The 72,089-nt window shown below is 35.9% G+C and overlaps 3 protein-coding genes across 6 annotated transcripts in view; 2 read left to right on the plus strand and 1 right to left on the minus strand.

The window, feature by feature from the left end:
* Positions 1–129, plus strand: part of LOC135153802 (uncharacterized) — a 1,134-nt gene extending 1,005 nt beyond the window's left edge. Inside the window, exon 2 of the mRNA XM_064097960.1 lies at positions 1–129. This exon is cut by the window's left edge and continues 186 nt beyond it. Coding sequence (XP_063954030.1) covers positions 1–129 — 129 coding nt within the window.
* Positions 130–4,791: 4,662 nt separating this feature from the next.
* Positions 4,792–22,742, minus strand: LOC129257692 (heat shock cognate 71 kDa protein). The gene is made up of 10 exons (XM_064096564.1): positions 22,517–22,742; positions 15,465–15,673; positions 14,936–15,141; positions 13,917–14,069; positions 13,240–13,517; positions 12,211–12,488; positions 9,819–10,057; positions 9,191–9,353; positions 8,590–8,822; positions 4,792–6,690 (listed from the first exon to the last, which is right to left on the minus strand). Exons 2-10 carry the CDS (start codon positions 15,667–15,669, stop codon positions 6,469–6,471), a joined length of 1,977 nt encoding a protein of 658 aa, XP_063952634.1. The 5' UTR covers positions 15,670–15,673; positions 22,517–22,742; the 3' UTR covers positions 4,792–6,468.
* Positions 22,743–32,179: 9,437 nt separating this feature from the next.
* On the plus strand, positions 32,180–49,047 carry LOC129257691 (uncharacterized). Of its 4 annotated transcripts, none has more exons than XM_064096567.1 (4): positions 32,180–32,318; positions 34,460–34,565; positions 44,095–44,311; positions 46,507–49,047. In XM_064096567.1, the coding sequence occupies exons 3-4, from the start codon at positions 44,106–44,108 to the stop codon at positions 46,922–46,924; spliced, it is 624 nt and encodes a 207-aa protein (XP_063952637.1). In that variant the 5' UTR covers positions 32,180–32,318; positions 34,460–34,565; positions 44,095–44,105; the 3' UTR covers positions 46,925–49,047. The 4 variants fall into 4 exon arrangements, with proteins under 4 accessions (XP_063952637.1, XP_063952635.1, XP_063952636.1 ...); XM_064096566.1 differs by lacking the exons at positions 32,180–32,318; positions 34,460–34,565 and adding exons at positions 41,940–42,027; positions 42,287–42,439; XM_064096565.1 differs by lacking the exons at positions 32,180–32,318; positions 34,460–34,565 and adding an exon at positions 41,655–41,693.
* The last annotated feature ends 23,042 nt before the right edge of the window (positions 49,048–72,089 follow it).

The raw sequence follows: 72,089 nt of genomic DNA on the forward strand, positions 1-72,089 counted from the left end.
ATTGACCACATCAATTCCTTCCACAGGACCATCAAATTCACTTCTGATTTCTCCCAACAGGAAACCCACTTCCTTGATGTCACAGTCCAGAAAAAGCCTAACGGTATCACCACTACCCTGTACACATAAACCCACAGATACCCACCAGTACCTCCACTCATCCAGCTGCCACCCCCGTCACTGCAAAACCGGCATCGCTTACAGTCAAGCCCTCAGACTTCGCCGTATCTGCTCCGAGGACCCTGATTTTTCCTTCCATACCAGGAATTTGCAGAAACATCTCTGTGCCAGGGGCCACGGGGCCAGGGCAGTCCAACTGGCAATCAACAAAGTCCGTTCTCTCCCCAGATCTGAAGTTCTCAAACCTAAAAGTGACAAGAAGACTACCAACAGAATACCGCTTGTGACCACCTTCCATCCCAATCTACCCCATCTCCGCAAAATCCTGTGTGATAACCACCACATTTTACACACTTCTGATCGTCTCCAACAGGCCGTTCCCGATACTCCCCTTCTAGCATACCGACGACCACCGAATCTCAGGGACCTCATTGTTCGTGCTGAATTGCCCTCCCTCACTAACCATTCTTCTCCCATACAGCATGGCACCTTCAAAAACATGTGTATTATATGTGAAATACACATTCACGAGGGCGACACTCTCACCAGCAACTCTACCAGCCTTTCTCACCAAACCAAGGGCAACATCACATGCACTACCACTAATGTTGTATATCTCATCACTTGCAGAGTTTGTAGGGTACAATACGTAGGGGAAACCAAGACCACACTCAAGAAACGATTCTACGGGCACAGATCCACCGTCAACACAGCAAAGCTGGACACTCCAGTTGGCCGCCATTTTAACCTTCCCAACCACTCCATCACTGACATGATGCTACAGGGCATCGAATCTTTAGATACCCGTCCCGACTCAGTCCGTACCAGCAGAGAGAAGTTCTGGATGAGACGACTTCGCACCATCCAACCTCATGGCCTGAACATTCAAGAGGGAAACGACTGATTTATCCACTTTCCATTTGTGTACACATATAATTTTTCCCCTCAGCTCTTTTAGATTAGTTACATCATAGTTTCTGCCTCCACTTTCCTCCCATATCTCCTACTAGCTCAGCTCCAATTTTCCTTCCCTTATTCAGACGATATTATAATTATTATTATTATATATTTTTTTGTTTTCTCTCTCCACTCACTTACCTCTTATTTATTTTGCTTATTTTCATGTTTACTATGTTTTTTTTTTTCTTAATACACCCCCTCTCTCATACAGCATCAGCTTCTTTATTTGTTTTTACCCTTTCAAGCAATTTGCTTCCCTTCCATTTTTTTATATATAGTCTTCTGTTTTTTTTTTTTTTTTTTTTTTTTTTTTTTCCCTCACACCCAGCGGGTTACTATATCAGTTACACCCTTTGTATATATATATATATATATTTTTCTTTTCATATACATTCCTTTTTGGATTTATTTACATACTTTTACTCTTACAGGTTTATTTTTACACTCACTTCTCTTAGTTTGTTTATTACTCCATCATACATACTTATGTATTTTGCACCATATCAGTTTTCCCCACTCTTATGCACCAGTTTATTATGCCTTTCTTTGTTACCCGTTTGACCCACCTCTCACTAATTCTCTTGTTATTCATCTCTTCCTCATACCCTCTATCACTGTTTTGTTCCAGATCCTGTTTGATGTTGCCTGCCTCACATCTTAATCCCTCCTGGCTTGAGGTCTTTCTTTGGCCTTACACCCACTTCTCTTTGTGTCTGCCCACTCCTTTTCTTTCATCCCCTTCATTAACCTGATTGGTCATCTCTTCTCACTAATGCCCCTTTTGTCTCCTTGTTTCTAGTGTTGCTGTTGAATGTCTGTGGTCTATATTATGGTTGTTCCACTTTATATGTTTGTCATTTTGCCTCCGACGAAGATTCTGCTAGGATCGAAAGCTTAGGCCCCTTTTGACTCTCTAATTTACTCCATTGGCTCTTTTTTTTAGATAAGCAGTTTTCAGCAGCTTCTTTTTGCCAATATTGAAATACGAGTAAGAATTTTATATCAAACGACAGCATCTCATCTCTTGGGGAAAATATGGCATATCATGATCATTGAAGCATGTGTGCTATGCTTCAATAATCACGACAAGGTCTGATTATATGCATTATCTTGAATCATTCACAATCATTCACGCATGACTGATCAAGATTTGAAACTATATGCAAAACAATGTCTATACTCATTAAATATGCGAATTGGTTTCCACATGATAACTTATGAAATATTCAACGGATATAAAAAAAAATTTGGTGTAGGTAGATGACACCAAAATACAGTCAGGTCACATCAAATGACCCGACTGTCGTATCTTCTGTCAGAGATTATTATGGAAAGGGTGGGTCTTTAGTTCCCAGGTCTAAATTTATGTGCATATTGGTTTCTGCACGATATTAACTTCAATCATATTGAATGAATTTCTGGTCGCGTTAAGCGGGGGCATCTGTGTCTTTTCGACACGTCAGATTTCTAGTCTGTTTCATAGGTTATAAAATTCATGACATTTATGATAGCCAGGTTAGGACTTTTTTTATACTCTGAACACCTCCTTTTAACAGTGGACAAAGCTTGAACAGATATTCTCAAAATGATATTTAAATATATATTATTTTGATAATTAATTACCACTTCAAATTAGAATTTCTGCCTGATTGCAAATATGAAGCCCAAAATCAGAGAAAAATCATTTCAGGAAAGTCTTGAAATATATGTGGTTGGATATACATGGAATGCCCAAAATGATAAATAATTCAGCCTAGTATCAATGAAAATTTTATTAAATTTATAATCGTGAATATGCCATGAATGAACTGACGCTACTTTCTTTTTCTATTATAAGATTTTTTAGTGTGAATTGGCACCCCGTTTTTGGTTAATAGTCACCAAAAAATTGTCAGTGGCTTTTAGGGATTGAAGTTTTTAAGCGATCACATTTCAATAATAAAAAAATTCCGATTGGTAAAACAATGTCAAATGATTGCTAACAAGAGATGCACAAGCTAGATTTTGGTAAAAAAAATAAACACAAAATGAGACATGATTTTGGGCACTTTGCTCTGTGAATTTTACTCTTTTTATTAAGGTATGAATATTTTCATCCCTGAGTATCCCTTTAAATTTGGAGAAATACACAAGTATTTCGTTAATCTTCTTTCCTCTTGCAGGTTGCTCTTATATTGCCCCATGGATTGCAATCATGATTTTTTGAGATTTCAGATATTTTTATTTCATAATGCACAGGCCTTTTTTGGAAAGTATACCTTGATAGTTGAATAACATGGATTGTAATACAAAAGAATATCCAGAGATGGCACCAAATCATTCAAAGAACACAATTAATTTGACAAAATAATGCAGTTTTCATTTGTTCAGCTTCATCCAATTTCAATTCTGAATCTGTTGGTGTTTTGCCTGTTTACTTATCTTCTTATTTAATCTATTCATATCTAAATATCTAAAGCCATAGTACCCCTTTAAGTCTTTAACCCTAAATAAACTGGGCTATTTCAATGCCTAAGAAGACTGGGGGGGGGGGGGGGCTGATTCAGCCCCCCTTCTGATCTCTGCCATCAATCGCATTGAAAATTGGTGCATGTTGCCCATGGCAATAATCTATAAAACTATAAGATCAAATTCTGTGAAAATCTTGCTAATTAATTATGTAAATTTATGCTAAAAAAATCAAGTTTGCTCTAATTAACTAAATAATGCCCATAAATACTCATTTTTTGTACTATAGGAATTCGATCAAATTTATACATAACGTTTATTTTTAAAGATATTTCATTGTTTTTAAAATTTCTTATGTATTTCTGTTTTTCGACCTTTTTTAAAATTGTTTTTTAATTGGAAATTGTTGGCGACTTTATTTTGACCATAAACAAGGTGAAATTAATTGATTTTAAACAGTAAAAGGAAAAACAATCATACATTTACGAAGTTTGGCTAAAAACACTATTTGCCTTGGATTTGTTCACAAATTCATGTTTTTGAGCAATTTTGGGTCTGCACTTACTTACAAAATGTTGCAAAATTTCGGAGCCGCGTACCCGGGGTCGCAATTTTGGTCTTAAAAGTTGCACAGAACTTTATACGGCGGATCTAATGCAAAAAATGTTGGGGGGGGGGGGTGAATCAGCCCCCCACCTCAGTCTTATTAGGGTTAAAGCAATAGAGGCATCAGCTTTCATGAGGAGTGCATTATTATTTTGCCAACCCCAGACTTTGTAAAAAGCACCGGAAATACCTGTACTAGAGATTTCTTTAAGGAAAGCAAACTTTGTACACCAGCAAGAATTTTTTAAAACTCAGCTTGGCCATAAGGAAACTGCAGGGCCAGGGAAAGTCGAGATAATGAATTTACTACAAAGCAATTTCCAGAGACATTACATAATGTCTGCAGGTCATAAATCTCTTCCACACTATTGTGTTACTGGAATCCAAACGGTTTAAAATTCCCCATGAGAGCTGGCATGCATACTTCAATGATGTGACAAACACTTCTCTTTTCCTATTTGTTTGAACTTTATTTAGACTTTTCTCCACAGTAAAGTTAAACAATAGTTAAATGGAACCAAGAGGTATCCATACCTCATATCAAGCAACATCTAAGTGCATAACATGTTCTAACGAGTTGCTGCAGCGTAAGATGCGTTATTGTCTACATCAAATGCAAGACGCACAGGACATAAAGACAAATATACCACCAATTCATTATGAGTCTTCAGAATAAAGTGGCTACATTTATACAACTGATTTTTCTTATTTCAGCAAATTTGAGAAATTAAACAAAAATTTGGAACGATATTTCTAGAGTAACAACAACAAAAAATATCACATCAGGATCAAATCCCCCCCCCCAAAAAAAAAAACATCAACAGCAAAATAAGAATTCAAAGGTAAATTACAAACAATACTTCCAATTCACATTTGAAAGATTAATAAATAGGTAAATATTGGTTTTCTTGGATATCCTAATTTTCAATCTTAACATTAAAATTGCATTTGAGTTGTGTCTCAATCATTTATTTTGGCAAGTATTAATGATTGTATTATTGATTGTCTATCGTTTCAAAGGCAAAAATAATGATTTCGTTAAAAACAGGATTCATTGCGGTTGAAATGCTTTTGATAAAGTGGTTTCTCCAGAATCATTTATTTTTGCAAGTATTTTTTATTGTCATTTCAAAAGGCCAAGATAATGGTCTTATCAATAATAGCATTCATTGCTATTGAATCGCTTTCGATAGTTATTTCTCCAGAATCATTTATTTTGCCAAGTATTATTGATTGTCTATCGTTTCAAAAAGCCAAGATAATGGTCTCCTTAAAAACAGCATCATTGTACATTAATGAGCATAACTTTGTTAGTATAGGCAAGATGAATAGAATCAAAACAAAGATTACTTTGGTATAAAAATCAGACATATTTCAACAAGATCTACAAAAATCTCTATTCCACAACAACAAGTGAAATGTAAAATGAATCTTAATTTGATTTAAGAACAAACTACACATTTCAAAACACCTATGATCAAACAATAAAAAAGTGAAGTCAAATCTAAATCTAACTCAATAGCTTTGATTCCCACAGTTGTTCCATATGAACCAGTAAACCATTGACAAATACACAAATACAGAGCATTCCTTATTCATTTGTACACACCATGTAGGTCATGGACATAAGAAAATGCTTCCATACAGCAGAGTATCAAGACTCGAGAATTCCATACCTATAGACTCTAAAACAATTAACAGTTAATTATTATTTTCACATATCCTATAATTTATGAATTCCCAAGATATTATATATCTTGTAGACTATAGGCCATTCTCCAGCAATCAACTTTATGCAATCAACAGGAAAATTTGAAAAATAAACAAGCTGGTACTACAATTAGATAATCAATGCTTTCTAGTAATTAAAAAAAAATCTTCTACGTACATATTTTGGTTTAAAATGGGTATATTAAAGGCAAAAATGCAATTAAAATGCTCAAAAGGAACAAAATATAAATTATTTGATAAATTATTTCAGACAAAATATCTTTAAAAGATTTGCAGCAGCTAGTGATTATACTTTTGGCAAATTTATCATTGGCATTACATGGGACAAATATTGCAATTTTTTAAGTATAAGGACAATGGCATAAAATCTATTTCATTATTTCAATGAGTACAAGTGAATAAATTGCTTTACCAATATGAATTTAGCATCATTAGAATACAAATATTTACTAAGTTATTTATCAGGTACTATCATTAGTATCGATTTGATAAGCTTCAGATCATATAAATTATCTTATTCCATATCCATAACATCGAGTGCTTTTAGTAATTCTGTGACTGAGTTGTTGCTTGGTATGCTTCTATGAGTTCCAGCCTGAGGCTTTAGTCAACCTCCTCGATGGTGGGGCCACCACCGGTTCCGCTGTCTCCACTGGGGGGACCACCAGGCATACCGCCGGGCATACCACCAGGCATACCACCAGGCATGCCACCTGGCATACCACCAGGAGCACCGCCAGCAGCTTGGTACATCTTGGTGATGATTGGTGTACAGACACCTTCTAGTTCCTTTTGTTGGTGCTCAAACTCATCCTTCTCGGCAGTCTGTGATTTCAAAATAAAGAACACAAACATTATGTTATATATCTGTTATATAGAATGACCCCTATGGACTGGAATTGATAAGCCCATAGACAGACCATGTGTCTTATGCAATGTTTATATCAAATGCTGAATGACTGTATGGAGAATAATCACGAAACCTGGGCGAAAGTGTGCTCAGTCACAAAGACTTGAAAATCTGGCTTGGATTTCTAAAGTTAACCATTGTTCTTGCAGCAGCCAATCAGTGAGTATATTGTTAGCATCAATCAAGAAGAACAGTGCGTTTAATTGTGTGTGGAGGTAGCACCTGAATACAAAGTTCAACACATAAACACATACACAGCAGAGCTGCCAAGTTGTATTTTGCATTTTCAGTATTCTTATCCCCCAAAATCAGTATTTCGACAAAAAAATCAGTATTTTTACCATGTGAGATAAATATTTTGTATTTTCCCCCAAAAAAGTGTATTTCATAATAAAATGCTTGGCGCACTCGCCCATCACGGCGCTCAAGCTGCATGCAAGCTAAAATGCGCACTGCTCTTGCAGATGAAAAAAAAACCATTGAAACTTGTGTATATCTCACCCTGGTTTTTACAAAATGATTGAAAAAAAAAACAAGTTACCTGAAATTACATTGATCTAATAACCATATTTGTGTATGTTTTATGAAATAGAGACATATATATATATATTTTTTTTAAACATATTTTTTAAAGAAAAAACGTACTGCCGTATTTTGGTTGCAAAAACGTACTAAATACGGCTAAATCGTACTGGTTGGCAGGTCTGACACAGTACACACAGTCATTGACAGCAATAGTGTAGATAGGTAAATAAGTAAACTTATGAATATTCATGAACTTTGACCTCTGTAAACCCCAAAACTAATCAGTCCTTCATCTCTTGCATATGAATATATGAATCAAGTTTGATTGATCCATTAAAATGGTTCTTTTTATTTATCAAGCCCAAAGTAATAAAATCATTGTCTACCCTGTTATGCAACCCCCCCCCCCCCAATCAAGATTGAATTTGATCTGAAAACAGCTTTAACCCTAACTAGGCCGGGCTTTTTTGGCTGTTCTGTGGCCGGGGGGGGGGGGGGGGGTTGATTCAACCCCCCCCCTGAGATCTCGGCCGCTGATCGCGCGAGCGCCGCAAAAATTTGCACGCTGGTAGTGTGCGATGTAATCTACAAGGCTGTATGGTAAAATTTTCCAAAATAATGAGATTTTATTTGATATGAATTAATTATGCTAATTTATGCATGAATCATACTTTTTGCTCTAATTCACTAAATAAAGCTCCTAGAATGCTAATTTTTGGTAAAAATATTCTTTGTAGCATTCTTAACAATGGCAATTGAAAAAAACTTCGGTTTGGAAATCAATTTCTTATGTATTTTATTGTTTTATGAATTTCTTATGTATTTCTTTGTTTTTCAACCTTTTGTTTTTCTTTGTTTTTTTCACCAGATTTATTGCACAACCTTTTTGAAGCATAATTATGCTAAAATCAATTGCTTTCAGCTGTTTAAAGTAAAAATAATCATATCTTTATGAATAAGATGAGAAAACTCAATTTGCATCGACTTTGTACACAAAATCACGTTTTGGAACAATTTTGGGTCTGACATGCACTTACAAAATGTTGTGTAATTTCGGAACCGTGTACCCGGGCGTCGTAAATTTGGTCCCAAAAGATGCGCAAGACTTGAAAGTATAAACTCTGCGAGTGGCGAAGTCAAAGAAATTCGCGTGGCGGAATGATCGCAGAAAATGTTGAGGGGGGGGTTGATTCAACCCCCCCCCGGCCATTTTAGGGTTAAGAGCAAAAGCAAATAGGTGGACTAACTGACCACCCAGAACATTTTGCCTCCAGAAAACATCTACTGACCTGGTTGGAGTCCAGCCAATCCAATACTTCCTTGCACTTGTCAAGGATCTTAGTCTTGTCTTCTTCTGGAACCTTGTCCTTGATCTTATCATCTTCCATGGTGCTCTTCATGTTGTAAGCATAGCTCTCAAGGGCATTCTTGGCCGAGATCCTGTCCCTCTCCTTGTCGTCTTCCTCCTTGTACTTCTCTGCATCTGCAACCATCTTTTCAATCTCCTCCTTGCTAAGACGTCCTGCTCACAAAAGAAATAAAGAAATGGTTTGAAATAGCGTTTTGGCGATCAATGTCACTTTTGTTCTTCAACTCTAGAAGAATTATTTATAATGTATGTATATATATCTCCTACATCTTTTACCTTCTTACATAGTTTTCAATCCAATCAGCCCTAAATATGGAAAGCCAGTCATTACATTTTGTTTGCATACATAACATGCCTGTTTAATGTGTTCTCTAGATCAAGCATGCATTTATCACGCAAATTATCCAACTGGCAAGCTTTCAGGTGTAGACAACAAGTTTTTATCTTGTATAAAGAATTACGATATTGGTGGCTTTGTATAGTTGGGACTGATTGAATTAAGACATTTGCCTATGACATACCCTTATCATTTGTGATGGTGATTTTGTTCTCTTTGCCAGTACTCTTATCCACTGCAGATACATTCAGGATACCATTGGCATCAATGTCAAAGGATACATCGATCTGGGGGACTCCCCTAGGTGCTGGTGGGATACCACTCAGCTCAAACTTTCCAAGGAGGTTCTGAAAAACAAGGGAAAAAAGAGAGACAAAAGTTATCAATTAGAGTGGATTTGAAAAAAAATTAAAATGATCTGAAAGGAAAAAGTAATTGTGAACCTAACTGGATCTGCCAATTACTTTGATATTTGTTCATGCTGGCAAAGGCAATATGGATATACATTGCCAAAGAGAAAGCATATTAATTTTTATATGGTTTCATCCTTTAATTCCTGCTTAAATTATTCTCTAAATCTTATAAGTATATCTTCGATTTTTCATCACCACTGGCCTTCATGTAATAAAATACTATCTAGGAATGATAGCTAAATCTATTTCTCAACTATTTATTCAAAAGAAAAGATCTAAGAAAAACACAAGAAACATAGGAAAGAGTAAACAAAAGTTTGGCTTTTTTGACTTGCCATATTTTAGCACATACCACAGCAAAATTTACACTAATGTTCAATATACAGGCCAGAGACTTACATTGTTCTTGGTCATGGTTCGCTCGCCTTCATAGACTTGGATGAGCACACCTGGTTGGTTGTCAGCGTAGGTTGTGAATGTTTGTGTCTGCTTGGTTGGGATGGTCGTATTCCTCTTGATAAGAGGGGTCATAACACCACCGGCTGTCTCGATACCCATGGACAGTGGGGCAACATCCAGGAGGAGGAGGTCTTGGACCTCACTGGACTTGTCTCCAGATAGGATGGCAGCCTGAACAGCTATTCCAGACAGAAGAAAAGTGGTACAAGTGATAATGGTGTATTCTAAAGATAGTGAACCAAGAGGTCCAGATTTCAAAATCCAATAGAGCACTCAGCACGTAATAATTTACATTTGCTGGCCTCTACACGGGTGTTAAAAAGAGAGACTACCTGTATAATGCAAGATTAGCTAAATAGGGTAAGTGCAACCCATAATTTTCCCCAGAAAAGGGACCTGGTATTTGATATAATTGGAAAGTAATACACCATACTGCATTTAAAGGGGAAGTTCACCCTGAAGAAAAGTTTGTTTTAAAAATAACAGAAAAAAAAAATACTGGTGAAGGTTTGAGTAAAATCCATTAACCCTTTGCGTGCCGATGTTGCAATCTTGCACATTTGTACAATTAAATTAAACAATCGTAATTAGTTTTCTCCCCTACCTTCAAATAAGATAGGCTAATAAAAGGCAATAGCTCTTGGATGACATTAGTATTAATGGTGCAATACAAATTAAAGAAAATAACATGCAAACAGTTGTAATTATTATCCCCCAAAATTAATTCAGCGTGCAAAGAGTTAACCCTTTGAACCCGAAAAGCCGGAATACTAGCTTCAAGTCATGTGATTGGAAAAGCAAGGGTTTTCGATATCAGGTGACCTTTAAAATGAGTCATCTTAGAGAAATTCAGTCGATAACTTGAGTTTATAATTTCATTGATGGTTGGCTTTCATTTATAAGGTTTCAGCATAAATAAGTGGAACGCCTCTGGCAGTCTCGCCTGCATTACGCAATTCGATATAGCAGCAGTGCTGCCTTTGAAGTAATGAATAATTATTCACAGAAGAAAACACTTATGTGATAATAAAATATTATGTCCATTGACCCAAAATGACCTTTGACCATGATCATGTGACCTAAGACATGTGCTATACAATCATTTATACTTGATTACCCTTATGTCAAAGTTTCATGAGCTAGATCCATAAACTTTCTAGTTTCTAAGTTATGATGCCAATTCAACACATACTCCCAACATGGCCAGAGTTCATTGACCTTTGACCTTGGCCATGTTCCTCAAACATGCACAGGGTATTCAGGGATACATTGCTGCTCTAATGTCCAAGTTTCATAAACTAGATCCTTAAACTTAAAGTTATGATGACAATTCCACAAATACCCCCAACATTACCACAGTTTGTTGACTCTAAATGATCTTTGACCTTGGTCATGTGACCTGAACCTCGCACATGATATTCAGGGATACTTGATTACTCTTATGTCCAAGTTTCACAAACTAGATCCATAAACTTTCGAAGTTATGACAAAATTTTAAAAACTGAAACTTAGGTTAAGGTTTTGATGTTGATTCCCCCAACATGGTCTAAGTTCATTTACCCTAAATGACCTTTGACCTTGGTCATGTGACCTGAAACTCAGGCAGGATGTTCAGTAAATCTTGATTAACCTTATGTCCAAGTTTCATGAACTAGGTCCATATACTTTCTACTGTCATTTCAAAAACTTAACCTTTGGTTAAGATTTGGTGTTGAAGCCGCCGCCATCGGAAAAGCGGCGCCTATAGTCTCACTCTGCTATGCGGAGTAAGAGGAGTAAGGTTATGAGGAGTAAGGTTATGATGAAAATCATAGCAAAACAAGAGGTGAGAATGGTTTTTTAAAATCACATTTTTTTTCTTCCAAATTCAGAATGGATGGGATGTCCTTACATGGTTTCTGGGTCAACTTCCCTGGTGACCAACAAGTTGTCTTTGGAAGGACTTGTTATTTGGGAAAGATATCCACATGGAGACTTGCCATCGGGGAAACTCTTCTCAGTCCCCTGTTGCATTACAAATTGCTACTATGGTAAACTTTACCTTCCAATGGGAACTACCGTGGAAACTATGCTTGAAAGTCAATCAAAATCATGGATTCCATACAAATCTCAAGTGGACAGCAAAGTTACCACAGCCTTTTTTTTTTTAGGAACGACCCGACCCCTCTTGCATCTGGAGAGATGTGCTCTGGAGGATTTTCAATGCTGGAAATTGTATCTGAGGGGAGTTGTTGTGTTACTTTTTCTCCTACATAAAAACAAAGGGGAGAGAATTTCTAAATCCTGCACAGAGAAGTCTAAACACAAGGAATATTAAGATGACTGGACTAACCTGCACCATAAGCAACAGCTTCATCAGGGTTGATGCTCTTGTTGAGTTCCTTTCCATTGAAGAAATCCTGAAGAAGCTTCTGGATCTTGGGGATCCTGGTGGAGCCACCAACCAAGACAATCTCATGGATCTTATCCTTATCCAATTTGGCATCGCGAAGGGCATTTTCCACGGGTTCAAGGGTGCCACGGAAAAGGTCAGAGTTGAGTTCCTCAAATCGGGCACGGGTGATTGAGGTGTAGTAATCGATGCCCTCAAAGAGTGAATCGATCTCAATGCTATTTAAATTAAATGGAAAATCAGATAAAATAAAGATCACATTGTGATATTTCACTATCACAAAAACAAAATGCTGCTTCACAATCCTCTTTATTTTCATGTCCTTATCTCTTAATCCATATTCCACATGGGATGTGGCTTTATATTCAAGAATTGCTTTTCTTTCAGCCTCATACCAGGCAAATTAAAGTGTTATTTTATATATTAATATTTCTATGCTACTTTGTAATTGTTTGTTTTCAAAAATTTGCGAAATGAATCATATTAAAATTTAATGTTTTCAACAGTCTCTAAGGTGCCACAGAAAAGGTCAGAGCCGAGATCCTCAAATTGGGTAATTGAGGTGTAGTAACTGATGCTATTTAAGGGTGAATCAGTCTCAATGCTGATTAGATTCAAAGGATAATCACATAACATTCAGTGCCATATTTCACTATCATAATAGGTTATGCTACTTTGTAAGCCACTTTACCTCCACCTAATCCCATTACCCTTATCTATTTGGAAACATACCAGAAAAGTTAGGATTCTTTTTGTTTTTTATTTCACAGATCAGTGTCCGAAAGAGTGGTTTTGATAATATATATAAAATACTAGCAGGCAAATTGAAAGAGGCTATTGTTGAGTACCATCTACTTTACAAATTTATCTCATCTTCAATATTCACAGAAGACACCTAAAATCAAGTTTAATCGTGAATAAATCAAGAATTTTTAAAATAAAGAACACAAGATTCAAGGATGGACTTACTTAGCCTGTGTGCTTGATGAGAGTGTCCTCTTGGCCCTTTCACAGGCCGTTCTCAGTCTCCTAACAGCCCTCTTGTTAGGAGTGATATCTTTCTTGTGCTTCCTCTTGAATTCTGTGATGAAATGATTGACCATACGGTTGTCAAAGTCTTCTCCTCCCAAGTGGGTGTCACCCGAGGTTGACTTCACTTCAAAGATGCCCTCCTCGATTGTGAGCACTGACACGTCAAAGGTTCCACCTCCCAGGTCAAAGATTAGGACATTGCGCTCGGCGCCGACCTAGTGAAAAGGGTATTGCACAAAGCCACAGAAGTCAGAACATTATGATCCAATTAGAAAGTCACTGATTTTATATAAACCCAAAAATCACAATGACCTCATTTGTGTTTCTTAAAAAAAATTATGTAATACTCTCCACAAGGAACAGTTAAGCATTAAACTTAGGAAAATGTAGGTCACAAATACAATCCATGATTTACTTCCTACATATATAGCATAAAATTATAAAACAGAATTTTCCATGATGCCTCATGTTAACATGAACAAACAATTATATTATACAATACCTTCATGGCCAAACATGTTCCTGGCAAATTCTGTGAAATGAAAAAGTCTTGGGCTGTGATAAATGAAAACAAAATCCTTGTTTATATACTCCACAATGGAAATCTCAAATACCTTTTTGTCAAGACCATAAGCAATAGCAGCTGCAGTAGGTTCATTGATGATACGTAAGATGTTCATCCCAGAGATAACACCAGCATCCTTGGTTGCCTGTCTCTGAGAATCATTGAAGTATGCTGGTACTGTGACAACAGCATCTGTTACTTTCTATAGAGAAAAAAAAATTATATCTACGGTCAAACAATGGCAAATCGAATCTGCTGAAACTAGTGATTAGACTTGGACATAACTTGACTTGCATGAATTATAAAAAAAATCTATTGGATGATTAAAGAGAAGGGTTTGTGACGAACTTTTTCTGGGGTACAAAATTGTAACTTCTGTGGGGTCAACTTACTGAGAATTGCTTATGTGATTGTGAGGTAAACTTATCTGTGAGGTCAACTCATGTAAAACAAACTGTTCTCCTCCCTGAAATCCTGAAAACCCAAGAATTTCACTTTGGGAGAAAAGGTGATTTCCACAGTGAATTATGTTAAAACGTTAGAGTTCCTACTCTCTTGTCTGAAAAATGGCATACCTACAAACCATTTATATATAAAAAACATTAGCTACTTCATAACTTCAATGACTTTGTTAGGGGTATCTTCATTTGAAACTGTACAGTGCTAAAAAAAATGTTTACAGATCCCTTTTCCAACTATGAATTCTTGTAACATTGATATGTAATGTCCAAGTCTAAGCTAAACTTTAGGTCACCAGGCAGACCCAGATAAACCTTGAGAGAAATCAGAAATGTCACAACATCTAGGGAGCATTTTATGAAACAAATAATCAGTGATTTTTGCTCAGAGAAAATAATATGAAAAATCGCTTAAAATATCGATCCTACAAATATGTACTGTAGTAAAGCCTGAACACTGTCATCAGGAAAATGAAAAGTTGAATCCTTCAGCACTGAACAAATGGACTTTAACTATGATGGTGACCCACTGGGTTATGGGATAGTCCCATGATTTGTATGTGCATAACTAAATTCTGAGAAAACTAAGAGAATTACAGGAAAAACAAACCTTTCCCAAGTATGCCTCTGCAGTCTCCTTCATCTTCAGAAGCACCATGGAACTGATCTCCTCAGCGTAGAAGGTCTTGGTATCTCCCTTGAATTCAATCTTGATTTTAGGTCTGCCACTCTCCTCGACAACGGTGAATGGCCAGTGCTTCATATCTGCCTTCACACAAGCGTCATTGAAGTTACGCCCAATCAGACGCTTCGCATCTATGAAAATAATTCAATATTGGAACTAGTTGTAAAGAAATACTTCATTTGATCAAGGAAAAAACATCAAATCAGACTATCCCTTCATTTGAAATATCAAAGCATTCCAAATGATATGTCTTTATGTACAGATGTCATTGAAAATATGATATTTTGCACAAGTATACACTCCTTTCCCCCTTTTTAAGCGTCTGAAATGGCTCCAAAATTTGTACTCGCATATATTTTCATGTATTTTCATGTTACTGTAGGTAAATTGAAAACAATGACAAAATCAATCTAAACCACTCTGCTTACATTAAATAAAAAAAGTCTGAACCTACCAAAGACAGTGTTATTGGGATTCATGGCTGTCTGGTTCTTTGCTGCATCTCCAATCAGACGCTCAGTATCTGTGAAGGCTACATAGCTTGGAGTTGTTCTGTTTCCTTGGTCGTTGGCAATGATTTCTACTTTCCCATGCTGGAATACTCCAACACACGAGTATGTTGTTCCAAGATCGATTCCGACTGCTGGTGCCTTAGCCATATTTCTTTAAAATGAAGATAGAACAAAATAAATCAGACAAATTTAGTCCCTCTAATAAAACAACTTTCTCTCTCTCTTGCTAATAGAATCCAGTAATATCCAATACCAGGACCAAACATATCCACATTTTGTTGTTAGGACACACGTTAGATGCAGATTTCTAAAAATCCATACAAAACATAAAAAAGGAAAAAAAATTGTACACTTTTTAACAATTTTACTGCATCAGCACTGCAGTGTTGTCAGCCAACACTAGTCAGTTTATTACAGAAAGAAAAAAAAATAATAATAAATTGCAGAAATGGCAGAACAACACTGAAGTTACGAATCACAGGGTGATCAAATGGCAATTCAAATTCATTATACGAAATTTGTGATCAACGTTTATCTCAAAGTCTTATATTATGATGTAGCCTTGATTTCATTCTTTCAATGCAGCAGTGTAAGGACCATAATTTTACACAAATCATTTAAACATTTAAAAACAAATAATTTCAGGGATCGACACAGGCGAAAAGAGCCCTGGAAAATGAAAAAGTAGCCCTGGAAAATTTTTAAGTTTCTCCAAAGAAAGAAAAAAAGTAATTTTTTGGTTGCAGGCAGGTGTTCAAATAGTTTACTGTGTTTTTATGATAACTTATGATAAAGGTATACAGACTTTAAATTTCCAAAGCTTTTACTTCACCGTTGGTTATATATATTGAACATTAAATCCTGAAGGATACACATCCTCCTAAATGATATTACTAGAAAAAGTAAATTCATTTTCACTCATCATAATTGGAAGAAAATGAAGTTAAAGGATATTTCAGTTTCAGATTTTCCTCCTTTAACATAAAACATAATACTCCACCTCATCGACGCAAAATTGCAATCTTTGACATTTTTACGGTAAAAGCTTCATCATTTATTGAATCTACATGAATTTCGTGATAACAAATACTAGGGTCAGTATTTTACAATACCAAAGAAATATATATATATAGGCCCAAATTATCAAGCCATGCTAAATTCCCATTAAGTATGGTCTAATAAGTAGGGGAAGGCGGGGTAAGTTGTGACACTTTTTGCATTTTGCATGTTAGAATTGATATGACTAATAGTATTGTAGTATTGAGTACCTTGCCTTTAAATTTGATTCTTGGGAAATATTTTTCTCCTATATAACTTTCTACCCCCATACTGAAAGTCATTGTGACCTTTGAAAACGATGTCAAATGGCTCAACTTGCCCCATCTGCGGGGTAAGTTGTGCCACCTTCTGGGGTAAGTTGAGCCACAAAAACTATGTACAAAATGTATGCGGGAAGAACCGGCATGTCAATTTTTTAATTAAAGTCTTTCACTTGCTAATTCTCTATACTAGTAAATACTAAGATACTCTAAAAGTAAAAGAACTGTCATGTGAATTTGCTCCATTCTGCCTGCATATCAATGGCTTTTTAAGGTTCGTTTGTCTTTTTATTATACATTTCCATAATTACCATGGCTCAACTTGCCCCATGTTGGATGGCTCAAATTACCCCAGTCCAAACTTAATGCGATATTTTCACATCCACACATTCTTATGCATCCATCGTGTAAAAGACTATGACAAGAATGAGAATCCATACCTGGACTAACAATATTGTTCTTATTTCTTTATTGTATTTAAAGACGTGTGGGTAAAAAGCACTGATCTATTTCACACCCTTTTTTTGGCTGAAATTTGTATTTTTCCCTCTAAAAAAGTATTATTTGTTTCAAAGTTGAAAACAATGTGGTGGGGTTAAGGGTTTTGTAATGGGTCATCAATGCATGACACCACCACAATGTCTGACTGATTCATTATTGGCCTGGGGGTGGTGGCTCAACTTGCCCCTATGCTCAACTTACCCCGCCTTCCCCTACTAAGCTGTGGACAAAAGCCCTTTTTTGTCAAAACACAGGCCTTTATTCTGTAGTCAGGTTTAACTTAGACCATGGTCTAACTTTGTGCTGAAATTATTGAAAGCCAAAATGTCAAAATCTTCCTTACATTGTATGTTTCGTATATTTATTATTTTCCTTTTTAACTTGTAAATGGTGAAGAAGCTATCTTCTCTATTCTTCCAAAACAGTGAAGAACGATTTGAGAGAAAATGAGCTGATACATTGAAATATTTTATATATATTATATTTATGCCACTATTGGCTATCCATAGTTCAACCATAACTTTAAACCAGAGTTTGAATTAAACCCTACTTTCAGAATACAGGCCAAAGTGTTCTAAATTTCAAGCCGACTGCTAGTACAAAAAGCCAGAGACTGAATTGAACTGTGCATTATGTGACATTTCAAATTGAAATTGAAACTAGTTACATTTGTACTAGAATTATCAAATAATACAATTGCTGATCAAAGTTCAAATCAGGGTCTGAGCCTGCAGAAAAGGCATAATCAAATTCTTATTGGGATGAACTTTACTTTATGTGTAACTGGATCAGAACTCAAAGATCATGTTTGCTTGGTATGTAGGCCCACATGTAATAGGTATCTGGGAGATAACTCAATGGCACTAGTATAATTTTCTTTTTATCTTTCCTAATGAGTTATAATGTTTCTACCAAGGTCGTGCATTCTTCTTTCAAACATTGTAGTTTCTTTTATTTTTCTTTGAGTTTGAAGGGCTCCTAGAGCTCTGGGTTAGAGACTTAAACAATACTAAAGGGAATATTTAAGGCTTATATTTATTCAAACTTTCCAGAGGAAAGATTTGATTGCATTGAATGAGAAATAACACCCATACCTTAGCCTATAGATCTCATGTTAGTGAAATTTACTTGTTCACATAATCTGGAGATATCTAGAAACTAGGGGTGGTATTCTGAAAATTGTCCTAACTTTTCTTGTAAGTCAGAAAGATAACAGCTCACTAAAATTCTCTTAAATTGGTATTCTGAAAATTGTCTTATCTCTGTAAGGACATCCCCTATTTTATCTCTGTGACTGACACACCCAAGATTTTATCATCAACCAATCCTTAATCTTGTTATATGCTTACAATGTAGGTCAACCAAAAGAAGCATCTCGTTGCTTATGCTTGTGCGCTTCTGTGCTGAAAATACAAGTGGCTCTTCTCGAAGACATATTTTCTCTGAAAAGATTAATCGTCTCGAATACCAATTTTTAATTTGCTGAAAAGTCTACCAATCCGTCGCTATGTCTTTGGAAAGTCTCCTTTTGTAAACCATGATGTTCTTGCGAGATGCAGCAAGAAATACTTATTGCAGACGGACAAATATCGCATGCAACAATAAGTTACAAATACAATAATCTCTTGTAAATTTTCTTGTATTAAATTGCAAGGAAGATAACAGAACGCAAAGATAAGAGAATTTTCAGGATACCTTTTATCTCGATACGTTATCTTGCGCAAAGGGATTTTATGCGCTGTTTTTAAAGGACAAGTCCACCCTAACAAAAAGTTGATTCGAATAAAATTAGAAAAATCCAACAAGAATAACGCTGAAAATTTCATCAAAATCAGATGTAAAATAAGAAAGTTATGACCTTTTAAAAGTTTCAATTAATTTCACAAAACAGTTATATTCACATCCTTGTCGGTATGCAAATGAGGAGACTGATGACATCACTCACTCACTATTTCTTATGTATTTTATTATGTGAAATATGAAATATTCCAATTTTCTTCCTGTTGTAGTGTGAAACAATTCCTCCCTGAACATGTGCAATTAGCATTGTTTAATACTATATGGTTCAATCAAGTTGGTCCTTATTGTCAAATCTGTAAAAAATGAAATATTGTATAATTCAAACAATAAAAAACAAAAGAAATAGTGAGGGACATCATCGACTGTCTCATTTACATGTCACTGAGTTGTGCATTATCATATCACTGTTTTGTGAAAAATAAGCGAAATTTTAAAATGTCATAACTTTCTTATTTTACATCTGATTTTGATGAAATTTTCAGCATAATGCTTGTTTGATTTTTCTCTATTTATTCAAATCAACATTTTTCTGGGGTGGACTTGACCTTTAACTTTACGCATAATTCTAGCTCTGACATCATACGCGCTCAGCGAAAGTTACAAGAAAATTTACAAGAAAAGATACAAGAATTTTTGGAATATGAATTTTATTTTAACTCTAAAGATACAAGAATATTTCTCTTAAAACAATTTTCAGGATACTGTACAGGGGGGGGGGGGGGACCTCCGGCCCGTGCCCCCATTTTGAGTCATAATAACAACAAGTGGAATGCCTCTGGCCGTCTCACCTGCATCACGCGATTCAATATAGCAGCAGTGCTGATTTTGAAAACTACTATAACTCGCACAAGATGTTCAGTGATACTTGGTTACTCTTATTTCCACGTTTTATGAACTAGACCAATACACTTATAGAGATATGATGGCAATTCAACAAATACCCCCAACGCGGCCAAAGTTCTTTGACCTTACATGACCTTTGACCTTGATCATGTGACCTGAAACTCGCACAGGGTGTTCAGTGATACTTGATTACTATTATGTCCAAGTTTTATGAACTAGACCAACACACTTTCAAATTTATGGCTGTAATTCAACAAATACCCCAATTTGGCCAAAGTTCATTGACCCTAAATGACCTTTGACCTTGATCATGTGACCTGAAACTTGCACAGGATGTTCAGTAATACTTGATTACTATTATGTCCAAGTTTCATGAATCAGATCCATAAACTTTCAAAGTTATGATGGTAATTCAACAGATACCCCCAATTCGGCCAAAGTTCATTGACCCTAAATGACCTTTGACCTTGGTCATGTGATGTGAAACTCATGCAGGATGTTCAGTGATACTTGATTAACCTTATGTATAAGTTTCATGAACTAGGTACATATACTTTCTAAGTTATGATGACATTTCAAAAACTTAACCTTAGGTTAAGATTTTGATGTTGATTCCCCCAACATGGTCTAAGTTCATTGACCCTAAATGACCTTTGACCTTGGTCATGTGACATGAAACTCAGGCAGGATGTTCAGTAATACTTGATTAACCTTATGGCCAAGTTTCATGAACTAGGTCCATATACTTTCTAAGTTATGCTGTCATTTCAAAAACTTAACCTCAGGTTAAGATTTGGTGTTGACGCCGCCGCCGCCGTCGCCGTCGGAAAAGCGGCGCCTATAGTCTCACTCTGCTATGCAGGTGAGACAAAAATTATGTAAATATGCCATTTTACCCAAGTTTGCCCCTCCCCCCCCCCCCCCCCTTTGAAAGTGAGGACCCCCCTTTTTTGCTTGTCAAATTTTCATTATAAAAATGTGCCCCCCCCCCCTTTGGAAAATTCTAGATCTGCCCCTCAAGTAAGTCCCAGCCTACATGTAGGAGAAACCAAATTTCTAATCAAGCATGTACAGTACCAGTCACCATTCTTTGAATCACTATTCCCTGTTTCAACCAGAGAACACTGATTCTATTGTTCTCTGGCCGAAACAGGTAACAGTGAGTCAACGAATTGTGACTGGTACTGATGTACAAATTCAGTCTATTAAAAGCATCCATATCATATTTCTCAAGGCAATAGCCATAGTAGAAGAGATCTAGGCCTTGGCTTAAGTTTAGACTATAGGCTATTAAATAGGCCTATAGACGAATTTGACCTGTAGTGTAAGTTAGACTACATTATTTTAACTTAAAAAATTATCCAAGAGGCAAAGTGATGTCAGATATTTGATAAAGACCTAGGTCTAGACCCTCTAACTTTACATTAAAAAGGTTATAACATCTATAGAAGTCTAGATCTCGAGTTCTAGGATTGGGTGTCCGGACACTTTAACATTTTGAAGCTTTCTTTTGTCTTTGGATTAAACTAAAAATATTAATTCAATAGGTGTAACATTAATCATCTTCTATTTTGTTCTCTATAATATTTCACATTTTGTACTAAAAAATTATGAAATGTTCGGGTCTAGTCAAAACAATTTTGATAAATTCTACTAAATTTTCACCTTTTTCATTGTTTTCCCCCTTCTTTTTCTCTCGTAAAATTGATTCTTACCGTTCCTATGGACGCTGCGCCTACTCTCCCGCGCGTATCGTTTGGATTACGCAATAATTCTAATGCGCGCAAGGTGGTCGGTTTCAAAAGACAGGGGCCGCGGAACCGGGTGGGCTGCAGCCCCCCACTTTTTTCCAAAACCGTGTACAAAAATGACCATATGAATGATTGTGATTTTCAGCATGGTCAGCCCCCCCACTTTGAAAACCGTTCCGCGGCCCCTGAAAGAGGTGGTCGATATTTGGTGGTCTCACTAACAGTTATACCTTCAAAAAAAGGAAGTTATGTCTCGTTCGTTCTCCTTCTGTCAAAATTGAAAACAAAACGCGACATAGCTAGAGAGACGTCTAACTTTTCCTTTTTTTTAGGGTCCAGTTTGTGCCTCGATGTCACGATCAGGATTAGTGTGTCACGAAAGATATAATCAAGGTAAGTGCATAATTTATTTTTCCCCTTTTATTTGGAATTGGAGTGCTTACTGCAACCCAATTTCTACCGGGCCGGAGCTCCCTGGCCCGGGTTAAATAGAAGATACAGGCTAGAGACTTCTGAATTCAGAGTAATGAAGACAATGGAACAAAGCAAGCATGCATGGTCAGGGTGGCACGAGCCGATAGACAATAGTATCAATACGATCGCCAGGCCATGACCAAGCAGGCGACAAAAGCACTCAAAGTCAAAGAATGGAAATCGAACACAAACGCTCCACCAATCCATGCATCCACACACGCGGCCAAAAACATGACTAAATCCTGTGCGTTTGGGATTTGAACAATGAAAGAGATAGAATTTTAATTAGAAATGTACGTTACTTACTTAGTTACTGCTTTGTTCTATGTCTTGATGGAAACACAAAAAAATGCCTTCAATTGTACAAAAAATTAGTCTTGTTTCTTTGACATGGGAGGTGGTGTGTCTCTTTCCAACACCATGCGGAAGCTAAAAGAATGTAATTTTGAGAATATACCATATCCATGTGACTGTACGTGTACTGTACTTGGCCGCGACAGTATGGAGGGCGAAGTGTTCCAAAATACCCCCGAACCCCTTATCAGGGGTTTTAGTCTGCACGTGCAGTATAGACAGTAGTTGGTAGCATGGGTGTCGATCACGGGGGGGGGGGGGGGGGGGGGGGTGGGGGGGATATATCCCCCCCCAATATTTCAAGTGGGGGGATGGCCTGTATTAATTATCATTCCCCCCCCCCCCAATAATTTAGGGTAGAAAATTTATAATAATGATGATGAAAAAATGAAAAGTTTGATCATGATGATTATAGTGATGATTATAGTATGCCATCAATCAGTTTGTTTCCCTCGCAATTTTTGTATATTGTTATTAAATAAAAACATTCTTTTCCAGAACTTTTAAACAGATGGGTGGAGGTTCAAGATGAAAAAGAATGAAATGATTATGTATATGATATTTTTTTAAACATAACATAAAAAGACCCCGACGAAAAACAACTTTTGTTGATAGGGTGTTCCATCCCACCAGTGCATGGTAATATGATCATATTCTTACAATTTTTTAATAAGTGAAATCAATTAATGATTTCAGAAAGAATAATCATTCATTTCTCTCTAAAGCGTATCTTCGGATATGAACATCGGATTTTTTTTTTCCATGTTATTCTTGTTATTGTTATGGACTTGAATAACTTAACTTGATTGATTTTTTTCTTATTTTGGCAAAAAGAAATCTCTTTTGAGTTTGGAAAGGGATGACAGTTTTGCATTCTATATGAGCACACTCATGCGGTACGTAAATTTCATTTTAACACATATATTAGCTGATATTACACACTGATGGTTCAAGAAAATGGTTACGAAATGTACTTTAATGATTTGTGCCCGGGGGGCCACTTACATTGACGAGTGGGTATACCATGCGCGACCAAAAAAACACGTAAAAAGGATGTCTTTTTCAAGATAGGGCACGTTACGTACGTAATGTAATAAGGGTGTCCAAAACACTGAAATATAATGAAAAAAGGGTATCTATTTCGCTAGGAGAGCTACGTACGTGTTTAGGTTCAAATTTGCGAGGGTATTAAAAATGTTTTATAAAGGATGTACTTTTTGCCCCAACAGTCAACACTACGTGTTTAGAGTACGATTTGCGCGAGGTGTGGTAGGTGGGGCCGTACTAAACCCAATGATGTAGCCGGTAAAGGTAAAACCGACGACCGACGTCCGTGACATAACTATTAAAATACTTGTACTTGTTTAGGGGTTCAATTCAGGGTATACTCGCCAAGAGTATCGTTTTGTTTCCAATACTTGTTAAGGGTAGGGTTTCACACGCCATTACTTGTTAAGGGGTGCATTTTCAGAATATGGAAAATACTTGTTTAGGGTGCTTTTCGAGACCCCATGGTCGTGCATGGTATCCACTCGTCAATGGAAGTGCCCCCCCCCCGGGAATTTGTGGAATATGAATATCAATAAAAAAAAATAATAATAATTGTTATGTCACGGACGTCTTTACCCCTTACCTTTACCTACATCATTGGTTTTAGTACGGCCCCACTTCCTACAACTCGCGCAAATTGGACTCTAAACACGTAGTGTTGACTTTTGGGGCAAAAAGTACATCCTTTATAAAACATTTAAGTCTTTTTTATACCCTCGCAAATTTGACCCTAAACATGTAGCTTTCCTAGCGAAAAAGATAACCTTTTTCATTATTTTAGTGTTTTTGACAACCTTATTACGTTACGTACGTAAAGTGCCCTATCTTGAAAAAGACATCCTTATTTTTACGTGTTTTTTTTTTTTTGGTCGCGCATGGTATCCACTCGTCAATGTAAGTGGCCCCCCTGGGCTCAAATATCAACAAAATCATATGACGAACGTTATTGCTCATGCAGCCCCTGTTTTATGGAACAATTCTCCCAAATGCCCCGAAAACAATCGATACAGTTAACACTTATTTGCCGGCTTAATTATTTGTTATGTGATATGCGCTATACAAAAACTGGCCATTATATTGTTATAGTATAAATCCCTGATCAGTAGTTTCTCATTGCTCGCGCAGAGGGAAACTATAGTACTGCACTCCACACCGCTACTGCACGTGCAGAGTACAGCGCTTTTGATCGGGGCATTTTGGGTGTATTATGGAACACTTCGCCTTCCATACGACAGATAGATCTCGAGCAGCTAGCTCATCGAAGTTCAATGTTATGACGTCAGCTAGGTTCGAATAAATAGAACGTTCTCGAACGATAACAATGCAAAAATTGTTCATTGGGAAATCCCAAAATATGAAAATTCCCTATTATTAAGTAAGATAGGCTTCCTGCATGACGCATCTGGAGGTCTTAATTGACTTGAGCCGTAGGGCCGTAGCAAGTATAGGCCTGAATAAATGGCCGCATTTTATCATCATGATTATGAATATGATGATTAATGCCATGGGCCAAGGCCAGGGGAGGGGGAGCATGATAATTACCATGGGATCATGTCCCGGGGGCGAAATTATTTTTCCCACCGAGTTCTGGACCAACATATGAATATTCATGACTTGCGTCTTCGGATTGAGAGTACGCATGCGCGTGGACTTTGCCTCCACCAGTGCCGATCGTAAGCATTCACGTTGCTCAGAATGAATTAGCATCGTCAAATTACCGGTACCCTTACTTAGTTACATAGGCCTTATAGGCTTAGATCTATATATATACATGTATATATCAAATTCTTAAACACTTAATAAACTAGCTGCCATTAATGGCAAGACATGTGATAGGGTAAGGCTAGCTTAGGCTAGCGCATTAACTTTACCTCAAATCAGGACCTGTCTAATTAATGCAAGTACTAATCAGTGTTGTAGTGCCTTGATGCTCGGCCTTGGCACTAAGGCGCCTTAATGCCTACTTTTTCAAAGCCTTGGCATTGAGAGGGCCTTGGCCTTGAGAATTTCGAGCCTTGAAATTTTAAGGCGTTTTCAAGGCATTTTCAAGGCTTTTTCAAGGCATTTTGTATTTTGTACTTTCATTTGTTTTAAATAAGTAATTATAAATGTTTCAATTTTTTTATATATATTTAATAACACTAATGGTCAATACTTCCAATCACCAGTAACAGTAGCAGCAGCAGTAGTAAGTGTACTAGCAGTGTCATCAATTGTAATTGTCACCATTATCAAGAAATTCAAACAAAGAATACATCAGTTATGAAAAATAGCATTATGTATTGGTAATGTGTTGTAATCATAATAATGACAGTAAATAATAATGGTCATGATCAAGATAATAGTGCTTTGATGACAAGAAAGTTTTTTACATCTGACTGCAATTTTGACAACAATTTTCATACTTTAAACATAGCTAACTCTAAAGAACGATAACAAGTTTGATTTCTATTCCATTAGGATTTTCCTTGTATTATTTTCTTTGGCCAACAAGAATGTTTTAAGTCTTAATGCTATTCTGAAAAGATTTGGTAAACTTGAACACAGTCTCCAATTTTGTCATATCCAAATGGGTTATGTCAATGGCATGATGAGCCAGAAACTTTGAGGGGCCAAGCATGGCATATAGAGCAAAATTTCTCTCTAAAAAAAAAGAAGAAAACGATTGAAGCGAGCGAGTGAACAAAATTTGTCCCCCTCTTTCGATAAGAAAAGCTAATTTTGCAATAGATTGTTTAAAAAATAATATCACATTTACTCCATCTTTTCCTTTCCCTTCCCCCCCCCTTGTCTAAGTTTATTCTTGGTGGTGGGACTTCTTCTTCTCTCTATCTCTCTTCTAAATTTTATATATGTTTTGGGTCAGATTGACAAAACAAAGGGGGAAAAAATGTTTACTTCTTTTTAATCATATATCGTTCAACATGAATCTCATTTCTCTACAGTTTCAAGGAAATAAACAACGTATTTGTTTTTGTGTCATTATGGTTTCAGGAAATAATAATTAACAAAAAATAATTAAATAATTCATAATTATTAGTATTGTAAATAAGTATTAATAATTAATGATTAATTAACTGTTTAATAAAAGTGGTTGTGAGCAGAAAAAAATATGAAAACTGACAAGAGTCCTAAAAATGACTCATTTTCAGTTTAAGCATTTGAAAATTTTAGCTTGCGCTTTGTGCTCTCTTGCCCCCCCCCCCCCTCCCCCCAAAAAAATGAAATATGCCCTTTTTAAAAAAGAAATACCTTCTTTAATAATAAAACATAATACATTTCAGGTTCGAAAATCACAGATTTTGAATCGTGCTTGCGTCAATTATTGTTTAGTACAGTACTGCTAATGGTTACAAAAATGTATAGAATGTTGCTTTATGGTTGAAATATCACAAATTTTTGGCTCGCTTCCTGCACTCGCATCAATGATTATACTCGTTCTCTTCCCGTTCACAAAAAAATGCTTAGAATGTCCAGTTTTCAGGTTGGAATATCACAAATTTTTGGCTCGCTTCCTGCACTCGCATCAATGATTATACTCGTTCTCTTCCCGTTCACAAAAAAATGCTTAGAATGTCCAGTTTTCAGGTTGGAATATCACAAATTTTTGAGCTCGCGCTTTGCGCTCGCATTATTTTAATTGGTGAGTTATGTATCTTATTTAAAATGCAGTAATTAACTGCTTAATTAACTGCTTCCTTTACTGGTCAGTATATAAAAACGATTAGCGAGTGCAAAGTTATTTTTAGTTAGATACACATCTTTTTCATGATTAAAAAACCAGCTCAGAATAAAATAATTTCCATGTCTTATTACACGACATGTCAAGAAGTTTGAACTGGTGATTCGCGCTGGCAACATCGCGCAAGGAAATTTCAACAATGATTAGCCCCATAATTGACCATAAATCAAGTTTTACAACTTCAGAATTGATTTTTTTTTCAAAACCGCTTGCTCGCTATGCTTTCTCGCTGAGAAGTAAAACCTAAAGCAAAATATCTATCTTATAATTAAAAATCACTTTAGAAAGCCTTTGCTCAACTTAATTTCTACAAAACACACAATTACTTCACGCAGTTCATAATCTCATTTCGAAAATACATGTATCTGTTTGCACAAATAAAACTCATTTTGATAAATGGGTGCCTTTTTGGCGTTGACCCCCCCCCCCCTCCCCCCAATAATAATTTTCTGCTGCCTCTGTCCCAGGGAGTGGAGAAAAACATACGTTGAGAATGCCAGGATCAGATGACCGTGGTAATAATAATTATTGCAATGTAAATGGCCTATAGAAAAATTATGGGTTATGTGTACACAGGTAACTATATCATTATTTTAATATGTCTCTATCATGAAATTATTTTTGTTTTTAAATGTACAAAGGTTAGATTTTTTTCTCGCTCAGTCCCCTCGCTCACATACATTTTACCATGTGAGATGTCTGCCGCCTAAGTATTGTTAGTTCATTGTTCTGTATATCGTAAGTTTGAAATGCCTTGGCCTTGAGGTTTTCAGGCCTTGGCCTTGGGTTTCCATGCCTTGGCCTTGACCTTTGGTATTGAAGCCTTGGCCTTGGGTATTAAAGCCTTGGCCTTGGCCTTGGAGGTTTGAGCCTTGACTACAACACTGAATAGCCGACTAATGCCATGGTTAACTTCGAACTGGTTAATTCTGAACTTCACGTTTAATTAGGTTTAGACAAATATTGGCTTATTTGCCATGGTTTAATATGTCTAGTCCGTATACAAAACCAGTCCTAGATCTATAAAAATAATTATCTTATTTCTAGTCTAGTCTCTATAGCTAGACTCTGATCTACGCTGTATCAGCATGGAACCACTAGTGTACCAAGGGGGGGGGGGAAGACTGTCCCTCTGACGAGTCACAACTGATTCAGGGGACGTGCCCCCTTTGAGAAGCCAAATTAATAATTTGTAATGTAAAAATGCAATGAAAAAGACGTTTTTTGAACGTGAAGATCTTTTTTTTTTTTTTTTTTTTTTGCTTGTCAATTTTGTTTTCAGCTAAGAAATTCATAATCCATAATCCATAAGTACACCAGTGCGTGCATGGAACGTATTCTAACGTCAGGCACAAATTAACGTCAGTGATCTTGATCCACGTCTTCACCCAAAATTAAGGATTTCGTAGCTGAAAAAAATTTAACAAGAAAAAAAAAGATTTTCACGTTCAAAAGAGGGGACATACGTCTTTTTTCGTTGCATTTTGACATTACAAATCATTAATTTGGCTTCTCAAGGGGGGGGGGGACACGTCCCCTGGATCAGTTGTGACTCGTCAGGGGGGCAGTCTGCCCCCCCCCCCCCCTTGGTACACTAGTTTGCTGATAGCGCGTAGATCAGAGTCTAGATCTAGAGACTAGACTAGAACTAAGATATATTTTTTTTAGATCTAGGACTTGTTCTGTATACGGACTTGACATATTAGACCATGGTAAATAAGCTAATATTGGTCCAAACCTAATCAAACGTAAAGTTCGGAATTAACCAGTTCGAAGTTAACCATGGCATTAGTCGGCTATTCCTATTAGTATTAGGCATTAGACAGGTCTAGATTTGAGGTAAAGTTAATGCGCTAGCCTAAGCTAGCCCTACCCTAGCACATGTCTTGCCATTAATGGCAGCTAGTTTGATAAGTGTTTAAGAATTGGATGTATATATAGATCTAAGCCTATAAGGCCTATGTAACTATGTAAGGGTACCGGTAATTTGACGATGCTAATTCATTCTGAGCAACGTAAATGCTAACGATCGGCACTGGTGGAGGCAAAGTCCACGCGCATGCGTACTCTCAATCCGAAGACGCAAGTCATGAATATTCATATGTCGGTCCAGAACTCGGTGGGAAAAATAATTTCGCGTCCCGGGGGGGCCACTTCCATTCACGAGTGGATACCATGCGCGACCATGGGGTCTCGAAAAGCACCCTAAACACGTAATTTCCATATTCTGAAAATGCACCCCTTAACAAGTATTGGCGTGTGAAACCCTACCCTTAACAAGTATTGGAAACAAAACGATACTCTTGGCAAATATTCCCTGAAATCAACCCCTAAACAAGTACAGGAATGTTTTATTGTTACGGGTCCTTCGGTCGTCGGCTTTACCTTTTTTTTTTTTTTGGTTTTATCATTCCCGCAAATTCGACCCTAAACACGTAATTTTCCTAGCGAAATAGACCCCCTTTTTCATTATTTTTGTGTTTTTGACACCCTTATCACGTTACGTACGTAACGTGCCCTATCGTGAAAAGGACATCCTTTTTACGTGTTTTTTTGGTCGCGCATGGTATCCACTCGTCAATGTAAGTGGCCCCCCCCCCGGGGATCATGTGCGCATGATTATCCCGCAATCTATTTATCTGATTTTTGTTCTCATCTTTTTATCTATTTATGTATTTAAGAAAATTATAACCAAGATATATAGGGCACATTATATACTACGTATAACGTAAAAGGTATAAAAAACAATAAAATAATGAAATATTTCGCCCGGAAAGCTTCATAGTTAGGGTCAAATTTGCGAGGGTATAACAATATATATACTTTTTGCCCCAGCAGTACACTGTACGTGTTTAGTACACGTACGGGGGGGGGGTTCTTCTTTTTATTTGGCAACCAGTCAATTTGACTATTTTCGCCATCATAAATATTGTAGGCCTATTATTCAAGTTGTTTTCTTTGAAAAAAAAATTATATAAAGTAAAATTCAAATATTTCTTTCTTATTCTTTTTTTTTTCTCTTCTTTTTCTTTTCTATTTATTTTTTTTCTATTATTTTTCTTATTTTTATAGGGTATCTACGAGGATTTAAAGTCGAGTAGGTGTGTCTCAAAAATTAAAACCAGGGATTTTACTCAAATTATGTTAGATATATAGGCCTACTAGTATGCAAGTGAACCTAGGATGGCCGGATGACAGAGAAAGGAAATGAGGAAAATCACAGATCCAATCCTACAGTACACCCGTACTTGTCTACAAAATAATGTAGACCCGGGTCTACATTATACATCTGCAGTGTGTGTATCACAGCTGATTCAACGAGTCTGCATAGCAGACTAGGTCTACTGAGGCTGCAGTTGGCTCGCTTCGCTCGCCCTTTCAAGCTGGTTTGCTTTGCAAACCAGCAGATCCCACCTCACGAGCCATTCAGAGTCTGCATAGCAGACTACACCCGTACCGGTATGGGGATATACGTCTGTCCCGTTGATGTGAACATCAAGTGCATGAAGTCTCGATCTTTCCCGGAGACAAGACGCCTTTAAATCCTACCTACTTTGGGAGTAGACAATTAGCCCTTAATAGGATGGAAAGTGATTTTGGGTGAGTTTGGGGAAAAAATAATTGAATAGATGTATTTATATATATACATATATATATATATATATTATACATCAATCCATACATTAACTGAATGCATACGTATTTCATCATTTAAGTATAAGGTAATACTTTACATACGGTAAGGCAATTATCTGAAGGCTATACATATAATAATCTTGGTTAGTCATGACCATATAAAGATGTATAATAATTGTGTAAGAACAGTATTTAGCTATTAATGTAATTAAAAGTAATCAAGAGCAGTCCCAGACAATGGATATATAGTAGGACCTAAGTTTATAGGCCATATAGAGTCAATCCGTTAATATTGCACATATATATATACGTTGATCAGTTTTAAGTAGAAAAAACAAATGAAAATAGAAATAAAACAGATCCTGTATCGATAACAAAATTTTGTACATAAAACTTTTTTCTCTCTCTCTCTGTTTTCTTCTATCTCAATGCTTCCTCCACTTTTCTCTCTCTCTCTCTTTTAATTTTTTTTATGTCGTGAGTTTGAACATGGCCCCCCATGTCGGTTCTATCTTGGCCATCGGCATCATGATCTATGAGGGGTCCGTTGCAGAAAGAGTTACGTTTAAACGAAAGTCAAAAAATCAATTGTAAGTCCAAAATGCGCGCTGTTGATTGGTTAAAAATCAAGTTCTGTTTGATTTTTAGAGTTATTATACAAATAATGCATGCAGCCGAGTGCGTTAGTGGAAATGCAGAGCACGCGAGGTTTCTTTAGATAGGAGTCGCACTGTGCACGAGCCGCTTGCGGCGAGTGCCCAGTGTGCTCCATCTGAAGAAACCGAGCTTTCTCTGCATTTACTTTTACGCACGACAGAGCAAGTGCATTATTTGTTTTATAAAATAGCAACACAGAAACAATTTTTTAAAAAGTTACAGTACAGTTTTGTTGGACTTTACCGCACTGGTTTGCTCGAGCGTGCAATGTCAATTTTCGTTGCACACCTTTTGCACTACCGTGCATGCAGTGCACAAAAAAAGTTGGATGTCATGTGACGCGTATTGACCAATCGCGATGCTTGAAATAATACAGCTATTTTATAAACATCTCTATGGTTTGGTTACAACTCTTTTGCAACAGGCCTTATGAATACCGTATTCAATTTTAATGCGAACAAAAAAGAAGTACAAATAGGTCTACAGAACATTAAAAACTTCATATCTAGTATTTTATTTATTATGTATTTGAACTATTTTTTAAGATTTTCGTATACCGGTACGCTATACATACGGTAATGGTATTCACGTCTTTGTGATCCAGTGCGGTATTAAATTGGCAATAAACGTGTGTGGAAAAGGACTGGCGTGCCGTGAGAAATAAACTGGGTAAGAAATTTATCTTTTGCATTTTCCATTTAGCAAATGTGTTATGAGAAACCTTTTGATGAAACACACAGATTATAAGTATCGGGTATGTCGATTTCATGTCTTTTAGTCGTTTTAAACTGGACATTATCCTGGTTTAAAATAAGACAATGTCAATGGTGGAGTCGAGTCGATGGCGTGGCGCGGCCTGGCTTGCAATTGCACCACTCGGCATACCGGCATGCATGCAGCAAATCTTGCGGCAAAGGCAAGGGCAAGCCAATGAGGCCTTTTAGTTTTAGGCGATAGCTCTCTTCAAATCAATATTGGGAGACGATCTAAGACCTGCATTGTATTGCAAATGATCTCTTTATTTCGGTGAACTAATTTTCAAATCTAGAAATATTATGGTTTTAAAAAGGGTTCTGGAGTTCTGGAGTAAATTTTACCGGTACTACTAGTACTACTACTACTACTAGGTAAGGTAGTTAGGCCAGGGGCATTTCACTTAGTATACCGGTACTAATACCCGGTACTAACCTCGCAATACGTGTGAGTGAGTTAAGGGGGCCTAAATTTTACTTTAAAAAAAAAAAGTCACACGAAACCGGAACTTGTTTGGACGGCTGAGGTACCGGTAACTAAAATGTCCAACTCCAAGGACCAAGAGCATGAAGAGATAGTTTTGTTGAATTAAATTTGAATGTTGTTACTTCTTACGGTGGTAAAATTTGTCTGTAATGACAATATTATTGAAAATGCAAATGCAATACGATGTAGATAGATACTAGAAATCCATTTTGGGATTTTTATATATGAATCCATCTTTGGGCAATCGTGGAAGTCTTGGACTTGGTTGTATTTTTTGTAAAATTAAATAAGCGTGGGTGATTTTTTTATCTCCACTAAGAGTCACACTAATACGAGGTTCTTATATATATACGAACCTCGTACACCGGACCGTGTTTGACCGTATATTTCGAAGTAGTCGGCAAACATTGCTTCATTGCTGAAGTAATATTTGCCGAAACTCCTCGCTACGCACCGGGGCTCTTTCCGGTAAGTAGCAATACATAACAAAATTATACATATGATATTTAACTCATTTCATTTAAAAAGAGCAAATTTCGCTTACCTCGGCCTAGCAAGTGACTTCGTTTGTCTCTTCTACGGAAATACAAGGAAGTCCGTTGGTGGCGCTAATAAATTTCACAACCTTGATTCAGCTCCTCGGTAATTTTATAACTGTGTCTAAATTCTTTGAATGCGCAATTCTTATGATTAATTTACTAATTATGGGCACCAATAAATAAAATACCTTCAAAAACATAATTCAGGATTACTATTGGCGATGATAACACTTTTGTTGCAATTAATTTAAAACGATGACTAACTAATATAATTTTTTTTTTTTAATACACATGCCTGGAACGAAACCAGCAGTACAAGCAGTATTAACGAACATCACGGTATACCAAAGTCTATACAATGAAAAGATTGGACACTTCACGGACTTCGCATAATGCCTTGCGTCGATTTGCGTGTAAAATAGTGTAGGTTCCTAATCTTTCCCTTGTCGTGTCTTTGATATGAATATAAATCGTGCACCCTCTTTAGGCGAAAATTATTATCTACGCTGACCAAATTTTATCTCCGTGAAATCTTTACTAAAGATCAAGAAAATATACATATTTTTAAGAAAAAACTTCAAGGAGAAGTCACGGAAGGATCTAAATGATTCGGTAAGTGTCATAGCAGAATGTGAAATACCAGATTATTGGTGATATTTTATGTGGGCAAAAGCCCACTATCTTTTTGACTTGTCGTGTGTGTCGCGTGCATATGACTGATATTCCTTCGCACGCGAGATGATATGAACCCATGGGTGACTAAGAGTAAGATGCGCGCCCTCTCGTGTGGCATTCTAGCTTAGATACATTACCCGAGCGCTCCTCCCATCTCGTGCACATACGTGTGTGTGTGGATGACAACAAAAATCCTTATCAAACAAAAGTAGACTAGACCTAGACGGTGAAATTTTGATTATTTGAAGTCTAAGGGTGCGTTTATGCACCACTTTTTTACCCAAGAACATGAGTCAAATCTGGCCTTGAGGACTCCATGTCTGATATTTTTTAATATTTTGACATATACTTCTACAGACATGGAGCCTTGACACTCTTTCCATAGACGTTGCAGCAAGACTTACACACCCGGATGGATTTCCCTAGGAAATCCATAGACAGAGGGTGAAATCGGTTTGTAGGGGTGAATTTTATTTATCTATGAACCTTCATGCGTCTAATGCATATAAAGGGATAAACATTCACTATAAATGGTAAAAATGAGACGTTTCTTACCAGACCGATCTCCTGTAGATCCCTCGATCCGTTTGTAAACAAAGCAAAGACAATAGGCCTGACCCTTGAACCGCTTCGTTATGATGTACGCCCGGTAAGCGATGCCGTTTTGAAGAACAATTTATAAATAAAAATTATTATTTTACAAATACTAAAATTCAATACGTGATTATAAATAATTAGTAGTATACAGGGATGCCACTTTTCCGTATTTATACGGAATTCCGGCTTTTTTCCTGCTATCTGTCTTATTTCCGTATTTCCGACTTTTCCTGTTTTCTGTGTATTAAAAAAAACGGAAAGTCCTCCTTTTTTCCCCCCTATCTCTCCCGATTGCGATGCATGTCGATCGACCTACTGAGAGATATTTCTCCGAGATATTTGCTTTTATACAGTACATAATTTATAAACGCGCGCACTGCCTACTACGTTCATTGAGTTATGCTTTTATCAAGGCTTTCTGATTAGAATTATCCATATCCTGGCCAATCAATGCGAGCGACAAGTTCCGAACGCACGCACATAGACAAGCGCAAAGTAGCGGCACAAATCGCGGTATAATAGCGACTGGTAAATACGTCTGTAAATATGATGACGTCATCCAAGATGGCAACTTACGATGACCAACGTCCCGTTAAAGACAGCACGTTAGCCATTCTCTGATTGGTCGGTTAAGGACGTATACAGTATCCTGTGCATGTATGTACGTACGGACTATACACTGGGCCACCGTTATTTGCAAGATAGTAATTGAAACGATCTTCACAGGTTCGCTATCACCGTATTCAGGTGGTTTTCCTAATTTTAATATCACACAACTGCAAATGAAAGATTCTCCAAGGAATTCTGAATTGGACAACAGGACGAATGGATGTATCTAGCGAAGAAAAACAACTTTTTGACCCATACTGTGACGCGCGCGCTCACGCTCAATCAATGGTCAGACTATAGACTTCGGTACCAGTCGTAATAAAAGAACATATTTCATGCACGTCGCCGAAGATACAATTTTTTGTGTATCAGACTCGTGGCTCGTTGCACTAGAGCTAACCGATTTTGTTTTCTACGTTAGTGGATGATATTTACAATATAACGACAGTCTTCTTATTCGAGTGGTGTTTTTTTTTTGTATTAAGAAGTTTTTATTTGTCAACTTCAATTCATACATGTCATATACAAAATAAAATACATACATCAAATACAATATATCTTTACAAATTATGAATACATTGTAAACTCATATAATTAACACTTTACATTTTCTCTTTTTTCCTTTAGACTTAGTGTTACAATAAAACCTAATAAAACTCAACGTACTCAATTTTTTTTCTAGTGTCAAAATATTCACAACATAACAGATTTTCCAAATACACAAAACCAATCATTAATACAACCTAGTCGAATTGAAGCCATTAACAAGGATTTTCCATACCCCCTCCCCACACCTTGGCCTCATTCCTCAAATATTTCATATCCTATAACAACATCAGCCTCAGGCCCGAACCCTACCTACCACCCCCCTCCCGACCCTTTGTTGTTTATATCAAGGAGTTTGAAAATAGCCAAGAAGCAAGAAAAATAAAAATTAAAATTAAAAAAAAACACGGAAGCAAAACAAAACATGATACAAACCCCCTCCCAACCCCAGGCATGTGTCCCCCCTACCCTCTAGGCCTCTACCCCTCCCCATAACCCCCCCCCCCTCCCATGCCCTTCGTCGTCACAACCTTCCCGTTCTACTCGTGTGGGGGTGGAAAAACGTTTTCCTTCCTTCTCTGAATGGTAAGAATGAACAAAATATATGTTTATATGTACATATATATATATTAATGAAAAATACTCTCATATACCTATAAGCATTCATTGAAAAAAAATACTTTATTCATTATCGTTATTATACACACATGTTATTTATTTCATTTATTCTTATTTTATTTTTCACTTATTTATCATTTATTTATTTTATATTTTTAATTTATTTATTTTCATTTTGTTTTTGTTTTTTGCACATCTAGCTCTCCCAAAACTCCTCCCAACATTCCTATTTTCTTAAGTGAAGGGGGTATTTATTTCTATTTAATGCCAATTTTCTTTCTTCAAATTCATCTTCTTTTAATTTACTTTTAATCTTATTTAAAACTATTTATGAATTGTTTTCTCTACCACTGAAAACCAAATACTTTACAAGGATTATAAAGTGATTAACCGATTTTTCTTTTCCTTGATCTGCTTAATTTATCCCCCAAAATATGTCTTCCCAAGTAAGATTGGTGAAAGAAACAAAGTCAAAAATATTCTCGAAGTCTCTCCATATTAATTTTGCTTTTTCGCATTGAAAAAAATAAATGACGATAAGTCTCTTTTTCTTTTTTACAGTAGCTACACAGATTAGAATCAACTTTCCCAAATAAATGCAAATGCTGATTTGTATAAATGATTCCGTGTATTAATTTAAATTGGAACTCTCTATATAAGTCGGCTGTTTAATGTACATTGCCTTATTCTTTTAAAAATATTTTATCTTTATCTGAAAGACGGTATAAATTATAGTTACACTTTAGTCTTGTGAATACTCCCGGTGTTATTGCTTTCTGGTAAAGAAATGTTGTACAAAGTTTTTTTGATGCAATATCATTTATTGCTACAACATTTTTACCTAATAAAAAAACTATGTCAGGATCATCAGGAATTGTGTCTCTATCTGTTCTCATATTTCTCTTCCAGCTGACCGGAAGTGTACCATAGATCTTGCCAATCAATCCAATGTCATTGGATTGTAATCCTCGTCGTTGAAAGTATCCATGAGATCTTACATTTCCGTCATTATCCATTATGTGGTTCAATCTATATATTTTTTTGTCAAAAAGCTTTCTATCAAATACACACTTTCCGTTAACTCGTATGAATTTATTATTAAACATTATTTCATTTCATATATAAGGTTCATATTTCTGCTGGAAATTCCTCGTTTCTATCCACACTTCCAGAAGATCTGTATAGAACTTTGGTAATGTTAAATTCAAAAGGTCAAGTAAATAGTCACAAGAAAAATGAAACTTCCGCCTACATGTTGTGTAGCGTGATTAAAAATATAACTTCCATTTCATTTCGTTAGTTTCCATAAGTTTTTTTACTCACATAACTCTCTGTGCTTTTATTAACAGTTCAAAATTCATCATTTTCAGACCTCCCAAATGGTAATCCAGATACATCGTATTTCTTTTAATTTTATTACTTCCACCCCACAGGAACTCAAAAGTTATCTTTTCTAAATCCTCATAAACCCATTTTGGAACTGGCATGAGGGATGCTGTGTATATGAATTTTGAATATATAAATAACTTTAGTAACTGTATATTTTACCCATCAACGTCAAATCCCTCTGTTTCCACCAACCTAAAAGTTTTTTTGTTTTACTTGATATTTCTTTGTAATTCAAATTTTCTTTTACTTCATTGTTCGAAGAAAAAAAACACCCCTAATATCTTAACAAAATCCACTCTCTGGCCGAAAGGTATTTCATAAGATTTTCCTTGTAAAGCCCCAATCAAGAGAACTTTTGTTTTATCCTTATTAACACCAAATCCTGAAATATTTCCAAATTCTCTAATAAACCTAATTTGACTTTTCTAATTGAATCTTCATCTTGAACAAAAAGGGTCATGTTATCTGCACATGATTTGTTTTATTTCCTCCTTTCCAAACAAAATACCTTTAACCTCCCTATTGTACCTTATATTATGTGTCAGTATTTTTAAACATAAAATAAAATATTACGTCGTATATTATTCTGATTGCTTCTCCAATAGTTCTCCCGTTCATAAAACCTATTTGATCTACTGAACTAATGTCTTCTAAAACATCTTTTAATCTTGTTGCCAAGACTTTAGACAGAATTTTATAATCAATATTTAATAATGATATTGGCCTGTAATCCTTAAGTAAATGAGGGTCCTTCCCATCTTTGGCAATCAGAATGACCACAGCTTGTTTTTGTGATGCAGTTAGTTCTCCTGTTTTAAAAGCCTCGTTAAAGGCCCCTAGTAATATATCTTTTATTTCTGTCCAGAATGTAGTAAAAAAAAACTCTATGGTCAGTCCGTCATTCCCTGGTGATTTATTTTGTTTCATTCCTTTAAGGACTGTAAAACATTCTCCTTCATAAACTTTCCCTTCACAATTTGTTTTGCTTTCATATGACAATGACGGTAAGTTTAAAAAAAAATCTATATCAGATACACTATCTTCTAAAACCTTGATGGTAATTCGCGATATTGATAAAATATGAGAATCTAATAAATAACACACCTATATAAAAAGTACCGCATATCAAATAGAGATCGAAATGCATGGAGAAGATAAACCCAGCTAGCACAAAAACATTCTAAGAATATTATAACATTAATATATTATATATTATAGGTAAATGCTATGAAAACATTTTTAAAATGTCAAAATGTATGGTTATATCTATGTATGGTTATAGGGAAACTTTCTTTTATATAACGTTTAGCAATAATAGTTTTAAAATGTTATTAAAACGTTTTTTGCTTTTTGGGAAACGTTATAACGATGTTTCAAAAACACTATTTTCTTTTAGCATAAACAATTTTTTGTCAAAACATTATTCAAATATTAAGCGTATATGATTGAGATGTTTTATTAATGTTATAAAAACGTTATTACAAAACATTATTTGGAAAACATAAATGAGACCTTTTCGAAATGTTATTAAAACGTGTGCTATGGGAAAATGGACCGTTTTATAGTGATAGACTTAAATATGCTACTTATAAGGTAAACATAATTATAGTGCATAAACTGAAGATTATATTATAATATATGACTCTATAACTATGAAAATGGCAACACGGCTGTCTCTAAAAGTGCATATAGACTAGCCCTATTATGTCATGAAAATATGGCAACGCGGCTGTCTCTAAATAACATAATAATATATTTTATGAAAATGGCAACACAGCTGTCTCTAAATAGACAAAATGGCAACAGGGCTGTCTCTAAATGTCATAGACTATATGTCATGAAAATGGCAACACAGCTGTCTCTAAATGCTTTATACACTATGTCAAGAAAATGGCAACACGGCTGTCTCTAATTGTCATATAAATATGTCATGAAAATGGCAACACGGCTGTCTCTATGTCATATAGACTATTATGTCATGAAAATGGCAACACGGCTGTCTCTAAATGTCATATAGACTATAATATATGTCATGAAAAATGGCAACATGCAGGGCTGTCTCTAAATGTCTATATGTCATGAAAATGGCAACACTGCTGACAAAATGATTAAGTGCATTAATTTATCAATTGCTGGAACTTATTTTCATCAAATGGAGACGCATCATTTACGCATGGATGAAAAATTATAGAAGCAATTATGATTTCAAGTAATAAGAAAACGAAAAGTGGGGATGTGACATCATATCCGCAGCCCACATAATAAATAGGCCTATTTATGACGAAGTGCATATCACTATATTGCTAAATTTTAAAATTCAATAACTTCATTATTTGTTATCCGATTCTGATAAAAAAGCATTTTGCTCTAGGCTGTGAATTTTACTCTACTTATTTAGATATATATCTTCAGCCGGGAGCATCCTTTCATGTTATATTGACTATATAACTGCCATGCAAATTGAAACGCGGTTATGATACTAATGAATTTGAGATATTAGTATCTTCAACTGTAATTATTATATAGGCAGTCTCTTCACGGTAATTATATACTTTGCAAACCCAAAGTCATTACAATGAGTATTTCTAGTATCAAAAGAGGGATTACTTTAAGCAGAAAACCAATTAGCACTTCAAGGACTATAGTACATTCAGCTTTATATCCTGCTTTGGGGTAGGAATTAACAATAGATAATCCTGGTTGAAAGCCATCAATTGACTACTTAAAGGACAAGTCCACTTCAAAAAATAGTGTATAAAGCATTTAGAGACAGCTGTGTTGCCATTTTCATGACATATAGTTTATATGACAACGTTAGAGACAGCCGTGTTGCCATTTTCTTGACATATAGTTTATATGACAATTAGAGACAGCCGTGTTGCCATTTTCTTGACATATAGTGTATATGACAATTAGAGACAGCCGTGTTGCCATTTTCTTGACATATAGTGTATATGACAATTAGAGACAGCTGTGTTGCCATTTTTTGACATATAGTTTATATGACAACGTTAGAGACAGCCGTGTTGCCATTTTCATGACATATAGTTTATATGACAATTAGAGGCAGCCGTTTTGCCATTTTCATGACATAAAGTTTATATGACAATTAGAGGCAGCCGTGTTGCCATTTTCATGACATATAGTTTATATGACAATTAGAGACAGCTGTGTTGCCATTTTCTTGACATATAGTGTATAAAGCATTTAGAGACAGCTGTGTTGCCATTTCCATGACATATAGTCTATATGACACTTAGAGACAACCGTGTTGCCATTTATGCAAACTTCTGTAGATGTCTAAATGTGCTTAAAAAGTAAATCATGTTTTGCAATGGCTTTATGAAATTTATCAAATGTATTTTTATTTTTGTATTTGAAATTCTATTATAATATTTAGGGCCTTCTATAACACTTTTTGCCTTGTATATTAAAGATTATCATGATGAAAATATTTTTACAAAATTAAATAATCCTATCTACCCTACCCTAAAATTAAAAGGTTTCGTTTTTCTAACTCTTAGTGCATTGAATCTTCCACCAAGTAAAAAAATAATTGTAAATTGTAATTTCATGAAATCATATTAAATTAGACTTATAGATGCTTTTATAATGGGGAAATAAAATCTACGAGTTGATGTTGTTGATATGTTTTCAAATTTCAACTCCACGTATGATATGCTGCAGAACTCGCGCTCGCGTCCCTTGAATTTATGATTGAATTTGGTACTCTAATTGTGGTAATTGCACTGTTCCATTTTCGAAAAACGACTGATCTCGCATCTAACTTCGTACGCGCGCACACATACCTGTTTGCCTGTACCTCTAACGAGTATTGCTAGCTCTGTATTAATGACAGTGCATAATTTATTGATTCTCTGTTGTTCACGATATCGTCAACATTAAATAGATCTACATGTGTTTTAACCCATAAATCAACTGAAATTAATTCGCACGAATCTATATTACTCATTAGTGGTAAACGAACGAACTACATAGACTGCACGTAACACACACACACTAAAAGCTATCGGACTTCCTTAATTGACCAATCAGAGAATGGCTAACGTGCTGTCTTTAACGGGACGTGATGACCAACGAAGGAATCGAGGATGACTAAGTTTTTATCATCATTTGAAAGGAATTAGCGGTAACTGCGGTCTAAGGTACGATGTTTCTGAATTTTATATATTTTCTCGTAAGTTTGGATGTAATTATTTTTTTATAATGTGACATTTTATGTACCAAAAACGATCCGAAAATCGGGTTTCCGCCGAATGTTAGATCTAACGTTACTGCTGCATGCTGATACGGAACCCAGGGAGCTCCGGCCCGGAAAGCGGACCGGAGCTCCTTGGGTTACGTATCAGCTAGCCCTGGGTTAGCTGATACGTTGTCTTTATGTACGGGCCGACAACTCTTCAGTCAATGTATTGGTGAGTGGAGCCAACGCGGTTCAGCTGAACAACCAAAATACAGAGACTGAAGCTTTTGGTCTAGCGTTCAATGAGAAACACACAACTAACTACCGTCAGTTTTTCAAACCTAATTGACTTCAAAGTCATCGATCACAACAAGGTAAGAAGCCACTTGGTCCTCCCCCTCCCCCCTCCCCTAAATTTGAGGTGGGGGCGGACCCCCCCCCCCCTCCTAATTTTTTTTTTTTTTTTTTTTTTTTTTTTTTTTTTTTTTTTTTTTGCTTGTCCAATTTTTTACCTATGACATGTGTCCATCCCAAAATTAAAGGTGGACCCCCCCCCAAAAAAAATTTTCTTGGACACTATCCCGGCCCGCGATAAGTTTCAGTATTTTTGGAGGACACCTAGTGGCATCCCTGAGTATAAACTAATTATTTATAAGTTACTCTAAGTTAGATCTATCCCTACGGTACGCAATTTTAACATTGATCTGTACTTTATTTTTCGAATAATTGTCAAATTTTTTAGGAAGAAAGGAGATTATCAACTTTCGATCTCAAGTTGAGCCTTCGGAGCCGAACACCAAATCTACTTGCTTCGCTTGCCTAAACTCCCGGCGCCCGCCGAGTTGCTGCGCCTCAGCCTCACCGGCGCATCGCAAGTGCAGTGGTGGGTGCGGGTCGGGCGCATGCAGCCGTTAGTTTCGTCTCCGTTTTTGTCATGGTTGAAAATCTGCTTTCTTATACCAACAAGCACTTAGTCTTATCCAATGTAGGTTATGATATAACCTTGTCCTCAGTCAGTAACCCCTGTGTGGTTAATTAACATGAATAAGATCGTCAATGTTTGGCTTCTTTTCTCTTGAATGATGCATGATTGATAGATAGGCTGGATAAATAAATGTTTGATTTTTTGGCACGTCAGTTTTTCAGTAGTGCTAACTTAAATCTAAATTCATCATAAAAAATATGCCTTGGCCCAAAACTCAAATGAAATCTTGTAATAATTTTTTTCTAATTAAAAAGAGAATCTGTGGAGATGAAGATCTGCATCAATCTCACTTTCCACCAATAGAGGGCCTCACAAAAATATGCTCAAAATTAAAGTTTTTGAGAGCTCTGGTGAACAAGAAAATTTATTCCAAAGTCTATATAGATTTAAATGAAAACAAATCACACCTGAATGAAACTGGGTGGTTTTATTGTCACAAAAGTGATATTTTAAAGACCTTTTTTTAAATTTTTAATTGATACATATAAATGAAGGTAGACTCTAAATGTGCTATGTAGGTCATCCTCTGATGTGGTAAATTGCTTTAAAAAGTGTAGGGAAATGCTACTTTTACATGCTGAAAATGCAAAGAGTCCCTACCGTTGGAGCGGGCCGGACAGCCGCTCGGTGCCCTCGTAGCTTTGATACTGATTTTTTATTATCAAAGGTTGGCAGGTATGGCTCAAGGTGAAGCCGGTATTCCGGCTTTTTGGATTCAAAGGGTTAAAAAGTAATTCCTTCAAACATACTGATTTCAGCTGTTTTCAGGAAATTGCAGATTTTATGTATCTGACCCATTCAAAATATTTTTAATGATTATTAAGATTTGACATAAAAAAGTTTAAATTTTTTTTGTTGTTGACTGGTTGACATCCACTTTGCTACCTGTGCTTCACCCTGTTGAAAGTCTAAAGCCTATGTTTTGGGGGTCTCGATTCTTTTATAGTCTGAGTGAATTATTTTTTTCCCCTTGATACTGTTTTGCTTTCTGACTAATTCTCCCAAGGATTAAAGTCTAATTGGTTTTGTTATTTTTTTTTGCAGTGATCATCAAGATGACTGAAGGAGAGACCACTACAGAGACCCCAACCTCGGGAGCAGAGCCAGTTGATGAGGAGGTTCTGACAAGATTTGAGGAGATGTTTGCCTCTAGATTCACAGATGCAGATGAAATGTTCCAAGAATACATGACTACAAACAAAGAAGAACGAGTTCCACCTATCTTAAACCATTACCAAGTCATGAAGCCCAGAAATCAAAGGTACTGTATGTTTTCCTGTCCAAAAGTCTTTAATTAATGAATATTTAAATTTTGATATCAACTAAGTTTGAAGATTAGAATATATAGCATTTGGTTGCATGTTGTGAGCTGGTACCTTAAAATGAGTGGCAGAGTTACACTTATGTAAATGTTGACAACAAATAATGTAGTTCCTCACCCCCTTTTTCTATCAACCCCATTGAGATCTCATTTTAAAGTAAAAGCTATCTGCACTAGCGTTGAAAATATTCAGAATAAATAATAAAGCTAATAGTAAACAATGGCAGCAGTGTGTATGAGGTAAGGTGGTGGAGCAGATGGAGGAGCAAACCAGGGGAATGGGGAAATATATACCTGTTAGGTTGGAGTCATAACATTTTTTTTACTGTAATTTAACCCTAAAAAGACTGGGGGGGGGGGGCTGATTCAGCCCCCCCTCAACATTTTTCGCGATAAATCCGCCACGCGAAATTTTTTGACCGCGTCGCTCGCTGACTTTTTACCTTCAAGTCTCTCGCAACTTTTGAGATCAAAATTGTGACCCCCGGGTACGCGGTTCCGAAATCACGCAACATTTCGTAAGTGCATGCAGACCCAAAATTACTCAAAAACGTGAATTTGTGTACAAATCCAATGCAAATAGTGTTTTTAACCAAAATTCATAAATGTATCATTATTTTTCCTTTTACTGCTTAAAATCAATTAATTTTATCTATTTTATGGTCGAAATAAAGTCCCCGACAATTTCCATTGAAAAAACAATAAAAAAAAAAAAAGTCGAAAAACAAAGAAATACATAAGAAATTTAGAAAACAATAGAATACATAAGAAAATAAATGTGATGTTGAAATTTTTTAAAAATAAATTTGATCAGATGCCTATCTAGAGTATGTGAAACAAAAATTAGCATTTCAGGGGCATTATTTTATTAATTAGAGCAAACTTATGATTTTACGCATAAATTAGCATAATTAATGAGACATGAGATTTTTTTGCAGAATTTGATGGTATAGTTTTGTAGATAATGCCATGGGTAACACGTGTGCCAATTTTCGTCGCGATCGCGCGATCGACGGCCGAGATCATAGGGGGGGGGCTGAATCAGCCCCCCCCCCCCCAGTCTTCTTAGGCATCGAAATAGCCCAGTCTATTTAGGGTTAACAGGAAAACAGAAATTTGTCATCAAAGACTGAATATCAACCAGTTTCCGACCTATATTTCCATCTCTAGTTGTCCATATGAAAACTTTCACATGATTCAATATTTCAAAGTAGAAACTTTTCAACCAGGTAAAACTATGAAAATAAGGGTACCGTACCGAGCCGGATTTCTCAATTTTCTTGAGCAGATGAATTCATAAGCCTGTTGCGTCATCATGTTGCGTGAGCGCAGCTATTTTGTTCGACCTCTTTAGAGTCAGTCCAACTACTTGAGTCAATTTGACAAGTGGCATTTTTTTACAAGTTTCAACTACATGTATGAATACATGTACATGTATTAAGAACAAGCTCTGAAGACATATATACATGTACATGTTCATGGACTTCATAGTAGGAGCTATTGAGATTTTGTGGCTTTGATACCTGATTGGATACCCTAGATGAAATTGTGTCCAATATCCCCTATCATGATATAAACTGAAAGAATTTTAATGTATTGCAGACAAGCAATCCACCTTGAATGCCATACCAACTCACCTGTGTTCTAGGGAAGGGTCATAAAACTCATATTTTTAGTCTTTGAATAGCTGAAAAAAGTGGTATATGAAGTTGAACATGTCATGCTTGACGCAAACTAATTGCTGTGGATGATATAATATTAATTAAAGGTTTCTACAGCTGGCGATAATTAAGTACCAAAATACGTAATCAACCATCCAATATATGATTGGATGGCCTGGTTTGGCAGTTAATTGGTGCATTGCAAATCTTGCAGAACAAACTACTTTCTCAGTTTTTGCCCAAGACTTATGAGGCTTGGTACACACATTGGTCTTGGGAGTGGATAGTGCAAAACATTTCATATGTGTCAGAAATTGTGATGTTTCCATGGTTATTGTAATGGACTTTTTCTCACATAAGGTCTTCTTGATAGTTTAGGGTTGTGTTATTATTTGGTTTTAATAATTTACTTTTAAATAAGAATGCCGCTTGGCCCTATGATAAATATTGCAATATTCGTGATATTTTTTGCAGAGGATTCGGTCGTGGCGGCTACAACAACAGGCGAGGAATGAAACGTCCATATGATAGTCGCGATGAATGGTACGGTAACGAAGGCAGAGGGAGATGGCATCAAGAGAACTACAACAGACAAGGTGGTGGATGGGGCACTGGTTACAACAGAGGAGGCTACGGTGGAGGAGGGTACGGTAACCAAGGAGGTTACGGATATAACCAAGGGTACGGAAACCAGAGGTTTGGTAGGGGAGGGTATGGTGGTGGTGGAGGAGGAGGTGGATATGGGGGAAGGGGAGGATATGGAGGAGGCTACGGCGGCGGCAGGGGTGGATACCAAGGTGGTTATCAGCAACAGGACAGATCATGGGGTGGTAATCGTGGTGGGAGGTTCCAAAGAGGAGGTGGACAACAGAGGAAGTGGGAAGATTATTGATTTTTAATGTTGGAATCCTTCGTGAGTTTTTTTTTTCTTCTTTTTTTTTGGGGGGGGGGGGGGGTCTGAGGAATAGATGGCTTGTGATTGTACATGTATGATAAAACAGGAAATAGAGCTGTAATCGTGGTCATATAATGGCCTAACACTGAGCATGTCACAAAGAATGTATCACTTCTGATGTGACAGTGACAACTAGTTTTGAAAAAGTTTAAGATCCAGATGTTAAGGAGAGGGGGAAAAATGCCCTGGTTTTACTTTTGACTTAGCACTTTAATGCTTTCTTTTATGGAGATATTTCACATGTAGATGTGGTCTGGGTACCAAGTGAAAATTTTCCGGCCATGAAACTTCTCTGCAAAGTTTATACAAGATCTTGTCACTCCAGTGGTTAAATATTGGACTAGGAAGGTTGTCATCTGTATTAGGTTTGAGACAAGGACTCTGATAGTTATACTTACAATGTGGTTGTGCTTGATCTGTCATTACATGTAACCTGCAGTTGGTGGGTCCCTGTGAGTCTGAGATGATATTACATATTTTCAATGGAAACTGTCCAGTTGTGAAATTTAAAAATGCATGCATTTGTTCATCATCAAAAAGTGTAAAGAAGGTGTTAGGAAACAGTGTCCATTAATTTTAGCATGATTTATACAATCCCATATCCCATATTTGCCATATTTTACTGTACTGTTTATTGCTTGATGTTTAAATGTTGGTTGGTATGTTACACAGAAAAAAACAAGAAGCCCATTGGAATGAAATTGAAATAGCTACAACATTTGAACCTTAGTCAACATTTTATAGCATACTCATTACTGTGAGAAAAGCTCTCAATATAAAATACCATGATGTCCACACTATACATGCTCATCCTGAGGCTTAGAAAAGAACCAAATCTTGTATTTGTATGTTAAACAGATTTTTTAAAATCCAACCCTATTTATTCTACTTCATTTAATGTACATGTATTATGATAAAAAAAATGTATGTATTTTAAACATGTATTCTGATTGTGTAAGAAACTTAATTTAGTGTTGTGTACATTGAGGAAAATGTCTGTGGTTGTCTACTTTTTAAATGCAAAACTTTTTACAATAATCAGCAAGATAGGACCTGCATTTTATTTCTGGGTAAAATAATCATAATGCAGTTGATATGTATAGTATCTACTGTATGCATACTTTAATATTTTCCCCAGAATGCCATTATAAGATGAGCCAATTCAAAACATGTATTTTTCTTGGATAATTCTTAATTTCATCCTACATGTATGTTAGTAACATAGGACAAAATTAAGAATTTTCCAAGAAATATTTATTAGTATAATGTAGCAGGCCTCTTCATAGACATTGAGCATTTTCTCCAGTTTTGAGAAATGCATGTCATACAAATTCCTTTACTATTTTCAGTATCACGTTAGAGGTGTATCAAGAAATTCAGTCCCAATAATCTGCTGACTTGGGAAGTAATTTGCACTCTTTTCCATATTCCACATAATTTTTGTTTACATATTTTTTTATTTTGAACATATGAACCTGTATGCAAATGTACACCATCTTAATTACATAACACAATATATTATTACTGAATGAGAAATAATGTGCTATAGCTTAATTTCATATTCTAAACGTTTGCTTGTTGTCCAGCCAGTTTAATGAAGTTGATTTTAATTGTTTCTGTGTACGTGTTTAAATATCACAATACGTTATGTAAACTTTCTATTATCTTAATCATCATGACATGTGAAATCAAACATATCACCAATGCTAACACAAGCCTTTGATCATGTTTGTCACTTTTTAATGTACATCTTACGATGCATTTTGTAATTTACATGTTTATTTTTTATTAAAAGGGTCAATCTACATTGTAATCAATCACAAGTGGTTGCAAGAGAGGTCACAGAATCAATCGTAAATCTTTCACAAGATGGATCAGTAGTAAGGTATCTTTAAGAAAGACAATTTTTTTTTGTGAAACGTAGTTGCAAATACCCAATTATGTACTTTTCCATTGCAACTTGAATATAGCAAAGAGTACATGTACTTTTCAGCCACATTCCTGGTTATTTCGAATTGTTAGAAATTGATGAATAAAAGAAGTTTTTGATTAATGAAAAATATTGTTTGCATTGTAAATCCATTATTGATGTATTGATATTGACAGAGCTTTGTAAGATCCTATGTTTTCCCGATGGTAGTTGTCCTATCCAAATCAGAGAAAAATTAAAGGGACTGTTTAAATTGTGTTGAATTTTCCTCAAATTGAATTTCCAAGTCTCATGACTGCATTTCTGCATGATTAAAGGGATGGTCCAGGCTGGGGATATTTATATCTTAATAAATAGAGTAAAATTCACAGAGCAAAGTGCTGAAAATTTGTTCAAAATTGGATATCAAATAACGAAGTTATTGAATTTTAAAGATTTGCATTACTCCGGACGGTGAAACAATTCTAGGCATGCATTCATGAATATTCATTAGGTGGGCTGATGATGTAATATCCCCACTTGTTCTTTTGTATTTTATTTTATGAAATTAAGTTTATTGAGAGCATTAGTTATTTATTGCCGCAACTTATTTCATCATAATGGAGACACATTTATGAAAAAATGAAACAATCATGATTTCATGTAATAACATAAGAAAAAGGAAAGTGCGGATAAGACAGCCCACCTAATGAATATTCATGATGATGTGCATATGACTGTTTTCACAAAATATTCATAAACTTTAAAATTCAATAACTTCGTTATTGGTTATCAGATTTTGATGAAATTTTCAGCATTTTGCACTGTAAATTTTACTCTATTTATTTAGCTATAAATATTTTCAGCCCGGACCATCTCTTTTAATGTGCAGAGGCAGTCGTTGCTCCGTATTAATGAATCACAGTCTGTTTATAGTTTTGAAAAGAAATTTGTTGGACTAATAATCTAACTTAACAAAAGTGAGGTGGTTAAACAATTTTTCATGGATTCCCGAAAATGCAATATAACCTCATGGTGAATACCAAATGAATATGTTGGTACCGATGTATAGCATTTTCATTTTTTGATGTACATGCAGTCCAATGATGCAAAGAACCATTGTAGATAAAATGCCGTTATTGAAATCAAATACAGACTTTCATGTTTGGACGCAGGGGCCTTCAACCATGGACATACATGTCCATGCACAGAACACTTGGCCATGGCATCTTTGAGTTAGAAATTTTGTCAGATTTTGTGCAAATTTTCACGTATCTATACTTCTCTTTTATTTCGTGTTTTTATAAACAACTTTCCATGTGGATGGATTCTCCATTTAAGTGGTAGTTAATCCTGGCAGAATGGTGGTTTTAATATTAGCAGAAAACGAGTAACATTGGTATATAAAATGAAGATTTAGCGATGATAAAAAATCACTTAGGGATTTTTATATTCACGACGAAATTGGCGACGTGAATTTCGTCGTGAATATTCGCGATTTGGTCTATTTGCGATGTCCCTTCAGGGCCACCATAGTATTGTGTCGTACGGGACATGAACGGCAGTAATTAGATCCTTATAGGATAAATCGATCACCCATGGGTCAAAGATAGAGAAACTGATCTTGTAAGATTGCATCATCAAATATAAAAGTTTAAGAAAATCTTTTGCATTTTCATGTATCGTACGGGACATTGCCAAAAATAGGTTCGGAAAAATCAGGGCCGCCCTTATTATTAGTGGAACTTTGTTCCACTATGCTGGAAGACATCGACTATAATCCCAGCAGCTAAATCACCTCAAGCATCTGAACTCAATGATTACCGACCAATTTCTCTCACCTCATTGGTGGTAAAATGTTTTGAACGGCTAATACTTCAGAAACACATTCTCCCACAGATACTGCCTGACATTGATCCTTTACAATTTGCTTACCAACCACGCAAATCTGTAAATGATGCTGTGTTATTGTTAACACACTTGATTGCCCAGCACGTTGATAAACTTGGTTGTTATGTTCGTACCGCCTTTGTCGACTTTTCGTCGGCTTTTAACACAATTCAGCCTCACCTACTGATGAATAAGCTAGCTGACACTAATCTAAAACCCTCTCTCATATTATGGCTCCACAACTTTCTGACAGAGAGAATTCAAAGTGTAAAACTAAAAGGTGTTTCGTCGAACCCCCTCATTACAAACACAGGTTCCCCCCAGGGTAGCGTGTTGTCTGCACCATTATTTATTATTTATACCAATGATTGCATCTCATCAAGCGATGACGTAACAATAATCAAATATGCTGACGATACTGCCATCATCGGCATGATTCGTAACAATAACGAAAGTAAATATCGTGAAGAGTTGTTAATGTTTGAGAATTGGTGTGATAATAATTTCTTGGAACTAAACACGGCTAAAACAAAGGAGATGATAACAGATTTTCGTACAAACCGAGGTCAGACAAACCCAATTATGTTCAAAGGAGAGGTTATAGAAAATGTTAACAACTTTAAGTATTTGGGTACTATAGTTGATAGTGAAATTTCATGGAAGGATCAGTGTCAGTCTCTATATATAAAGGCCCAACAACGATTATACTTTCTTCGGAAAATGAATTCTTTCAATGTTGATAGAATTTTGTTAAAGCTTTTCTACAAATCAGTGATAGAAAGTGTTATGCTTTTCAGTTGTGTTGTCTGGTTCGGAGGGTGCAGACAAGAAGACATGAAGAAATTGCAGAAAATAGCCAATTGTGCTGGGAAGATTACTGGAGAAGTGGCAAATGTGACCAATGAATGCGTTCAAGCAATCTTGAAACAGGCCTCACAGATCATACAAAATAAGGACCACCCCCTCCACTCATGTTATATTCAAATGCGATCTGGAAGGCGGTATAGATCAATGAGGGCTCGAACATCGCGTTTCCTTCATTCTTTTGTGCCGCTCTCCATTCGAAAATACAACGAACAACTTCAATCAAGCCTGTAATCTTGCCACTTCGTCAGTCACCTACTATATTCTCACACATGTATACAATTTACTAATATTACCCTGATACTATCGACTGAAATGAAAGCATTGAATGAGCAATTGTTTATTTATAATGATGATTATGATAATAATGATGAATGATAATGATGATAATGATAATTAATAATAATAATAATAATAATAATAATAATAATAATTAATAATGATAGGAAAATTATATTAATGATAATAGTAATAATAATATTAATAATAATGATAATGACAATGATAATAATGATATTGAAAATAAATAATAACAATAATTAAGAGCAAAGTTGTACCGATTTTGAGTGAAATTATTTTATATTATGTATTTTCCCCTTATTTGTATGACTGTATGTAGTTTGTTGTATTTCTTTGTATGTTTTTTTTCTGTATATCCTGTAATAATGATAATGATAATAGTAATGATTGATTATTGATAATTGTAATAATAGAAACAATATTAATAATAATAATAATAGTAATAATAATAATAATAATAATAATAATAATAATAATAATGATAATAACAATGACAATAACAATAATAATAATAATAATAATAATAATACAATTAATAATAATAATCATAATGATAATAATAAGATTGATAATAATAATAATGATAATTATATTAATAATAACGATGATTAAGAGTAAAATGTTACCGATTTGATTGAAATTATTTTGTATTATGTATTTTTCTTCAAATATGTGTGATTGTATATATATTCTGTAGAATTTATCTTTACGCTTTGATTTTGTATATTTCTGTGTATATGTAAATGCCAACAAGAATATTTTCCTAAATGGACAGAATAAAATCAATTCTCAATTCTCAATTCTCAATTATGGATCATGAAAATGTAGATATTATTTGGAACCATCAATGATACATTATTCCATTGACTTGCAATATTTTCAATCTTCTCGTGCTTTGCCAATAATGGTTCCAAGGTAGTGTTTGTACTTGAATATTTAATCAGCAAAATTATTGAAAATTGAAAATTCTATTGTTTCCCCCCAAAAAAAACTATATCTGACTTCACTTTTGGTTAAAACTCATAATTTTCATAAAATTTAGGTATCATAGTAAACTATCGCACTACTTATGACTTTTTGAAAGCATGTTGAAATTTTTAATGTTTTTTAATTTCAACCGATTTAATGATGTAATAATTCAATTGGTAACTAATTTGAATGACCTATAAGATGGCCAAATATTTGATTTTATTGGCATACGATTTCATGATTATCTCTTTTAAACATGTATAAAGAACGATCAAATTAAAAAAGCTGATTTTTTTTTCAAATTCGCACCGGTACCCTCCTTGTGAACGTTTATGAATTCAAAATCATAAATATGCAATCACTTCGGATATGGACAGTGTTTTTCGTTGGTGTTTTTTTTTTTTTTACTTTGAATAATTATGGAAACGGGTTTTACTTTGAATTTGTATGTTAACCATTTTACTGAAATTTATTATCCATCTGACAAACCATCATCGGAACAACAACCCGTTTTTGTTCCACTTTCATATTATAGACTGTGGTCAATACCATGTCTCTTATCCCTTCCCCAACACATTATAAATTACAATTATGTAAAAATAAAAAAGAAAAGAACAAAAAGAAGATAATGGAAAAAAAAAACCTGCCATAGGCACAGGTCATCCACCCACTCACCAATCAGAAAAAGAATAACCGTTTACAACTATATCCTGTGTTACATGAATGCCGTCTTTATCAAACAAAATGGAATAAAATGAATCTAACTAAAAAGATCAGAAAATAGAAAGATACGATAAAAATTGAAAAAATATTGTATATTGTGATAAAAAAAAGGAACACAGAACATATTATCTGAATTTGGACATTCAAAGTGCAAATATGTGTGCCGATAAATGAAACTGAAAATGGTATTTAAGGCGAAATTAAACGATCAGTCCGTCATAGCGAAATTAATTGACAACTTTGGGCCATTAATTTGAAGGATTTTCGCTCTAAATTGAATTTCTACGAAATTCAAAAGAATTGAATGCTGAATAAACGAAAATGAACCATGTGTGCGGAGGGTGGACAAAAATCTTTCGAATTTGAACGTCCTTTCATCAAAATAAATGCAACTCTGATGAAATTGGACGGGAAAGCCTATAATAATCATGTTAATAATATTTCAATAATAATAAAAATAAATATAATAATGAGAATAATAACGATAATAATAGTAATGATAAGAACAATAATACTTATAATAATAATGATAATGATGATAACAACAACAATGATAATAATAATAACAGTAATCATAAACAATTAATGTTAATAAATAATGATGTAATGAATAAAAATTGGAATCCACTACTTGTTTGATTAGAAGACAAGTATCAGAAACACTTTAGCAATTTAATTCTGCTTCCACAGTATTTTCGAGAACTGTGATATGAGTCTTTTGTCATCTATCAATATTCTCAGAATAAAACCTTCACCACCTCTTCAAAACCCTATACTAATCACCGTATTCAAACTCCAAAATATCCACATCCAAATCCTTCCCCTCCTCATCAAGGTAACTTGCAAATAATATTATGATTTTAACTTTCCGTTATAACCTCATTTTTATTTTAGCTCAAATTACTTTTTCCTTTTATTTACGTCTGTATTTAATATATCACAATGTTATGTTCATTTGGCTATGTTTTTGTTGCATATTTTAGTCCAGTAGGACCCCAACATGACCGTCAAATTTGGTATAATTATATGCAACAGGTTCACTCTTCTTTTAATAACCGAGCTTTCGACCTTTTAACGGGCCTTCATGGCTTCTGTGACACAAAGATTAAGAGCAATAACGACAATAATGAGAGCATCTTTGATAGTGCTTTTAGCGATAGTATTTGAAAGTGATGTGAGCGACGTATTATATATATATATGGATCTAAGAACATATAAAATGTATTGTTAAAGTCCGTCATGACAATTAACAACCAAGGCGTCCGTCGAAAATTGGTGAATCAAAACAGTAGAATAGTCCTTGACTCTGGACAAACTTAATATTTGCAATTTTTCGTTAGCTCGGGAACTTAGACTGCTGTTCCGCTTCACCAATATCTGACGAAGTCCTCCCAGCTATGCCTTGTCATTTGACGGGCACTTTTTTAATAGATTAACTGCATGTGTTCTTGAATCATCCGTAGGGGATATGGCGGGGTAAGTTGAGCATAGGGGCAAGTTGAGCCACCAGCCCCAGGCCAATAATGAATCAGTCAGATATTGTGGTGGTGTCATGTATTGATGACCCATTGCATAACCCCTAACCCCACCATATTGTTTTCAACTTTGAAACAAAAAGTACTTTTTTAGAGGGTAAAATACAAATTTCAGCCAAAAAAGTAAAAAGGGGTGTGAAATAGATAAGTGCTTTTTACACACACACGTCTTTAAATAAAATAAAGATATAAGAACAACATTGTTAGGCCAGGTATGAATCTTCATTCTTGTCATAGTCTTTTACATGATGGATGCATGAGAAATGTGTGGATGCGAAATTATCACATAACGTTCGGACTGGGGTAAGGTGAGCCAGCCAATATGGGGCAAGTTGAGCCATGGTAATTCATGGTAATGTATATGAAAATAGAAACAAACCTTTAAAGGCCGTCAATATGCAGGCAGAAAGGAGCAAATTTACATGACTGTTCTTTTCCTTGTAGAGGATGTTAGTATTTATGGAGAATTAGCAAGTGAAAAGACTTTAAATAAAAAAATGACCTGCTGGTTCTTCCCCCGTACATTTTTTTACATATTTTTTGTGGCTCAACTTACCCCAGAAGGTGGCTCAACCTACCCCATGGATGGGGCAAGTTGAGCCATTTGACATCTCTTTTTTCAAAGGTGACAATGACTTTCAGTGTGGGGATAAAAAGTTATAAATTATAGGTGAAAAATATTTCAGAAGACTTAAATTGTAAGGCAAGGTACTTATTTCTCCAAGATTATTCATCATATCAATTCTAACATGCAAAAAGCAAAAAGTCTCACAACTTACCCCTCCTTCCCCTACGTCGCAGAGCCAAAACTCCAATAGGCTATTCAATGATCTTTGATCACTTTCACCCTTTTCTTATACTCAACTCGCAATTGTTTCCTAATTAGAGATTTATTTATTTTAATTATCTTACCATTCTTCATTTTGATCTGCAGAAAGTAACTGATGCTGTTATAACAGTGCCAGCGTACTTCAATAACTCACAAAGACACGCAACCAAGGATGCATGCTGGTGTGATTGCTGGCCTTAACGTCTTACGTATCATCAATGAACCTACTGCAGCTGCTATTGTCTGTGGTCTGGACAATAAAGTACAGGGTGTAGCTTTTAAACATGGTAATCACTGGTCCGTGCGCTGACTTTGAAGTAATAGTGATTATTACTCAGATATTTAATTACAATTAGAGCGATTTGATCTCTATAAAAAAAAAAATGGGCGGCGCTTCGGAGGAGGGGGGGGGGGGGGCAGGGAGCACACTGTCCCTCACTTTTGGAAGCGTAAAAAGTGTCCATTTTTAACCTAAGAAAAAAGTGCACTTTTCAGTGCTCTTTTCATCTTATACATGTAATAGGGACCTGTTTTCTGTGTTAACCAGTGCTTCTTTGCTTTCTTATAGTGCTCATTCTCATGTCATATAAATTGCCCTACTTAAAATAAAAACCGCCCTTTTCATGATGCCTGTTTTCCTTAAGTATGTTAAGCTTTTGCGTTCTGTTCCCTTCTGCAAGTGCATCTTTTATGAATAATCCCTTCCAAAATTTGATTATTGCCCCCTTAATTTATTTTTCTTTTCATAATAAAATTCCTGTTCTGCAGTGTACCCCTTTTTACCTGTGATTAGTGCTCCATTTGAAAATACCATTGTTCTGATAATACCCCTTTTCTTTTCTTCTTTGTTCAAAATTAATGTTCAGTCTGTTAATGTAAAATGCAATTACGTCCTTTCCTTTCTGCAGGGGCGGTGAACCTGCCAAAAAGGGCATTTGGTATATTTTAGTGCCCTTGCGTGGTTTAGTAACTTTAGGCTCCCAGTTTGCCCTACAAGCCAACCCCTTCCTTCATTTAAAGGCAAATAGTCATGATAGTGGCATTTTAAGTTAAATGTTCCTTCTTTTAAACTGAGTGAATTGAAGCCTGATTTTATATACACGTATACGCACATTTGTCACTGATGGTTACATTGTGTTGGTTTATTTTTGTCTCACCTGCATAGTAGAGTGAGACTATAGGCGCCGCTTTTCCGACGGCGGCGGTGGCGGCGGCGTCAACACCAAATCTTAACCGAAGGTTAAGTTTTTGAAATGACAGCATAACTTAGAAAGTATATGGACCTAGTTCATGAAACCTGGCCATAAGGTTAATCAAGTATTACTGAACCTGCCTGAGTTTCAGGTCACATGACTAAGGTCAAAGGTCATTTAGGGTCAATGAACTTAGACCATGTTTGGGGAATCAACATCAAAATCTTAACCTAAGATTAAGTTTTTGAAATGTCATCATAACTTATAAAATTTATGGACCTAGTTCATTAAACTTAGACATAAGGTTAATAAAGTTTCACTGAACATCCTGTGCGAATTTCAGGTCACATGACCAACGTCAAAGGTCAATGAACTTTGGCCAAAATTGGGGGTATCCGTTGAATTACCATCATAACTTCGAAAGTTTATGGATCTGATTCATGAAACTTGAACATAAGAGTAATCAAGTATTTTTTAACATCCCGTCCGAGTTTCAGATCACATGACCAAGGTCAAAGGTCATTTAAGGTCAATGAACTTTGGCCATGTTGAGGTATTTGTTGAATTACCATCATATCCCTGTAAGTGTATTGGTCTAGTTCATAAAACGTGGACATAAGAGTCATCAAGTATCACTGAACATCTCATGCGAGTTTCAGGTCACATGACCAAAGTCAAAGGTCATTTAAGGTCATTGAACTTTGGCCATTTTAGAGGTGATTATTACTTTGCTGTCATAACTTTCAAAGTTTATAGATATAGTGTATAAAATGTGGATATAGGGGTAATCAAGTATCACAGACAAGTTTTAGGTCACATGATCAAGGTCAAATGTCAATGAACGTAGTATTGTATCATTATATGAATGGTATTTTTTGTGAATAATTATTTTATAGTCGTTTTCAAAGTCAGCACTGCCGCTATATTGAATCGCGTGATGCAGGTGAGACCGCCAGAGGCATTCCACTTGTTATGTGCTTTTGCTCCGGGTGGGGCACGTCGTAGAAAGAGGCACAAATGGGGTATTCGACCTCTCACCTTACAGTGCCCGTCTTAGGTTGCAAAAATACCGCTCTCCATCCTTTTCCGTGGTAACCTTCCCCCAGTTTAAGTGCTCTCTTTATCTCTTACTCATAAAAATAATGTCTTTCGGGATGGAATGTTCAGGTCAATTTCTCTTCAACAAACAAAATCAGTTCCAGTGGAGGAATGACACCTTTACTCCGGGGGGGGGGGCACTCAGTATATAATGCATAGTGGGTATGTGCCGCGGAGGGGACCCCCATTTTTACACTCAAATTTCCGTTCCAAGGCATAGCATTAATTTTTTGTCTTATTGAGAAAAAGAACAAAGAAAGCCGCTCCAAAGCATAGCATTTTCTTCTTATCGAGAAAAAAGAAGAAAGAAATCCGCTCCAAAGCTTCGCATATTTTCCGTTACGCCGTTCCGGCCAGATTTATCTGCTACAATGAGCCGCAATTTTGGTGAAAAGCGGCCGCAGTGCGCTGTCCGACCATCGCCTCTGCGCTAGCGCACCCGGCGGCCGTGCCGCCGGGCTAGCTGCATGCACGTTCCATAGGGATGCATACGCACTCACATCATGCACACGCAGGCAACCCGTTCCAAGGACCCCCGTTTTCACAAACATTGTAGTTCCGAAGCCCGTTCCGAGGACCCTCCTTTTTACAATAAGCCCGCTCCAAGGCCCCCGTTTTTTGTCTCGCCCGCGGCACATACCTACTACTTTTTTGGTCGAGTGCCCCCCCCCCCCCCCGGGCCTTTACTGCAACAATGGACCTACTTTGCGTACACTATATTCTACAATGTGCATTCACGACTGTATAATTCGTCATAAAATATATCGGATGCACTGTGGTGCAGATCGTAGAAGCAAATACTATTAAGAAATCAGACATGTTATTACACTCAGATTCACATTTTACAAAAAGAAACACAATTTTGATTCATATTCATTGTACAACGTTTATCTGAATCGAGATTTATTGTGATTAAATGTAAAAATTAAATAAGAGTAGACGAAAGTTTGAAAATTAACTTGGATTCTAGAAAACTCTGCTGCATATACATACCCGTAACATACAATTACTTCAGGTAGGAACGTCATATGATAGTAAAAATTATGGGGGGGGGGAAGGATGGTTTGCATCTCCTTTTGACACATACATGAATATGTTTTTTTTATGGGGGGCTTGCTCCTGCAAACGCATAGCCAGGATTCTATTTTGGAGGGGGTGGTAAATGCACACAAAGCGTGCCAACACCAACACTTACAGAGTGCGCGAAGCGCGCTGCCTAGGGGTGGGTGCAGGATCGAGTTTCCCCCTCCCGCGCAAAGCGCGAAGCTGTTTCATCAAATTAAAATAAAAAGGAGTCGTCTCTCTTGTCTGTAGTACCTATATCAGCCCCAATTCAGTTGAATTTATTGTGATTGTTAACTTTGTTTTCAAAAGTAAAGGGTCCCGGGAGAAGGGTATTCTCTAAGTTATATTGAATGCTTACCTTGGAAAGATCAGATTTGATTACAAACAATTTAGCGACAGTGCATATCTTTATCTCACAAAACAAAGGAGAAGAATGTAATTCGCCGAGCATGCTGAAAGGAAGATATTCCTTCCTGCGCAGAGCAATGAAGCTGAAATTTCAAAGGGCGGACGTTTCATCAAATGCAGATATCTCTAATACCCCCATCGGCTCTAATTCAATTTGATTTTCTAAGATTATTAAACTTCATTACAAGGAAATTAGAGCGCTAAAAGTTGAAACTTCTGTGACTTATTAATCATATAAAAAAAGATGATGTATAATTTCTTTGACGTAGCCTGAAGAGCTTCATTTTTTAATTATTAAGAAACTTAGTGTCATTCGAAATTTCATACTGAGGGCGCAAAACAAGACAGGAGATGAATGTGCACAGAAATTACATAGGTTTCATAGGATTTGATAGAAATACTGTACTTTTTTATTTACTACGACACGACTTTTATAACTTCCTCTTTTTAAATGAGGAACCTGTTTGCCCAAATTATGGTTGTTTAGTAATGAGCTAAAAAGCGGGAGAAGCGGCCTATATGGGGGTGACGACAGAAATTAATATCAAGATTTTACCTGCCCGAGGCCGACCCGACAAGAAGTACAAGAAGTGTGATAAATTCGAAAAAAGAGATAACTTCATATACTTCAGCCTAACCTCCCTTTTATTCCATGCCCTGATTAATTTGAACTTTAACTGGCAAGAATCACACTGGTCCTATAGCCGAGATGGAAAACAGGGCCAGATAAAGGGTTAGGGAAACAAAGGACTGCAATTGTCATTTAATCGCGCGAAGCGCGGAAGCGATATATATATATATTAGAATGATAGTGAAGTAGGTTCGTTTTAAAAGGTACTAATTCTTTTGAGAAAAAATGTAAAAAGAAAAAGAAAAACCCACAAAGCTACCTTTCTTCCCTTTCCTCCCTTCGCTGTTCCTTTTCTCCTCTCTTTTTTTCCCTTCTTTTTTGGGGGGCGACCGCCCCCATCGCCCCCTGGATACGCACCTGTGCTCCTGAAATAAAAATACGTTCCACCGTCCCTGATCCAACATGCTATACCTTTCATGAAATTTGAACACCTATGTGTTCTGATATTGGAGTAGCGTATATGGAAGTGTACATATGTATATGTTTGCTGTTTTCCCTGTCTTATACAGTGCCCTTTTCAAAATGAGAGGAAGTGTAATTTTTTCCCATGTGCCCCCTCCCACTTTCAGTACGACCCTAAAAAATGTTTTAAAGTCACTTTAATCATTGTTGTTAATTCATGAAAATATTTGGGGCATATTTTCTGGTGTAAGGGGTATAAGGTTTAGGGTGTAGGAAAAACTTGACAAAAAATAGCCGATCGAAGAATGCCTTATACTTCAACAGTTCAAGGTTTTTTTTTAGTACGAGCAAAATAATGTTGTCCACCGTTTACTGTCAACGCCCTCCCGGTAACTAGGATCGGGAGCATAATAAAGTGAAAATAATCTTGTCGGCGAAAAAACCCTTACTACATAACGACACCTTTAGACCCGTGTCAAATTTTGTGAAAAAATTCGCAAAATTCGATTTTTCACAGGGGGGAAATATCGTCCACCAAAAAATTTGACCAGCTAATTGGATGGTATAGGATGCATGCTAAAAACTCACTCATCAGAACTGATCGCTATTTTCATTACTTGCGATTCGACTTGTTAAATGATCGAATGATTTGGGATTTGACTTTTATACTTGCAACAAATAATTTGAGAATTGAAAATTGGAACAACATGACTTGGGACTTGAATTCTACTTGCAAGAAAATGACTTGCCTACAACTCTGCAATAGGTCACATTTACTAGATTTCTTATCGAATAAGGATTGTTCTGAAAGCTCTTGCATAACTCTCTTTTGTCAGGAAGGAGCCGAGCAAAATAACGTGATCCTTTGACTTTGGTGGTGGAACGTTCGACGTGTCAGTAATTGCAGTTGAAGGTGGCATCATTGAAGTCAAGGCAACCAGAGGCGACACTCAGTTAGGCGGGAGAGACTTTGATAACAATATGGTGGATTATTTCATCAAGATGTTCGATATAGAGCACAAGAAGGATATTTCCTCAGGGGCAGTGAGTAGACTGAAAACCGCTTGTGAAACGGCCAAGAGGACACTTTGTGATTCTGCTCAGGCAAGGTATGTTTTTCCTTAGTCTTTGTAGTGTCAAAGTACATTAATAAAAAATGGTTTGATAACCGACCGTCAATTTCACCATGTACCGAGGTCCAAGATTTTGCACACGCATGCGAATCATTATAGGACCGTCGCGTCCTCCCCCCGGGGGGGGGGGCACTTCCATTGACGGGTGGATAACATGCACAACCATGGGGTCTCGAAAAGCACCCTAAACAAGTTTTTTCCATATTCTGAAAATGCACCTCTTAACAAGTATTGGCGTGTGAAACCCTATCTTTAACAAGTATTGGAAACAAACCGATACCCTTAATTGGCAAGTATTCCTGAATTGAACCCCTAAACAAGTACAGCGATATTTTAGTTATGTCACGGACGTCGGTTTTTACCTTTAGCTACATATACGGCCCAACCTAGCCCCCACACCTCGCGCAAATCGGACTCTAAACACGTAGTATTGATGGGGCAAAAAGTACATCCTTTATAAAACATTTTAGTCTTTTTAATACCCTCGCTAATTTGGCTCTAAACACGTAGCTTTCCTAGTAAAATAGATACCCTTTTCATTGTTTTAGTGTTTTGACACCCTTATTACGTTACGTACGTAACGTGCCCTATCTTGAAAAAGACATCCTTTTTACGTGTTTTTTTTTGGGTCGCGCATGGTATCCACTCGTCAATGTAAGTGCCCCCCGGGACTTCGCCCCCAAAACAATTAAGGAGAAGTAAGTAAAGGGGGTCTGTTACAATACTGCAACAAATAACAATGAAAATTTAGTTTTAAATTTGATTTCCTTTTTTTTTTATTGCAGGAAATATATAGATCACTAAACAAAATATAAATAAAATATTAATCTTACATCTCTTAAATGCTGATTATAATCCAAAGTTAAATCCAGATAAAATCTAAGTTGACTGGCGAAAATTCCTTCAATTAAAGTTCACAATGATGGCGATGATGAAAATGATGTTGAAGCATGATGAATAACAAGAGTCACTGTAACGGGTTGAAATGTCTGTGAAGACGATGTTGATGATGATTAACAGTCAATTTCAGCAATCCATGGGTTGAAAAGCGTTCATTAAAACAGGTTGATGATCTCGATGAGAACTGAGAATTCCTCTCTCAAAGTAATACAGTTCATTGATGGCGTGCAAATCCACAGAAGATTCCAGTTGGAAATAAACTATGCTCTGACATAAAGTCTGGCGTGAAACTCTGAGTTCTGATCTGATATGATGATTTCCTTGAAGAAACTGCCAGCTTATATACAAATTATTCATTATTCTGGAAGCTTCTAGTATTGTCTACAAAAAGAACATTATCCTTCTTTCTAGAATAGTCCACTTCTAGAAGACTCTTGAATGACATCAGTGAAAAAAACAATGTAAACAACATAGCTAATCCTATTGTCCTTTTCACTGCCTCTAGTCTATTGTCTACATTCCATAAATAACAAAGATTACTCAGCCTATTAAATAGACATGCCTAACAAAGCTTTACTGAGATATTCTGGAACATTCTTAATCATTATATGCTATGAATATCATTAAAGAGAAAATAACTAAATAAGTGAATGTAATCGCTCTTACAATTCTTATACATAACAGGTCGTAAAGAGCAAAAGAAGAATATATAGCCACTTAGCAGGGGTGGTTATTCGGGAGGTTGGGCCACGGGGGCACAGCGCCCCTCCTATTTTTACCCCCAAAAATGCCCCTTTATGACCTGTTCAGTGCCACGGCCATGGGAAGCTTTGGTGCTGGGTGATATTTGAAAAAAAAGGACACAAATTTAACTTCGCGCACGCACAAATCGTTAATTAGGTAAAAAGTGCTCAGAATTTCCGCTTTTCAGGTTGTAAAATAAAAAAAAATCATATCATGCTTCATTTGAATGGACTTTCAGATACCCATTGTTTTCATGGTTAAAAAAAACTTTTCTAGTCGGAAAATGAAAATTTTCAGCTCGCGCTCGCATCAGTTTTTAGATATATTCCAATTCTGTACTTGGTTACAAAAATGATAAAAATATCCAGTTAAAAAAATTTCGAAAAATCAAAAATTTTCACCTCGTGCTTCGCGCTCGAGGTTTGGATTCAAGAAATCATACCTAATGACTGGGGAAAAAAGGCTGATAGTTAAGCTGTAAAAGAAGGGTGACTTATCTAATTGTGGAAACTGGATAGGTATCACCCTCCTCCCAATTGCTAGTAAAGTGTTAGGAAAGATACTGATGCACATAATTAAATGCAGCATAGATGAGAAGTTAAGACCAGAGCAGGCTGGATTTCGATGAGGAAAAAGCACAAAAGAACAAATCTTCATTTTGAGAAACATAGTTGAACAATCCAATGAATGGCAGGCCCCACTTTACATTAATTTCATCGATTTTGAGAAAGCCTTTGATTCTTTTTACCGTGATAGCATGTAGGATATAATAAGGCAATATGGTATTCCGGTTACACTTCGTAATTCCGAAGATTCGTTATTCCGAAGGTTCGTAATTCCGAAACACGTAAATTGCCTATAACTCGATGTTCGTTAATCCGAACATTTGTGGCGTTATTCCGAAGGTTCGTTGTTCCGAAGGTTCGTCAGTCCGAAAACGAAATAATTAAGGTTCGTTATTCCAAAGGTTCGATAATCTGAAAACGAAATAAGGTTCGTTGTTCCGAAGGTTCGTTAATCCGAAAACGAAATAAGGTTCGTTGTTCCGAAGGTTCGTTAATCCAAAAAACGAAATAAGGTTCGTTGTTCCGAAGGTTCGTAATTCCGAAACACGTAAATTGCCTATACCTCGATGTTCGTTAATCCGAACATTTGTGGCGTTATTCCGAAGGTTCGTCAGTCCAAAAACGAAATAAGGTTCGTTATTCCGAAGGTTCGTTAATCCGAAAACGAAATAAGGTTCGTTGTTCCAAAGGTTCGTTAATCCGAAAACGAAATAAGGTTCGTTGTTCCGAAGGTTCGTTAATCCGATAACGAAATAAGGATCGTTAATCCGAAAACGAAATAAGGTTCGTTGTTCCGAAGGTTCGTTAATCCGAAAAATCAAATAAGGGTAAGCGTGGTGGAGGGAAGGGGGGGGAGAAACCGTTGCTGTCCAATTGTTATGAGAATGGGGAGGCAAAAAGGGCGGCTGAGCAAAGAAGAGTAAAGTAGAGCAAAGCATGTTTACTTTTACTTTATTAAACAATAACTGATAACCCCCAAAATTGGGATTTTCTAATCTAAATTGTATACTTCATTTTGAAAAACGACACATTTCATTTTGAAAAAAACAAGGGAATTTTCCGTTTTGGAAAACAGTATTTTGTTCCTACGGGGATTTTTTTTGGGAGTGCAAATGCCTCCTGCCCCCCCCCCCCCCCGCTTTCACCGGCCCTGTGGGAGGGGCTGATCTATCGTTACCAGGGGCGTTTACGTACGCAGAATTCTCTCAAAGGGATGATCATAGGCATATGAGGCTAGTTCATGTTTTTCTCTCATTGCTAGCCCTGCAAATAATTATTTTATTATTCATTTCATTTATCCGGTTTTAACACAGATAAATGTAACATGATACAAAGGACCAAACTGAACATGTTTACAATAGTTACAACTTGAAAAAAAGACTACTGAACATCAAACAAACCAAATACAAATACATTCAACGAGAAAACTACATTTAACACAAACCAGTATAAGAGCAGAATCAAAGTTTTATAGGAATTTTGTCCTGAAAATTGAACATTCTGAGCAATGTTTGTGATCATGAACAAGACGCGTATGGAATTAACTAATTACTTCGAGCGTGAAGTGCGAGCTAAAATTTTTGATAAATTGTCATAGAGGGATTTTAAGTAGTTTGTTAGAATTCATATAGAAGTAGGCCTATACATACTAATGAAAATGCGAGCACGCAGTGCCGCCTGATAAGTTTTGACGATAAGACCTGAAAAGGAATATTTTGAGAACTTCATGGAATACCTGAATAGAATAAGTACTCCAAATGAACGTTATTTCATTTTCGGATTAACGAACCTTACTTCGTTTCCGGACTAACGAACCTTCGGATTAACGAACCTCATTTCGTTTTCGGACTAACAAACCTTTGAAATTACGAACCTCATTTTGTTTTCAGACTAACGAACCTTCGGAATTACGAACCTCATTTCGTGTTCGGACTAACGAACCTTCGGAATTACGAACCTCATTTCGTCTTCGGATTAACGAACCTTCGGAATTACGAACCTTATTTTGTTTTCAGACTTACAAGCCTTCGAAATTACGAAACTTCGGAATAACGAACCTTCGGAATAACGAACCTTCGGAATTTAATTCGTACATTGGAATAACGAAGCGTCGGAATTACGAATGTATGCGGGTACTTCCAAGAAAGATAATCAACATGGTAAAACTAATGTATGGTGACAGTGCATGTGCAGTACTTGATGATGGAGAAGCTACAGATCTGGTTCCAAGTGAAAACGAGTGTAAAAAACAAGGAGATGTGATGTCAGGTTTCTTATTTCTTCTCGTAATTGATTGGATAATGACCAGAACTACAAAAGACGATAACACCGGCGTACGATGGAGATTCATGTCCCAAATTGAAAACTTGGATTTTGCATACGATATTGCCCTCATGTCAACAACTCACAACCAGTTCCAACGGGAGACAAATAGCATGTCTGACTTTAAGACCAATGACAAGAAAACAAAAATCCCGAGAATGAACAGCAAGAAGAAGAATTCCATTCAATAAGATGGTAAGGACATTGAAGATATAGATGAATTCACCTATCTTGGCACAAAAAAAAGATGAGGAGATTATAGTCTTAGGGGACATGAATATTTGCCTTTCGAAAAAGTCTCCTTTATCCCAGAAATATGAGAATATACTTAATCTAAGTGGTTTGAGCCAACTTGTAAAGCTGCCCACACGTACAACTCAGACATCTTCCTCCCTGATAGATCACATATTATGTAGTAAAGTAGAGCATATTAGTCAAAGTGATGTAATTGACCTAGGTATAAGTGATCATTCATTAATTTATTGTTCAAGAAAGATTGTTAGGCCCGTATTTGGGCACCACAGAACTGTATCCATCAGGAGATTAAAAGGTTATAATGTAGACGATTTCAACTTAAATTTATCCCGATCAGACTGGTCCAAGGTAACTGAATGTAATGATGTAAATATGGCTTGGGCAAATTTTAAATCTATGTTCTTATCAATTATAGATATGAGCGCACCTCTGAAAGAGTTAAGAATTAAGCAATCAACTGAAAAATGGATGAACCATGAAATTATTGTTTTAATTAAAGAGAGAAATGTAGCTTATAAAAGTATGAAAAGGAATCTTGGCAATTTAGACCTTGAAAGAAAATATAAAGTTTTAAGGAATTTAGTTCAAAAAAAGGTAAGAAGTGCCAAAAACGAATACTTTCAAGAACAAATCGAAGAAAACAAACATGACTCTAGAAAATTGTGGAAGAATTTGAAAGGTTTAGGTCTAAAAAGTAAAAGGAAATCTGATCAAAAAACGGTTATTAACGTGCAAGGTGAATTAAGTCATGATAAGGCTAAAATTGCAAATGAGTTTAATCGTTACTTTACGACTGTGGCCGACAAGCTAGTTTGTAAATTACCAGTAAATACAAACAAATTTCATGCAGAAAGTGACCAATTTCAACAGTTTTATGAAGAAAAGAGTATTTCAAAAAGTAGTTTTCATTTTTCCCCTGTTACAGAAAAATTTGTTTTAGATGAACTAAATAGGTTGAAAATATCAAAAAGTACTGGTCTAGATATGATACCTGCAAGATTTCTAAAAGATGGGGCAAGAAATTTGTACAAACCTTTGAATTATGTTATTAATTTATCTCTTATGTCTTCTACCTTTCCTGATGATATGAAATTTGCAAAAGTTACCCCGCTACATAAAATGAAAGATAAAACTGACGTTAGTATAATTATAGGCCTATAAGTGTATTAAGTGTAGTGTCGAAAATCTTGGAAAAATCTGTTCATGCTCAAGTGGAGAAATACTTTCAAGAAACCAAGCTAATATATAAATTTCAGTCCGGCTTTCGTAACGGACATTCCACTGAAACTTGTTTAATACATTTAACAGATTTTATCAGGAACGAAATTTCACATGGGCGCATGGTTGGAATGGTTCTCCTAGACTTACAAAAAGCCTTTGATACTGTAAATCATAATATACTTTTGAAGAAATTAGAAGTGATGGGTTTAGACTCTGCAAGTGTGAAATGGTTTAGATCATATTTATCTAACCGTCATCAGGTAGTTACCATGCAGACAGTTATTTCTGATTCACTGCCTATTAAATGCGGAGTCCCTCAAGGAAGCGTTTTAGGCCCCATTCTTTTTATGTCATACATCAATGATATGTGTACTTGTATTAACGAATCTAAATTAATTTTATATGCTGATGATAGTGTCTTGCTATATTCGGATACAAATCCCAAGATAATTGATAAAAAACTCAGTGCAGATTTGGCAAATTGCATTGAATGGATGTCTGACAACAAGCTTAGTTTACACGTTGGGAAAACAGAAAGCATTTTATTTTGTTCGAAACGAAAGTTAAGATATACAAACGATTTCAAGGTTTCATACAATAATCAGGTAATTGACAGAAAAGATTCAGTGAAATATTTAGGAATTAATTTGACAAGTAACCTATCATGGACGGGTTTGGTAGACTCAATCGTCCAAAAGGCAAATTCGCGCTTGAAATTTTTGTATAGATATCAAACCTGTTTGAATATGAAGTCTAGACGTATTTTATGCTTTGCTTTAATACAATGTCTATTCGACTATGCTAATGCGGCTTGGTACGGTAGTCTGGGTGTTACGGATAAGAAAAAGCTAAGAATAATTCAAAATAAAATTGTGAGATACATAAATGTTTTAGGACCAAGAGCACATGTCGGATGTAATGAACTTGAAAAGGCAGGATTACTTCATGTAGATCACAGATCACAACAATTAGTACTACACCACGTGTATAAAATATTTTATTCGGATACATTAGATCATTATATAGCAAATAATTTCACCCGTGTATCAAATATCCATAGGTACGGTACTCGAAATAGTAATTTCAATTTTGTATTACCAAAACGTGAAGGACATATAGGGAACACTTTTTATTTTAATGGCATCCAATCTTGGAATGCTCTTCCTAATAAAGTAAAAGCAGTTAAAATATTTTCTCAATTTAAGAGTGCATTAAAGAAGCACCTAAAACTGGAAGCTACTCGAGAGCACTATTAACATTAAAATCAAACATTTTGTACAGTTTGTTTTTAGTATTGTAGATAATGTATACATTAGGGTATGTTAAAATATAATCTTGTTTCACATATTAGGAGAATTGTTGTTTGCTGCAGATGTTTGCATATTATTTGACTGATGGATATGTATGTATGTGTTTTTTAAACCATATTCCAGTACTTATTGTAGTTTATACTTTGTGTTACAATATGTTAATATTTTATACTAACTATAGGACCCCATTGGAAATAAGCCTTTCGGCTTTCATGGGCTATCCTGTCAAGGTATTCTTCAATTTCATCGTAACCTCTTGTGATATTCTTGACGAATAAAATCAATCAAATCAATCAATCAATCAATTATTGGTAAAGAGGGTGGTGGAGAAATGATATGAAGAGCAGAATTAATAAAGCCAGAAATGTTTTGGTGAAAGTGTGAAGGTGTGGAGGTCTAAGAAGTATGGACCGGGAGTATGGAAGTAAAACCAAAGTGAACTTGTCCAAAACATTGGTCAGACTTGTACTTCTCTATGATTGTAAAACATGGAAGATCAACATAACAAAAGTGATGAAGAAAAACTAGATTCGTTTTAATATCAGTGCATACAAAGAGCACTTCAAATATTCGGGCCAAACATTATTGGCATGGATGAACCCAATAATCTCACTCAACTTAACAACATGAATTAGGAAGTCAAAAGAAGATGTTGGAATTGGATAGGATATGTCATCAGAAAGCATAACCATCATGGGGCCAGGAGTTGTGCTAGAGACCACCAAAAATGGAAAGAAAGCGTGGAGGCCTCATGTGCCACAGGGCAGGAATGACGATAGTAGTAGTAGAAGTAGCTCCGCACCAGCTTTAATTGTTTTTGTGAGATACCTATTATGTGTATACTAACAAAATGTGCTAAAAATTTCCATTTTATAAGTCGACAAATCAAATATTTTCAGCTCGCGCTTCGCGCATGAATCAGCTGTTTATTGAGAAGCCTACTCTTTTCATGGTTACTAAAAGTGTTAAAATTTTGCAGTTTTAAAGTCGAAAAAAAAAATCAGTTCACGCTTCGCGCTCGCAAAAGTATTTAGGTAGATACATATCCTCTAAATGATTACGAAGATTAAATTTCAAATTTTCTAGTAGGAAAATGAAAATTTTGAGCTCGCACTGCGCCCTCGCATCATATTTTTGGGCTAGATACCTATCATGTTCATTTTTACACAGTGCTTAAAGTCTATTATATTACTGGCACTTCGCGCTCACATTGGTGTTATTATTTACATTTATCATTTTCGTAAGTTACTGGAAACCGTCATTAACACGTCGCTTTTTAGATCAGTTTATCAAAATATTCAGCTCGCGCTCGCAATATCCTCTTAACGAGTCACTGCAAACTGTCGTTACCAACTCTCTTTTCAGATCAGTGTTTTGAAATTCTCGGCCCTCGCATTATCTAGTTACATCCGCATCTTGTTCATGATTATAAACAACTGCTCAGAATATTAAATTCATATCATTATACATGACATTTAAAGAAAAAAAATAGGTCGCGCTTCGAGTTCGCGTTATCTCTTTTTACCTTAACTTGGTATCTTATGTGCAAGAATAAACCTGAAATGTAGTTAAAACCTCAGTCTTTTGAGAGGAATACCCCTAAAAAATAAGTTTTTGGCGGCCATTCGGGGAAAATGTGAATGAAAATATATTTCTGCCTACTTCCTCCCCCCCCCCCCCCCCCCATTGGCGAAAGCTGGATCCACCCCCGAGTATATGGATTTTTTTTAACTTGCACGTAAGCATTGCTTTGCATCTTATTCTTAGATATGTATTCTGTTCATGATAACAAAAAATATTTTGCTCTTGTTTTGAATTCTCATCATTCATTTAGTGAGATACGTATCCTCTTAACAATTTTCCTGCATGTTAAAAAGAGCTTAAAAGGCTCCCACTTCTGGTCATTGTAATAAAATTTCAGTTTGCATTTTTGGCTCGCATCAATCATTCATTGAGATACAAAAAAATGGTTCTTTATCTAAAAAATTTCGAAATTGTCTAATTTTCAGATGGAAATATGAAAATTATTCAAGCTCGCGCTTTATGCTCATATTGTGAGATACACAACTATTTGTTTATTTTAAAACATGCTGAAGGTGTCTAATTGTCAGGTAAGAATAAAAAAAAATCAGCTCGTGCTTGCGCTCTTGAATTGTTAAGTTATATACGGATCTTATCCTGACTTTTTTATGCGAACGAGAAGAGCGAGCTAAAAGTTTTTTTTAATATTCTAACCTGACAACTAAAAATGTTTTATTTAATTCATTATGAAAATTTTCAGCTCGCGCTTTGCATTCGCATCAATTTTTAATTAGATATCCATCGTGTTCATTCTCTCTGGGCTTAACTACGTCCTGAAGAGTTACACAGAAGATGAGCAAATAAAGGACAAGATCGCTGACCAATTTCTGGCTTACTTGATTTGAAAGTCTTTAGTATATGTTCACTTTGTTTTGTTCGATCCCAATTTGTTCTACGAAAATAATAGTGTCGTTGGGGTTTTATTAATTTTCAAAATTTAATTCATTATTTCCATTGACATGGTATTATGTTAACTAATAGTAAAGAAAATGATTTTGTAAGTTCTTTGCCTTAGGTACGGCATAGGATTTAATCATGTTTGAGATAGGATGTCTTTATACGTTTTAAAGCACCAACAGCCAGTCCCAAATTATTTCATTTCACATGTACTGTAAACATTGCTTGTACAATTTAATTACGTTTAAAAAAGGTATTCTGGAAGTGATTGAGCCCCAAACTTAGATCGACTCGGGCTGGGATCTATCGAAAATGTTTATTATATGGAATCAAATTAAAGGCCTACTTAAATGGATT

The sequence above is a fragment of the Lytechinus pictus genome, chromosome 3, assembly GCF_037042905.1.
Source record: "Lytechinus pictus isolate F3 Inbred chromosome 3, Lp3.0, whole genome shotgun sequence".
In the NCBI taxonomy this organism is placed as follows: domain Eukaryota; kingdom Metazoa; phylum Echinodermata; class Echinoidea; order Temnopleuroida; family Toxopneustidae; genus Lytechinus; species Lytechinus pictus.

Coding starts and splice junctions, on each gene's coding strand:
- LOC129257692 (XM_064096564.1), bottom strand. CDS start 15,669: ATGGCTAAGGCACCAGCAGTCGGAATCGATCTTGGAACAACATACTCG. Junction 9,354..9,818: donor GAACCATGACCAAGAACAAT/GTAAGTCTCTGG, acceptor CTTGTTTTTCAG/AACCTCCTTGGAAAGTTTGA. Junction 8,823..9,190: donor CACCATCACAAATGATAAGG/GTATGTCATAGG, acceptor TTTTGTGAGCAG/GACGTCTTAGCAAGGAGGAG.
- LOC129257691 (XM_064096565.1), top strand. Junction 44,312..46,506: donor ATGAAGCCCAGAAATCAAAG/GTACTGTATGTT, acceptor TATTTTTTGCAG/AGGATTCGGTCGTGGCGGCT.